Source organism: Lagopus leucura, unplaced genomic scaffold (assembly GCF_019238085.1).
Source record: "Lagopus leucura isolate 7727_CA_CO unplaced genomic scaffold, USGS_WTPT01 Super-Scaffold_100015, whole genome shotgun sequence".
Taxonomy (NCBI): domain Eukaryota; kingdom Metazoa; phylum Chordata; class Aves; order Galliformes; family Phasianidae; genus Lagopus; species Lagopus leucura.
This window is the reverse complement of record NW_024962269.1, coordinates 3,956,285-4,017,232: the sequence shown is the minus strand read 5'-3', so window position 1 is coordinate 4,017,232 and position 60,948 is coordinate 3,956,285. Positions and strand designations below refer to the sequence as shown.

Genomic DNA, 60,948 nt, shown 5'->3' with positions numbered 1-60,948 from the left:
CACAGAATTTTTGTTTAGGCCTCCCAGAGGACTTATTAGAAGCAAGAGCTTCAATTAAAAACAAAGATTCAGTGACATGAATTGGCAACAGCAGGAGCACTGCTTTACTTTGGAATGTGCTCCCTGTATGTAGTAATAACAGACAACTCTCTGAAGACACAGTTTCAATAAACAAGCTCCAGGTATCCAAACATCTCTGGTTGAAAAATCAACTTCAACTATGACAACAGAAAGATTTCCATAAGCTCTCTTACATATCTTGCTGTATTTCCCTGCTCCAATAACCACAATCATTTTTCTAATCCTTTTATCATATATCAATCAGTTAAATTCAGTACCAATACTGTTAACAAAACCATGGATTTGGCCTCCTGCATCCATTCTAGCAAGACATGCAGAGGAAGAGACTCAGAGCTGTGTGAATGCAAGGTTACCTCTGAATGTAAGAACTATGTTGTTCAAATCAGCAGATGAATTTAGGTCAGGTTTTTAATCCATTTTAGTCATTATCTTGTATCTTATAATTATTCAGTAAAGCTACTAGTGGTCTAAAACTCCTTCTGCAAACCTAGTGCTATAGGAAACACCTGAAAGCTTATTCAAGGTTGAAAAACACCTTCAACATAATTAAAATGTCTGAAAGAAACAAAGCTATTCTTTTCTCTAATTCACAGCCCCATTCTCCTCTTTTCCACTTTTTTTTCATCCTCTCCATCATACAAGAAGGAAGTTTTTGAATAGATTTGTTCATAACAATGGTAGGAACAAAGCATGCTGTTTTACATATAATTTAAGCACACTGAAAGCAATTTGCATTCACTCCTGTCTACAAAGTCCTCTTGATTTCCCTGAAAAACAGAGCAGTTTTATATTAAGAATGATCACTTTAAAATCAAAGGAAGGCCTTTGTCAACATGTCTGATTTCAGTGCTACCGAACAGTTTGCTCATAAAGTAGTTATTGCATGTATCTGTGCTGCGACCATCATCAAGTCATTCCTGCTGTAGTTTCTTCATTGCTGAGGAAATAAGACTCATAAGGCTTCAGACTCCATTTACATGCATTACTTCAACATCTGATTGTAGGACACCATTCACACAAGCACACCTTTCCCTCTCTGGCCACAGCTCAGCTCTGTGGCACTTGTTGCTCAGCAAGCCTCATTTTAGTCAAGCACCTCAGTATGTTCTGAACAATGTGGAAATAAATGAGTCCCAAACATGTGCTTAAAATAAATGTATGTGCTTTGCAAAACATACCAACTGAATCTTATATACGTCTGAAATCTGCCGATAGCACTCCAGGGATTCTGAGGGGATCTCACCCCAAACTGCACACACCTCTTGCCAGATCAGAAACATCAGTTGCTCTGTTATTTCCATCTGGCTCATTCCAACTGCATGCTGTAGTTATTTTCCAGGTATGTGCCAAAATGCACCCCAATAATCCCTCAGGACTACTGACAAGCCATACGCTATGTGAGCCATGTATGAGCCAGAATCCCAACCTGCAAGAGCAGAGACACAAGGCCTCCTCCCTTTGCATGAAGAGGCTAACAGCAGGAGCTGAGCACAGGGAGCCCATATCCAGCACTTTGGGCTTTCCTTCCCCCTTCCATTTGCAACAGTCAGAACTGCTTGTGTACATTCTTCTGCTTCGTGATGAATGCTGCTGACACTCACTACGCCCACCGACAGTCCTTGGCTGTGCAGTCAGAGTGCTGTGATGAGTAGACCGGCTGGCCAGTCTTCTTTGAAACCAGGAATGAGTAGGAAAAATCCCACACGTTGTCACAAGCAATAACAGCAGAAGTGCAGCTGGAAGAAGGACCCACTACTCCTACATGCCTGGCTGTTTCTGAGAGCCCTGGGAGGCAGCAGGCCTTTTCTGTTGGTTTTATTTGCCATGCTTGGGAAGCCACAGCATGGTTCTGCTGTGCTGCCCATTCAGAAATACATGGCCTGCACTTCTGAATACAGCAAATGCACACCTCATCTTCCTCAGCGCTTTGTCTGAGTTCCTCTGTGCCTGGGTTCCTCATTTCTGTGTTGAGGTAAAATGGACCAAACTAGTGGTTTGAATTTTTTGCTGTGAATTTTCCATCAAAACATATGCCTATGGGAGTTCCAGCTCCTCCCAGTGATACAGCAGCACCCGCTGTCTATCTCACACCCTCAGTGCCCTTGCCCTAAAGCCCAGTTAAATAATGCTTCCCTCATTCTTTCCCTGTGGTATGTCCTCATTCATGTACAGGGCCATTTCATCAAGAAGTATTAGCACATGAATTAAGACAAATAATGAAAAGATAGAGAAGAGACTGCAGAAGTAGACAGGCAGAATGAAGCAGCTGCCCAAGACAGGGAAAAGGATTCAGCCTGGCAGTAAACAGGCAACAGCAGACACTGACAGCCGGAACTGCTCAGGAAAGCATGTGCTTTGCTTAGGGGTCTCCCTTTTCCCACTGAAGAAAGTTACTGTTAAATGTGGTCTTCTGATACCTAATGAATTTTTATTTCAGAGTCACATGTCCTCGTTTGGGTGTACTGTGACAACCTGCCATCCTGCAAACATAACTGTCTAAGCTGTCACTTGATCTTCAGACTCACAACTGTCCAGATGACCAGAAAAACAGACTGTAATTGCTGAGACTCATTAATTGCTTAAGAAAACACAATGGTGGTGATGCTCATCAGCTGCTGTCGCAGCCGCAGGTCTGTCCTCATCAGCAAAACTATCTGAAAGTGGCTCAAGAATTCCTCCAAGTCCCATAAGGAATCACCCTTTGAAAATCTCCCTGCCTCTAAAGGATCCGAATAGAAATTACTGATTTTTAGTTTCCATTCTCTGAATGCTGTCCTTTGCAAGAGGTGAAGCTGTCCCCACTTGGAGGCGATGAGCACCTAGCACTGCAGCATAGCAGGCAGCCGCTGCATCGAGCCGTGCGGGATGAGCACTGCTGCAGCCTCTATGAACTGCTGTGCCATTTGTCCCTTTGTAGGAGTGTGCTGGGCTGCAAAGGATGCAATTACAGAGAAAGGACACAACCTCATTTACAATATAAGATATAAATAGGATATATGAGATACGATGTCTGTTCCAAATGCTTAAAGAATATCAACTGCAACTCCAGCAGTGATTAATTAAAATCATCATACATGTACCAGGCTGATTTACTTTAAGGGTGATTCCAAGACTTGTGGGAGAAGCTGGGAGATGTACTGGGGAATGCTGTTTTTTACAACGTACAAACTACACATGCAAATTTGCAGTCCATGCATTCCAGGACAGAATGCAGAGACCTGAATAATACGAAATTATTTCTCCCCTCACCCCTATTAAAAACATATTTAAGTGACAAACCTACACATAAGCCTTAGTGTTCTAAAGGAAAAAGTCAGCATTCTTTAGCAGAAGGGAACATCCGGATTACTTTTTGTTTTAGAAACCCCATCTGTAGAAACGTGACTTCCCAAGACTAGTCTGTTTCCTATCCCCTGCCTCATCCACATCGCCGCAGTTTAAACAAATATGTTCCCAGTTCTGGAACAACATTACTTAACATTACTGCCTGGAAAAAATATAATTGTTCAAGCATTTCCATCTTTGAAAGGATTAGAGCTTAGCTTTGTGGTCAAAGCCCCATTAGTATGGTCTTTGCAGATAAAACCACCCTCTTTTGTGGAATTCGTGTTATTTAAATTTTACCAGATGGCAATTTTTTCAGCAAAGAGAAATTTGCAGTGCGTTGCTTTAGGATAAGATAAATAAGGTTGATTTTCAGATGCTTTTAGATGAGGAGCTGTTAAAGCCGCAGGCCTAACATGCAGATTTCTTGTCAACTTTAATTAGCTTCTGCGAACCCTACATTATGAAGTTATTTAAAATTAACCAGGGTGAAGAAAATCAATTTTGCCAACTTTCAGTTGTTCACACTCATGCAAAAAGACGGCGAAGGGACTGTGTGCAGCTGTGAACTCCGCGTCAGTGAGAAATGAGGGCCAGGCCCAGGGACTGCAGAATGACTCAAAGGGACTGAAAATGGCAGAGGCGAAGCAGAGAGGAACAAGTAATTCCTGTTACAGAATCAAAGTGGAAATGTGCTAAGCACGGCAGAAATGAAAATCGGTGAGAGCTCTCAGCAGGAAAAAGCAGGGCAGGGTAGCAATGCTGAGAAGGCCCAGCAGCCCTCGGTGTGTCTCCGCCGCAGGAGCAGCCATATTACTCAGCCTTAGCTCCAGCTAACAGAAGAGTCTACGTTTTCTTCTCGCACATTTCCACAGTGTTGCTCCCACTGCTGTTTAATTGCTATACTCATACACTAATGTATGTGTATGCTAACAGCAGTGAGGGATGAGGATGAAATCCGGAACATTCTATAATGTTGGCATTATAGAAATGGCCATGGGCACCACTCATTAGTTACACAAATTCATTAGGCAAATTTTACGAGTTGTTATTCTTCACGTAAGAGCACATGAATTACAGCAACTCTCTCAGTTGTTGCTTTTTGCAAAGTAGGGGTGCAGAAGCTCTGTTGTTTTTAACAACAGAACAGTTTGTGCCCTTTTTTTTATCCTTTCCAACCAAAAAGCAATTTGGGGAATGTACTGTTTTCTGGAAATCACATATTGCTGCAGGAGCTAAGAAATTAGTAAGAGATAACCTTCACGAACTTCTGTTTGAGAGTGGATGTATAGAAAATAAGTTCAGTTATAAAAATAACCAGATTTCAAAGCACTAATTTGTCCTTCAGTGGAAAAGTCATCACCAAAGCTATCTGCTACATCTTGGCAAAGAATTCAGGCCATTTTTTCAAGGCACAGAAGAAAATCAAAGTCATCACAGATACATTCCCCACCACTGAGACTATTACTTGTGAAAAATAAACAAGAGGGAGTAACTAATAACATGAGACTCCTTTACTAACACTACATAAAAATCCAAAAATAAAGGCAACAATCAAAGATGTAATTAGTTTAATTTGAGAACATTAAAATTAATGTAGGCATGTCTCATCTAACAGTTGCTGGAAGTTTCAATTGAAATCCTTGCCCAGTCTACCTTCTTCCTAAAAGAAGGAGAAGCAGATTTTTTTGCCCATGGAAGCCCTGGGCCCATGCAGTTTCACAATATTAGATCAAAGTCAGAAAGCACTGCAGGCGCTTTCAGATTGTGTATGAGATGGTCACTTCTCCCAGCCGAAGCTCAGGGCTGTCTTACCATCTTCCATCACACGAGGCAGCTGTATGCTTTTGCCTGCTTGCCTGTAACCAGTGCAGACAGAAGACAAGGCTATTCCTCACACTGGGGAATACTACAATCCCTGCAACATCTTGTAATGACCACATGAGTCACTCTTAATGAGCTTCAGTCCCCGGTTCTTTTAACTTACCAGTGTCCTAGATCAGCCTTATAAATAAAACTGGGAAATATCTTATTTTTCTATAGTCACAAACTCAAAATGCCAATGTGTTTCTGCGATTGCTTTGTGCCTCACTCAGACTCCTGAAATAATACCCGAGTGAGGATGTGCGCCTTCTGCACAAGATGCACGCACTTCTTTGCTTACTAGATAAAGGAACAAAAAGCAGCACACTGACATTAGGTAAATGCTATCACCACAAGCATTTTCTTATACCTGACCTTCCTGTGAAGATGTATGATCTGGGCATATTGTTGTCTCTGTGAATATATTGGATATTCACAAGCAGTACAGATACAAGACAGATTGCCTTGTATTATTATGTCCAACATGCATGGCAAATGAACTGTTAAGGGCTTGTCCATATTCAGGCAAACACCCTGAAGTGGTGGCAGTCCCACAGCAGTTTTTACAACCTGCAATTGTGAGATGAATTTGCACTCATCATTGCATCTAGAAAAGCTTTATCTGAGGAGAGGTGATGGCTCTCTCCAAATCACCCGGTTGGATGATGCAAACACAAAGAAGAATTAAAGCTTAGGAGGAATGGGACTCTATCTCTGGTGGGAGCTGGAGGCCGAGGACAGAGCCTCTGCTGGCCACAGGTTGTTGAGTATTTTATGCAAGGCTACTAAAGTCTGATAGATTTCCTATTGTTAAACAGGTAGTAATTCAGAAGACATCATTCTGAATATGAGTTTCTGGCCAGTGAGGTGGAGGAGTAAAGAGGCAACCTTAGCAGTACGGCTCTGAGTACTTCCACTCTGCATTCCCAGTTGCTGTACAATATGGACACTCCTGGAACCACTGGTGCGCAAACACAGCAGCTCTGTGAGGCAGCAAGTCCACCTCCTCTGGGCTGTGTGGCCTAGAAGGAACAAAGAAGCAAGGAGATGCAGAGGTCTGGTGCAAGCAAGTCTGGAGATGGGGGCTGATGTGGCTTAAAGAGAAGGGCTCCTGACAACCCTGGGCTGTGCAAGCTTCCCAGTGCTTTCACTGTGATCCTGCCTTCAGCGGCTGGGGAGAGGCAGCCATCAACAAAACAATGTGCAGAGCAAAATGAGCCAACAGCAGAGGTCAGCCTTGAACTGTACATTTCCTCTCCAAATTTGCTGTCTGAACAATTCTGCTGTTGACTGTCCATCTAGAAATAATCTGATGTATCTGTGCTGTTACAGCAGTGGATAACAGGAGGAAGAGGAAGGGAGTTCCCTTCCAAAACAAGAAGAGGTAAAAGCCAGGTGCTCAGAGCACTGCCAGGTAAGGGTTTCATTACAAATGGATGACACTTGGCTGCTCAGACAGGAACATGGAGCTCCTAGCAACACATTCCTCCTCTTTGCTAGCTGTTCCAAGAAGGTCAACATCGCACAGAAAACAAACAAACAAAAAAACCACCCTGAAAACTAAAATAAACTGAAATAAAACTCAACCTAGACAATTCCAAAGCACCTGAGAATTCTATCAGGGTATGTTCCTGCGTGAGCTGGTCTGTAGGAGAATTACTGTTGCTGATTTTCAGGTTGGCTCATTCCAAAGGGGCATGGTTCTACTGCGCCATATATAAGTGCCTGTATGACCAATGCATGCATATGCTGGGCTGTTCAGGTTGTCTCCGTTCATCTGGTCCTGAGCTCAACATGTAAAAACATTTGAACAGTGCCTCCATAAGTTAGATCAGTGCTTAACACAAAACAAATTACCTGGACTTTAAAATCTAGGAATGAACATGGGCTAATCGCCTGGTGTTTGCTGGGTGACTGGAAGAACAAACATTTTGTTATCTCTTGCAGAGGGGAGGCTCTTCCGTGGCATCCTCCCTTGAATGCAGCTGCCTGGATCTTCGTTTAACGCAGCAGCTGAAGGCTGGGGATTCGGGGATTTGGGCTGACCACCTACACACAGTGTCACAAATGTCAATTGCAAACAGGAACCTGATGATCACCAAAATGCTCTGAATTTTCAGGGCCTGCTTTCCAGCTTGCAAGGTGCACCTACACCAGGCGGGAATTCTGGCATCATTTCACTCAGTTCCCTGTTTGTCAAGTGCTAAACGCAGCACTCCTCAGCACAGGTTATTTTTTCTGTAAATGGACAAACCATTGCACACCTGACCCCACGGCCCTGCACCTCTGCTGAGGATTGAGCAGCCATGCGTGCTCTGGGAGAGGACATTGTTTTGCCCACCTCCTTCCTCTCCAAGACCTCAGCAAAGCCGAATTCCCACCTGGAGCCTCACACTGTTTCCTTGCCGCTGTTTCACTCAGCACGGACAGGTGCTCTCCTGCCCAGGTCACTTGCTGCCCTCGGGGCCGCCTTCCACAACGACAGCTGCCATCGATGGCGCCGCGCGGGAGAAAGACCGAGCCCCCGGGATGAGGAGAGGGTAAGCAGGGAGGGCGGCCCCGGGGATCCGGCTCCCACTGCTCGCGGCTGCCCGGGCCGTGAGGCACGGCTGGCTGCCCGCCGTCCCCGGCCCCGCCGCGGTGCCTCCGCCGTTCCCGCTGCGGGCGGCGCGGGCGGGCAGCGCTCGGGGGCAGCCCGGGGCGGGGCGGGGCGGGCTGCCGGGGCCGCGGGCGGGCTTCCACGGGGAGGGGGCTCCCGCTCCGGTCTCTATAACGCCGGAGCTCGCCGCGCCACGCCGCTCCGCCCGCGGTAACCTCCCGCTAGCGGCTCCGCTCCCGTTCCGGCCGGCGCCGAGCACGGCAGGGCGGCCGTACCCCGGCGGCGGGCGGCACCGGGCTCCGCAGGAGCCGGCACCGCAGGGAGAGCCCCGCGCGGGCGCAGGAGGGGGCCGGACGACGAGAGGTCCGCGGCGGCGACGGAGGCTCCCGGCTCCGCTGCTGCCGGGCTCCCGGAATGGGCCTCCGGGCGCTGATGCTGTGGCTGCTGGCGGCGGCGGGGCTCGTGCGCGGTGAGTGGGGCCGCGGGCACGGCCGGGCACGGGAGCGGGCGCGGCGGCTGGAGGCGCCTCGCTGCGCAGCGGCCCCGCGCTGCCGGGAGCGGACCGGGGAGATGGCCGGACAAACTCCCCCAGGGCACTGTTGCTGCTTTACAGGGGAAGTTCGGGACCGAAAATGAGAGGAAACTGTCTGGAGTGGGGACGGGAGCGGGCACGTTAGAGGACCTGTTCCTCTCTGACCCAGATTTCCTTTCCTCCCGAAACTGCCTCTGTGCCCGGTCTGCTCTGCTCCATCCGTGCGGAGCTCCTTCTCCCTCCATAGAAAATGGCAGAATAAAGATCCTCCCTGGATTCGATAGGACAGAAATCCCCGAATATTATCACGTACATTAATGTAGCACCTATCATCCATCCCTGCCAGGGATCCAGTACCCACGCTTTGCTGATAGCTGACTGCACAGAGAACAGAGCAGAGTACTCGCCCGAAGAGTTCTCAGTTCGAAGCAGTCGGGGTGCACGGCTCAGTCCTCGCCAGGAGCCATTTTTCTTCCACTGTCTGGTTGATGCTCCCTGCCACACCTGTGCTGTGGCCCCCTGGTTATATGTGTGCCAGGACATGTGTGCCTAAATGCACTGCACTGCGTCCTCATCACTCCTCTGCCCGACCAAAGAGTGTGTGTGATGACAAAGGGTCACTGCCATTTCAAGTTAACCATTGCTGGACAGCCAAGAAAGGAAATCCCCTTTGGGGTGAAAAGAGTGGTAATGCATTTGGCAAAACATTTTGCCATTGCAGCTGATGAACTACATGAATTGTTTTTCCAAGAATGCAGCATGTAAAGTAATAATAGCTACATAATATCTGGTAGGATGAAAAGAACATATGTCTGAGCCTTACTTTCCAATGCAGAATCCTAATGATTTCTCTCTTCCTATGCCCAAAGAGTCCCTGCAAGGAGAGTTCCAAAGGAAGCTGTACAAGGAGCTGCTGAAGAACTACAACCCTCTGGAACGACCAGTTGCGAATGACTCCCAGCCACTCACTGTCTATTTCACTCTCAGCCTCATGCAGATCATGGATGTGGTGAGTCTGTAACCTTACAGGAAACTATTTATTTAAGAAGATGGATTTTTTCCTTTCCCAGAATGGAGATATGTAGTGGGAAAGGAAGCCTGCAAGACCCTGGAAAGCACACGTAATTGAAGATGCAATGCCAAATTTTGCCTTTAAAAAAGGAAAAAAAGAAAAATGTAAATTTAAATTTAACAGTAAAGCTTTTCTTCTTCCTTCAGCTCTTGCCAGTATTTCCCACACTCTTACCAGTATTAAATACATAAATGAAACTTTATTATACTTTGCCTTTTGAATCCTTAACTGTACTTAAATCATCAAGTTCAGCCCATGGGGGAATATGCAGCAACAAAGGCTGTGATTGCTGGTGGTTATTGAAGAGCTGCTTATCTGAGAATGGGAGAGCAGTGAGAAGGAAGAGGATGTTCAATCCAAAATCTAAATTATATTGTTTCTAATCTTCTTTAGACTTTTTAAAGGTTTTTAAATTTTATCTACTTAGTTTTTATCTGCTTTATTTATAGCCACAGTTAGTTGGTATAGCGATGGACGTTCTTGTGCAGCGCCTGCCAGGCAGGATCTTTTGGTTTCCATTATGAGTAATTTAAGCTTTATTCTGTCACAGCTGCACTGAAGTCAAACTGTACATGTAAGCAAGTTTACAGCACTTAACTGTACTGAATTCAGCCAGCTCTGACCACTAGTAAAGAAGATAATTACTTTAAACTAATAGTTTCCCTCCAAATTCCATCTTCTTTCTATTAGATGCTTAAAGTCCAAGGCACCACACGATTCAGGAAAAGGATGGGATTATTCATGACAAGCGGCCTGCATTCAGTTCCCTTACAGGCTGCTGGTTGCCAAGATCCAGGCATTGTTCATGTAGTATCTAAAGGTCAGCACACATATAGAACTCTACAGCTTTAAATTCTCACAGTTTCTATAAACATTTTTGTAACTTGTAGAGTTATTAGACCTAGGATGAAAACTAGGGAATGTTTTTCAAGTGTGATATTTACTACTTGCTGAAGTGAGAGTAGGTGATTGTAATCAGTGAGTACCACTGAGGCCTGCAGGCAAACACATCACTTATAGCCTGCCTGCAGCAGCTGAGACAGTATGTGCAATACCAGCCAGCCAACAGAGCAGTGTGGAGCATGCTTCTCTGAATGAGGGCAAGAGACGAACGTGTTGTGCAGAGCACAACAATTGCCAGAGGTGCTGGCAGACAGGCTCATGCTGGCTATGGCTATACTGCATGGACACCTGGGAGCCAGCAGTGCACAGCTCGATGGTTATCTGACCCAAACTTGGACATGAGATAAGAGTCTGTACCAGTGGTTCATGCAGTGACAGGAGCATCACATTACCTGTTTGTGGGCACACTTTTGTTGTTAACAATGCTTATTATGGGTGAGCTTAGAGATTCTGAAGGAAGTGGATTTCTTCACATTGAACACCGTAGATGCAGTACTAGGTGAATCTGGACACCAAGAGTCACAACAGACCAGTAAGCAAGAAAATGAGCAAAAGCACAAAACCAATAAATGGTACTGTGTTAACAAGCGATACATTAATTTCTTGATTCATCTTCTAATCAGATGCCTTTAGGTCACGCAAAGTAAAAGCAAACAGCGGGATGTGAATGGCAGTGGGGGTTTGAGGCCTGGCAGAGAACAGCAGGCGAGGCAAGCTGAAGGGAACGGGAAGAAGAGCAGCATGGGACGGACAGTGCTTCAGAGGTCTAAATGCCTCAAAGTCGCTGTTTGGGCTTCTGCTGCAGCTGTTCCTGCTTGGCTCACACCTCTCACCATGTATGGCATGGAGAATGGGGTCAGGGCACAAGTATCCTTGAGGCCCCCCAGGCCCCATATGACCTGTCTGTATGGTTTTAGCTCCAGCCCAGCTCAATGCAGTAGAAGGCCCTGTAGAAGCCTTTGCAGGAGCTCCTGCTGGATGGAGTCTCCAGTTGTGGCTGTGCTTTCCTATCTGTCTGGTTTTAATTAGATTTTCATCTTTGGCAGTAATAGGCTAGAATATCAGGAAAGCTTATCCACTTTGAAGGCCTATTCTAACTTAGCACTTAAAACATATTTTGATGTACTCCTGCAGAAATCATGACCATGGTGTTTCCACTGGACCTTACACCAGGATTCAATAAAACCCCATTCCAACTACGAACACACTGCTTAGCACTGCCTTTTCCTGCAGCTCCCTCTGGGGATCAGCCTCCAGCTGCTGGAGGACCTTCTGCTCTGGTACAGGACTGTGAGGTCTGCTTCAAAGGATTCTGTACAACTGTGTGTTCAGGAAACATTTATCCGGTGCTTGGTTTGCTTTGATAGTCAAGAAAAAAACTTGGATGCTTTGGGGTTTCTGCTGTTTGAATTTGTTACTGTTAGCACTGCTAGATACATAAGTTACTCTGAAAATAATGCCACCTATTTATTTCCAGGGAAACTACAACCAGTACAAAGAGCGCAATAATACTGTTTGATAGAGCAAATTCTCAGCTGCCAAACACTCTTGTTCAACATCGGACCACCATTAGCTATGTGTTTTCACCACCAATGAACAAGACCATGCATGCCACACTTGTAAAAAAAAAATCTACACCAGCATCAGTGTCCCACTGTCACTGTCAGCTCTACAGAAATGCACCAACCACCACCTCACTGGGCTCACATCCACTCTTTGGTCTCCACAAATGTTCAACAGATACAGATGAATGTTAATGGGTGCCATTTTTTCCACATGAAGGAATTCAACTGCACCCCTTTGCTTCATCCACACTTCCGTGTCAGACACCATTCTGTCAGACTGCTCCTCTGCTGCCACCTGTCGCAGCAGCATGTAATGGAATATTGGTGGGAAGGTTCAACTTCTACTGCCATACCACCAATAGTTGCCTCTGACATCGTGGGCCAACATAATAAAATAGGAGGTATTACTTTTGGAGCAGCTCTGATGTCATTCTGTATAGATCTATTTGGCCTGAACACGTTAAACATCTTTTAGAATATTAACTACCTTGGGAAATGTTTGTTGTGTAGACAAATCCTCCTGCTGCTGATGCAGGTTACAGAAGTCCTCCTTAAATCATTGGTGAGTCCTGAATGGGATTAGCTGAGCACCCTGGAGACTTCTTCCAAGAATAGAATCTCTACCATAAAGGTTTCCCTTGCAATTCTACATCTGTTAAAGAACGGGGCTTTTTCTTCCCCATGCTCCTCACGCAGGTATAACTGTGTCCTTGTACCATATGAGGGGATGGCTGTTGGACAGACAAATGGCCAAAGGCCAGCAGATGGTCATCTTCAGAGTTAGAACTTCTGGAGTTGTCCAATTTAATAATAAAAAAGCAGAACTGAAGAGCAAATACCCACAGATCACTGGCCAATCTGGGTACACTCCATGACTGGCAGTCACAGCTAATGCGCTCCAGAAGGAGTTTTTGATCCTCCATGCCTTCCAAAAAAATCCCCTTCATTATCACTAAGAAGCTGCTGTTTTTGTCCTGGCAGTTTAGTTACAGCTCATTCTGCTTGCTATAAATCTGACTGCATTTATTTCTCTGAGATCTGGGATTGACAGGCAAAGAAAGAAACCAACCATGAAGTAAATTAAGCTTCACACTATAAAACAAATGAGTTTTCTTCATTGTCAACAAAAAGCAAACACTGCTGGGAATGACAGCTATTTGCAGTAACAATTACTGGTGTAACAAGCTTGAAATAAAACATGTCACATCACGCTATCTTGCAGTTTATATATTCACTTTAATGGCCTCTCAGCTGATACAAGGTGAACTGAGAGTGAGACCCATCCAGAGCAGTTCTGAAACTGCCCTGCAGAACAGGCTGAATCCCAGATGCTCATGTCTTTACTTTGAGTCTCTGCCATTCTGCTCTGACTTAGCAAAGGGGTAAGAGTACGTGAAACCCTTCCCCAGTACAGTGGAGGTTTCCCACCTTACATTTTTAGTTTAACCTTTTTCTTCCAAGAACGAGCAGGTACTTCTACCCTATCCTTGCAGATCTTTTTATTGGTATTGAACATTTATATGCACATGGGTATCAGGACTACAAAATGAGAGAACTGGATGTGTAAATTGCTCCCAACTTAGTTTAGTCAAGTAGAAGACTAAGCTAATGAACTGTCTAGTGTGGATGCAAACAAACATAATGAATTATGTAAAGTATTGCTTACGGGGGGGAAACAGTGGCAGCACATGAAAAATGCAGTTTTGAAACACATTAAAGTAGAGAGCTAGGAAAGTGGGGAGTGCTTAGAATGGAGATGGGGCCACATGCATGGTAGGCCAGAGGGACAGCAAAGGAGTTTGGGAGAAAGTCAGAATTTAGGTGCAAGAGGACAGAGGGATGAAGCGGAAAGGCGAATAATGGAAGCTTCTGTGTCAATTCAAGGGAGAGATCCTAGGTATCTTTCTGTTCACTTTATTCCTATACGCCTAAATAAAAAGCTGGTGCTCTTAAACCTTTGCAAATAACCTTACAATTAAATTGTTCTGAACTGAAAACAAAATGGAGACAGCCAACTGGCTACAAATGCTCTTTAAGGACACTTGAGATACTAGAATATTAGAGGATGAAATAAGTGGCCCCTTGGTTTTTGTAATTATTTTCAAGCTACGGCAGGGGAGATTTGGGCTGGACATGAGGAAGTATTACTTTTCAGAAAGGGTGGTCAGGCACTGGAATGGATGCCCAGGGAGGTGGTGGAGTCACCGACCCTGGGGGTGTTCAAGGAAAGACTGGATGTTGTGTTGAGGGACATGGTTAAGTAGGAGCTATTGGGAATAGGTGAACGGTTGGACTGGGTGATCTTTTAGGTCTTTTCCAACCTTAGTGATTCTATGATTCTATTTGCTTCAATTTTCTTGAAATAAGAAATGCCAAGCAGTTTGATAAAATAGAAAAAAATAGCCTACCTCCTGCGTGATTTGCTGAAATCTTGGTTCAAAACTCCTTGGAGGAAAGCAATGTATATCAAACTCATAGGCATAATAAATGTTTCTCTGATCTGAATTGGAAAATGTATGGAAACATCTGACTTAAGAAAACTAATCAAAATTTCAGAACAAGAATAATGGGAAGAAAATCCTAACAGCAAACACTGAGGATATCTGCATTTGTTAGTGGCAGTAAAGGAAGAGGGATTAGTGGATAATTATAGCTGGTCATGGTCACAGTTTCAGCACAGTGTCAAAACAATACAGGACAAGATGCAGAGAAGCTACTTGCTTTCTCTGCACCTCAGCTGATGGAAACTTCACTACCTGCACAAAACACTGGTCTATGGCCTCTGCCTTTCACTGCTGGCAGAGCACGAACCTAGCCTATGCTTTGTAAAAAGCAATCAGTATATGCATTTTTGTGAAACAGATTCCTAAAGTGTGCAGTTTCCACACTGGATACAATTACAACCACCCCTTTCTTCAGCACTGAGTGGAGGCAAGCACCTAACATTCATGCTTTGTCTTCTAATACCCATCTCAGTAATAACATCAGAGATTATTCTAAACGTATTGGTTTACAGTGAGCAACTGGAATACACACTGAAGTGGTGCTGTTCCTGCACAACAAGGACTGGCACAGAAAAACAAATACAATAATTGAGAAGGTATTCATGCTGTGCCTAGAATGACATTTTTCCAAGACATTCATGTTTGCTCTAAGTTAGTGGAATTAAGAGAAACATCAATGGGAATTCCCTCCCCTGAAGTTAGAATATGAAACCTTAGAAATTAACCCCAAATGGTCATACATTTATACTGCAAATCACTGCTCAGAAACAGAAACAAAGTACTGGAATACACTGACTTTTACAGTGGTAGTTCAAACTCTGTTTCTATTGCTATTTAGATAAGAAGAAGAATCAGTCTTATTTTAGTTTGAAAGAGACCTCCAGAGGTCATCTAGTCCAAACCCCTGCTCCAAATATGTCTGAATAGATCATGCCACTCAAAAGTGTGTCCAGTCAAGTACTGAACGCTTCCAAGGACAGACTCCACAACCTGGGAAACCTGTTTCAGTATCTAGTTGTCTTCAAGGTAAGAACTTTTCCCTAACATCTGATCAGAATTCCCCAACTTCCACCTTGGGAACAATGCTGAAAACTTACTGAAAGAATAAGGCACTCTTCATTCTTCAGCAAAATCAGGCACATTACATAAAGATACTTCTAGTGATGTGTATCAGATTGCACGACTACTTGCTGCAAGGTATGCAGTTTGACTTCAGTAAAGCCTTTTGAAATAACATTCTCAGAAAAAAAACCAAACCTAGGGGGTGAGGCCATGATTGTAGAATGGGTTATAAAATGGCAGAGTGATTGTCAATGATGGATTGTCCAAATGGTGGGATTTAGATACATGGTGCGATTCCCCAGGAACCCATCTCATCCTTAATTATTTTCATTAATCACCTAGAAGATGAATAAGGAATATTTTTATTAAATTAGCAGATTACTTACATTTGGTAGGGGTTTGCAGAATATTGAGGACAACAGTAGAATTAAACATTGTCTTGTGAAGATAATGGGACTGGCTTGACTTGATGGACGTTTCCCTATCCCTTTGGCTTACTGTTAATGCTGATGCGATCGAGCTAGATCGTTAACTAGCTAATTAAAGCTTTTACTACACAACAGTTTTCACTTATTTTCCAGTTTGTCCTTCTAAAATTTCTGGTTACAAGAAAGCAAAGTGCTGAATAGTTGTTTTGTACCCTGTGAGCAATAGCAGAATCTCAAGAGATTCTGTTCCTTTAGGCTGTTTGATTCACTTGTGCAGACCAAAGGAAAAAATGAAAACACAAAAACTTTTTATGTTTATCTGAACTCCGTCAAAGTTTGCTGATCCCACATTGCCCTGCTTACTTGTATGACTTAGATTTATATATTCAAGAGCTTTTGTCCTTGTTTCATTTTACAGAGTCTAAGTATACAGTTGACTTCAATGACTTTACACCCAGCACTTAGGAAAGCCTGCATAAGAATCTGCAGGCTCAGAAGTTGCAATCAAACACCCTGGACCCACTGGGCAAGATAGTAATGAGAAATATTTTGAAATTTTAAAGAGAAAATTATGCTGACATTCAGAGAAGCAGAACAGGTTCTGTAAAGAAGCAGACTATAAAACAAACAGCTCCTCAAAAAAGAAAAAAAATAATAAAAGGAAGAAAGAGAAATTTAAATCTGGAAAGGCAAATAAAAAAACACATCAACAGGCTCATTGAGAAATTGTGCTAGAGAAGTTCCTAAGCTGTTTATCAAACCTCAGCAGCCTCTTTGTAAACAATGGTTGTGGCAGAAGCTCAACAAATCTGCATTATTCTTTTAACTTTAGCATTCATTTGGGTACATCAGAAAAAGTCTTTTCCAGCATTATTTTCCTCTCCCTTGACAGCTTGGTTTTTATTCCCTCCATGCTGAAAAGAGAAAATATTTTCACTTTCCTCTTGCGGCCATTTGCCATCCTACTGTGATCTCTCTTAGAATTTAGAAAAGCAGGATGGCGCTGGAATATGATTTTCAGTATTTTTAATCAGATTAATACCTACTAGAATTGCTGAATGATAACAGAAAACAGAACTTCTCCCACACAGAATACGAAGAATAGATCTTCTCAAGTAACAGCCTAAAATATTCTTATTATTAATGTACCAAAACCAGCAGATAACACATCTCCAACCCTGCTGCGGTGAGATACTGATCTGCAAAGAAAAATTGCTGCTGTAATTTGTGGGATTTTTCTGTTTTTCGTGTGCTTCTAAATTCTTTTATTCAATGTATTTTGGTGCTGATATTTTCTTCATCACCTTTCTGTCACCTAGTCATCTCAGACAGTGAGCTTAGTACTTAGTTTTCTAGATACATTGGCACAGATGCCCCATTAACCCAAAAAGTGAGCAGATACCTAGTGATAATGTGACTTATGATGAAAGTTTGCATCCCTATGCACACATGGCCTTGCTTACACACTCTATAATCTGCTGCTCACTGACAAAGCCTGTTTAACTGTGCATGTAAAGATGGGAATTTGGTTGATTCTTGCTGGATTTAATTGGCTCTGACTGAAGTGTAAAGGCACAGCGGGGGCAGAATCTGAGCGCTGGACCCATTTGTTTCTGGAAGGCTCCTGGCAGTGCAGTGGGAAGATGCTGTGGGCTGCATGAATTCCTAGATGAAACCCACACCTCAGCAGCACAGCCTCAGCCCTGCTCCTGTAACGTGACCTGCAGGGGTCCTTCAGTTGGCAGAGGAGTGCTGCAGCATGTCCAGGGCTGATGGCAAGGGAAGCCAGGAGCTGCTGCTAGAGCAATCCTTGGAGCACCTGTGTGCAGTCAAGGGCTGGAGTCAAGTACCAGTACAGGTTTAGCATCTTTATTTGCTAGTCCAGGTGGATTATGGCTCTTGAACAATCAAGTATGTGTTATTCTTTTATTACGGTCTGCACAGATACAGTGACTGCTTTTTTTCCTCAGAAAAGCACATACTATAAAAAGTTTTCAGTAATTTGCAAATCAAATAGCACTGACAACAGTAGAACAAAGCATTGCCAGTGGAAAGCAAGCAAACACTTTTCTATCTATGAGCAGTACATTAACATAGAAACATTCAAATGTTAATTATTTCAAATTTAGATGATACAGATTTGAATCTTTCTCCAGAACCCCTCACCATGTTTGCTTGAATAGGCTATGGAGCTATTCAACAGACACAACTGTTCCCAAGCTGAGAGAACTTAAAAGAAATGGAAGGGGGAGGGGGAAGATATGGGAATTAGATGTCACAATGGGTTGGCAGCAGGCAGTGCATAAGCGCAAGCACTTATGTAGAAAAATAAACCTTTTAAATTAATTTGGAGTTTTAAATACCTGAATATTTTTAATGTGCTAACTAATTTATGTTGAATTTTTAATACATTCAACATTACAATTGATTATTTTCCAAGAATAACTAGAAGAAGCCTAAATTCAGATGTAACTTTCATTTATGCTTATATGCGTATGGCTGTTCACTGAAACCAGAGTTTGATTTATAAAAAAGAAGGGCTGTTAACACCAGCTTCAGCAAGAGCTATCCTGGGATGTGCTAAGAGCATAAGAATAAAGCATTTTATTGGCAGCAACAAAAGAATGAAGTCTCTGGAGTTCATTCCTCCAAAATCATCTAGCAGAAATGTGAAGCCACGTCTAATGGCCTATAAACACATCTCCGCGTTATTTGTGTGACTGTTGATTACCATGCGCAAAGTCAGCGGCCCCATGCATGTTTAGTGATATAGCACTGTCTCCTGGGATTGTTCTGGCAAGTTCTTTGTGTTCAGCTGTGAGCAATAAGAGATTTCTGTGGTTGGCAGCCCCACAATTACCCTTGCTGGCTACACAGTTGTATCAGTTCAGTATTCAAGAGAAAAGAAGCAGGCTTTTTGCACATCACCACCGAAAGTACTAAATGCAAGAAGAGGACAATAAAAATAATGAGCACTGCTGAGTTTGGTCAAACTGCTCACTGAGCTCAAGACATTCAGATTAGTATTTTTATGGATTTTGGCATGCTCGCTCCATCTCTGACCGCATCAGGCAGAAATGCTCTTTTCACAGGAGTTTGCTCTTTTGTGTTGCTGAAAACAGCAGCCTGAAGGACTGTGTAGGTGTTCTGACATTTTGGTCATGATGCTTATTGCATTTGGGAAGAAAGAGACACGCCATTCATTTTCATCAGCATATTCTTCTCAGCCAGCCTCACAGTTCCTCAGTATCTTTTTTAGTGATATGAATTCTCAGGGAAGCTTGAAAATAAAGATCCTGTAAAGGAGGACTGTTTCTGTGTGCCTGCATTTCTCCTTTCTTTGCCTAACTACCCTTCCTTTTCATTCTGAATCTGTTGGTAAAGTTCAAGTAACCTCAATAAGGACATGAAGATAACTAAGTTCCTACAGACTTCTTGAAAGCACACAGTGGGGTAGAGGATGAAAGGAAATCACTATTTTTTAGTTGCCACAGTGATGTGTCAGTATCCTAGACTGAACAGAGACCCTGAGACATCTAGAGGTAGAGCTATGGTTTATATTACTATTACAGGAATTTTTTTAGCCACTTCTTGTATAATTTGCCTACACTTCGAAAGACAGAGATAAGAAAGAATAAGATGTAGTTGAATCCTTTGATATAAGGCTATCCAGACATTGCTGTTACATCAAGATGTTATAACCTGACCTTTCAACTTCTATATTTTGCAGCTAACCTCTAGGCATATAAAACTTCAAAGGCTCCCATTCCCTCATTTTAACTGGGAAGGAGGGCTGTGGGAGCTCTTTTATTCCCTCTAAGCCAAGGGAATGCTCTGCACCTTCCAGAAACCAGCATGAATTATGAGCTAGAGGGCCTATTTTTGTCAGACCAGCAATGATAACACCTAGAGCCAATATTTAACGCTAATTCAGGGTTTAGTCTTCTCAATTGGAGTCTGCCACTGAATACAATTGAATCAAGACATATTTGTAAATAAAGTGACATCGTGCAGTTATTACCTTGCATACTTGCAATAAATGTAACAGGGTTTTTAGCAAATGTAATATATGTAACAATTAAACTGGGGGAAACCAACAGTGAATCGTGGGAATTCTTAAGTTGAAAGAAATTCAACCTCCCTCTCTTCTCTTCAAAAGATTTTTTTTCCCCCCAAGTAAGATGTTCTGAAGCACAGCACTAGCTCTGCTGTACTCTGCTTCTTCAATTAGCCTGATCCCTGCTTGTCTTCACACAGATGAATGTGTTCAAATTTAAATACAACCTCTTATTAATAATGATGTGCTGAAAAACAAAAATGACTGCTATTACAATCACATCCTCATGGTAACAGAAATGACACATCATGAGGCTGTTAATAATCTCCACTCCTTTTCTGTGAAACCTAGGTAGAAAGAAATCTCAAGCCCTTGTCAGGACAAAACCCTATTGCTGGCAATGGCAAGCATGACTGCCAAAACTTTTCTGAGATTATAAATGTAATGGAAACCAATTCCCACTTTGTATCCTTCAAGACTGTGGAAAGTGCTTGGGACAGCAGGTTGTGTTGGGAATGTGCCAAAGAATTGCCATGCGTTCTGCCCAGCCAGAGATTTAGGGCACTTCAATAAGCTGTACTCACTACATAACAAATGAAAGAAGGGAGATCAGGAGGGGGTCTCCTTATAGCAAAGTTCTGTTCGTTTTTCATATAATATTATGTAGTATTTAAGTTAATCATGGAGTGGCCCTTTATTTCAACTCACAGTCCTAAAAACTGTGAAAAGGGGTAGCGGCAGCAACCTGTGCCAGTCTGGGTTATCCCCAGCAAAAACCTCCACTTTCTCCAGTTAGGAGCAACTCTACAGAGACTTCTGACCTGACTATTCCAAGCAAAATTATGTCTGCTCCTGGCTGTGGCTACTCAAGAAGATGGTTATCACTCAAAGATGAAGTCTCAGAGGCTCACAAGGCACCATTTGATATGACTTTAGAGGGTCAATCTCTGAGACTAGTTTGTATTTGTTATTAGACATAAGCTGATAACGTAGACTGAGGTTTTTTATCCAGGGTCATGGACAAGCTTGCTTCATTTTCTAGCTTGCCTCTCATTCACCGTTTCTTTTAACGTGAGAAGCTGGACTACTTTTACATCTCTTACATTCTGAAGCTGATTCTGTTTTTCAAAGCAAATTGAACTCACCCTGTTTTTAAGTCCCACTTAATCATTTTCTTTGTCCTTTTAGTAAATGTTCTAACAGCTGGGCTAACCTACCTGATATTAAGCATTCTGAAGTAAGATAGAAAGTGATTAATGCCATTCTTTCTTGCTAAGTCTAAAATTTCACTAGTCATAGCAAACACAGCAGCTGGAAGCTCCCTATGCTTGGGTTGTTCTGGTAGCAGCTTGGAGATACGTTAACATAAATGTTCAGGTGTAAAGTCAGCTTTGGGTAGTCAGAAGCCCACTGCTACTGCTAGATAGCTGTCATGGCTGACAGGCTCCTCGTTCACTAAGGAGTCCTACAGGTGGGTGGTAGTGTTCTGCCAGTAGATTGAATCATTATCTGTGTTGATGAAATATGTTACTGACGGCTGAACTTCATGTTTTCCTGACTTTGTTTTACCTTTGGTTCATGCCCTTGAGTCAAACCGACTTTGATATCCTGCAGCAAAATGCTGCGTGACAAAATTGCCTCTCTTTTCAGCCCTCGCATGATGAAATCTTGTATGACAATTATTTGCTCGAGTCACATTCTCAATTTGCTCAAGATGAACTGAAAACTGATTAGCTTTTTAGTTTCCAAGAAAGTACTCTCTTCTTTTCCCAGCACAAGAAGCTTTTTCTTTCTCACAAAGGCTCTGGAAGTTACTAAAACTGAAAGTTACTAAGAGCTCAATAGAAAAGAAGTTTTCAAATTTCTCTTTAACTATTCATATTTCATTTTGCCTTAAGATTTTAATTCTTTGATTAAAAGGGCTAAAATAAATTAACGATGAAGAAGTACATAAAGCAAGGAAGACATTTTCAGGTTGGATTTCAGAGATTTAAGTGCAAAATCCATATTAATGTGGTAGGAGATAGTTAGGTAAGCCCTGAGCACTACTGCAGTACCTCATCCCTAAAGGTGTGAAAGAGCCTGAGGTTCTGAGTTGGAAGGCGTGAAAGTCAGACCAACAAGTATCATCCTGGCAGTGAAGGTACCTCAGGGCTGAATTTGGCTTTGATGTCCTAAATATCATTAGCAGCATGGAGTGGTTGAGTATAGAATAATGCCTTCCAGGAGGCATTCAGTGCAAACAATCAAATGAAGAGATGATGCAAAGGGAGCTGGCCTGAAGAAAGCACAAGCCCAAGGCACTCAGCCATGCAGAACTGGCACACCGTGCTGAATAGGCTGGGCACTAAAACACCCCACCTTAAACTCCGTTGTTACTATTTGTAAGAGCTGCCATCATTGTTCAGGCAGTGCTCCGTCCCAGTGGTAGGCTGCACAGTGCAACACTGAGTCACTTGCTGTCAGAGCTCAGTTTTCATATGGAAATCTCACCGATATGACAAAACTTCTAACACTAAATATGTAAAATGTGTAAATAATGCGTTTAACTTTGAAGTGGTTTTGGGAAAAGTACAGTGAAACAGTAAAAATTTACCTCTAATTCTGACTATCAAATTATTTTGCACTTTCTGCACCCATTTTCAAGGAATCAGAAACATTCTGTGGCCTGTTTCTGCTCTTGTGCTCAGTCACGGAATATTATTTATGCATTGATAATGGCCTTTATACTGCATTTTTTGCATAATTGGAAGTATGTGCTGTAAGCTGAGCCAAACATTTTTCAATGATAAAGAAGTATATCACTGACTACTAGAGAAAGGAGGGGTAAATGCAGTACTTTTTTATGGTGAAAGGGAAATCAAGTGGGAAAGAAGGATCAAGAATTCAAACCCCTTTCATCTGAAAATTGCTGTATCCTACCTTTTCCTTCACCTTCATATTGTCTAAAAACCTGTTTCACATTGCCAACTCCACATGTGGGTATTTATTCCTACACAAAAAAACCCCAAACAATTCTTATGAAGACGATCTAGGGACTGAAGCACCTCCCCTACAAAGGGAGGCTGAGGGAGCTGGGCTTGTTCAGCCTGGAGAAGAGAAGGCTGTGGGGTGACCTCATTGCAGCCTTCCAGTAGGGAGCTTCAGCCTTCCAGCCTTCCAAAGGGAGCCACAGACAGGAGGAGAGTCAACTCTTTACAAGGGTAGGTAATAGCAGGACAAGGGAAAATGGTTTTAAGTTACTTACTGTGCAGTTGCATACAGCTAGCTAGGCTAATAGCAAATTTCTACACTGTGGCTACATTAGCAGCTCACTGGGGATCCCACCTAGGATCTGGTATACTGCTGGGAGAACACTGCTCATACAACAGATTATATCTGCTCTATCTTTAGTTCCTGACAGCTTCCATGAATCTTAGCTCAACTTGACAGCAGCTTGATATGACAGCATCTGAGAAGCGCTGAAAGAAGCCAGAAGCCAATGGTAGATTTGAGTATCTTTTGCCAACTGGCCATTTAACAAGTGCTTAACTCACCCGCCAGCCCCTATTCTCAGGGGAATTCAGGCGTTTTCAGTTTAGACAGAGCTCAGGGCATAGCCCTAAAGAGTAAGAAGGAGAAAACCCCAAGCTGTATTAAGCAGAAATTCCTTCTCTAATTAAACATAGCACAATTTTAAAAGAGGTGGGATAAGACTTCATTAGGTGCTAGTAATTTGATAGAAGATGCCGAGAACCTTTAATGAGCAAGTGTGAGAGACTAAGATAAGAGGTAATGAACTAATTAACCTTCTGGTTTTGGTAGGATAACATTCAAGCAAACAAAAGTGAAAATCTATATAGGAAGTGCCTTACCAGTCTCTCAGTGACTGCCAGCCCATTTTTAATTTCAGACTACGATTATTAACTTCAGTCTCACGATGAGCCAGTTAGGAACCTAGCATTTTTGCTAATAATGAGAGACGTCTTTTATTAAGGTTCAGAGTAAGTGAGGTCAGTTCAAAGAGGTGCTTAAGAAGGCTAGAAGCAAGCTGTGTCTCATCTCTAGAGCTTCATAATACTGGTCCTTAAAATGCTCAACAGCCTTCTGGTCTGAGGATTCTCATTCTTGGATGTCAGAAGTGATACAATTTCAAAGTGATTCTGAAAACTGATACCCCCTTATATGTTGAATTCATAAATAACAGTTCTGGGAATTAAAAAACTTTAATGAAAATTCTTACCTGGTAAAGTTTTTCTCAAAACAGAATTCAAGACATTATGAACCTGAACTTGCTTTTCAACAAAGCAAATTGGTCCTTTTTTTTCTCTATACAGCTGTATAATCAATGAATATCAAGGTGCTATAGTTACAAAATAAACAAGAGAGTCAGGCAAAGCAGATTATGATAACAAAAAAGAGAATAGATAGAAAGCTTACCCCTATCCTAGGCTCACTCACAAAACTCCAGCAGAGCAGATCTCCAGCAGAGATCCTTCCCCACTGGTAGCCAGCTCTTAAATAGGTCTAGGAGGGATGCAGCCAGGCTCCACCCCTTCCGGCTGCACAGGTGAAGGCAATTCACCTGTGCTGCTCTGGCTGACTCATGGCTCGCCTCAGGTGGTCAATCAGAGGTTCAGGCTGTGACCCAGCAGTTCCCATAAAACAGCTGTATGTAATTCTTGACCAAAACATTGAGAACACTGATGCAATCTGAAGATTTAACATGAATCTTTTTGGGAGAAAGAAAAAAGATTAATAGGGCTTAGGAAATCTTTTATTTAAAAGAAACTTCTAGGAAATTTGACCGTACTCATTCACTCAGTAGTAGAAAATCTTTAGCTAACTTATGGGAGAGAAAATACTGAACTTTCTAAGGGTTTTGCAAAAAAGGGACGAAGGAGTTATAAGCATTGCCTGGAATGGATAGAAGGTGGGGGAGACAAGACTTTACATAGACAGCGATTATAAACATTTTCTCTCCTCAAACCCAAGGTGCCTACAAAGAAGCATTTTAATCAATGGACAGCAGTGTTGCTTCCTCCTATGGCCAGAAATGCAATATCTGTCTTGGCCCTGAGAAACTGAAACGCTCAGTGTGCCTGCAGGTTAGAACACAAGGGGAGCTGAGTAGACTCCAATGCTTAAGTAGTGACAAGTAAGGAGTTTTCTGTGATGTATTCATTCTCATGAAAGAAAAAAAAACCATTAATTTCAGTCATCTGGAAGCAGTTTGCAAACTCAGACTGAATGTTGTTCATAGTTTAAGTTGCAAAACCGACAGTTAGTGCTGATGGTTCTACTGTCCCCCAGTTTTCCAACAGCCCTGTGGCCTGCAGCTCTAATACTCCTCTTGTGCTTTCAGTTTCTCCTTCTCATGTTGTTCTGTTTAGAAAAATTATTCAAAATCTGCGGGGGAGGAAATAGATTCAGCATTTTTCTCTGCCTGTATTATTACCGTGCTATAAAGCAATTATACTTTGTTGTTGTTGTTCAATAAATATTTAATTTCTTCTCTTCGAGAGGGAAGGCAATGTGATAACAGCTCCCAGGTAGCTGTATGTTTTCGAAGAGGTGACACAGTAGGTGTGGCTGCTCCCCGATGGTGGATCTGAAAACTGCTGCATCAACCATCTTCACCCAGGAACATGAGGCACAGCTGCACATTGCTGTTGCTAAACTCCCTGCTGACAGTAGCAACGTAGCTTTTTTTTCCTAGGTCTTACTTTTTCAGTGGTTTAGGTGACATTCAACAAAGTAAAATTAAATGAGGAATTGGATTTGAAGTGCAAAAGTTACTGCTAATACATTTTAGTTAGGAATTCCTTTTATGCAAGTCTTCTGCGAAGTGTGCATTTCCCTCTGGCTGCTTGTCGCTATCTAGATGCCAATCTATAGCGTCAGAGGCTTTTTTTTTCCTTTATTTTATTCCTTGCTTTTTTCTGCAGTGGATGCTACATGTGCTGACATCCCTTTGAAAGTAATCAGATAATATTCCTCACAAAGTTTATGTTGTCCAGGTTAATGGCCTTCAGAAAGCACGTATCTTTCTTTTACATATTTTGTTGAACATAGGGTCAAGGTAAGGTAATGTGACTGTGTTCCCTAAGGTGATCAGTCTGATAGACTATTTAAAGTGAAAAGACAGACAGAAATCAGATGGGAAATGAAAGAATAAAGACAGTGCTAAATCCTGCAAAAATGTACAGCATGTTTTTGATACCTCTACCTATGAAAAAGAGTGAAGGACCATTCAAATCTTTTTTATGCCAGCGACATCCCTTTCATTAATCACACTACCATTAAATAATGTGATAATCAGTCCAGAAGCAGTTGCCATCTGCCGTCACAGATCATGATTACAGTTATGAATTAAGCAGAGCGAGGCAGCATCGCACTGACATCCCGCAGCACAAAAGGAACCTGACTTGCTTCTTCTGAGCTACGCTGCTTGTCAGCACAACCTGAACACCAAGTGACCTGGACTACCTGATGTTAATGCAGTTTGCTGTAAAGCTTTTAAAGCTGTCCAAAAAACTTCCCTAGATACGAGAACTCCTGCAGAATGTCTCCTGCCCCACCCTTCACCAGCTTCTCTTGGGCTTGCAGAAAAGGATTTTCAGACAGAAAGCCTTTCAGATGGAATCTTTCCTCTAGTGATAGTCGAGTCAATCCGATAATGACAAGATTCTGGAAGCCATCTGTTCTGGGAAAAAAGAACTCTAAACCAGCTCTCAGCATGCAGCAAAGTTCTTACAGCTGAGGAGAAGTGATAGGATTTAATACAGTGATCCAAATGGGAGCTACTTTGATCATCTATATACTCTTTCAAGCCCTAAATGTTTAAAATATCAGAAAGAAACACCAGGAAAACAGCACAGACCATCTTGTCTTCTGTGCAAAAGTTATCTTTGAGTTTGTACTCCTGAGATACTCAATTTCAGTTAGGTTTGAGCAGAAGCTTACTATTCAGAATAACTCTTGGCTTGTGGTGGATTAGTGTCCCAGAAAACGTCTGTAGAGACCCCTGCAGGCAAACCTGAGATGCTGTGCCATGTGGCAGCTGCCTTGGCAGCACAGCAGGCAGCTGAATCACTCTGCCAGAAGCACAACTGGATTTAAGGTCTGCTGTTCCCTTCAGCTGCACTGGTTTAACTGCTCAGTGATTGCTCTCCAGCATACTCTGTGATGTGTGCTGGTTGATAGTAGAGCTCCTTTCTGTTATTCCAAAAATAGTTCATCTGACTACGCTGTAGACTCAGGGCTTCAAAATAAATCCCCATGGCATATCATTAGCTTAAGCATCAGCAGCTCTCCAGCTTTAGTACAGTCTTTTCTAGCTACTCAAAAGGGAATTTTTAAAACATCACTTATCTAAGGCTAGAGCCATTCATGTGTGGAAAGATATCACACTGGGAGTAAAATGTGAGTTTAACTCAGGATTTAACAATGCAGAAATACATGCCATTTAGCTAATCGTCCTGAAACGAATTTCCCACAGCATAATAGATTCTGAATTGCTCTGCACCTTAATGTAGCCAGTTAGACCTGTGCAGGGCAACAAACCTCCTGTGTCCTGCAGTGAAGGCACACAGCAGCAGTGCCATCAGTGTAGCGCAGGTGTAACAGGTGGGACATCGCATCAGAGGAATGGGCATGTTTGTCTGGGACAGCACACAGAGCCTTGAGAAAATGCTATTGAACTTTAAATAAGTTAGCATTAGTGGTGCTAGCAGTAGAGGGGCAGTCTGACAGAATGGTGTCTGACATGGAAGTGCAGATGAAGCAAAGGGATGGAACTGAATTTCTCTATGTGAATAAAATGGCACCCAGTGAAATTCACTGACATCTGCAGAACGTTGATGGAGCCCAAGCAGTGGATGGAGCACAGTGAGGCAATGGGCGGTGTGTTTCTGCAGTGATGGCAGTGACAATGGGGCACCTCCACCAGTACAGATTCTTATGAGCACAGCATGCAGGCTTCTTGTTCATGGCTGGTGAAAATGCATTGCTAATGGTGGTCGCTATGCTAAAAAAGGATGTTTGGAACTGGTAATATGCTTTATGAAATAGTGCTATTGTGTTCTTTTTATCTGTTATAGTTTCCATGGGAACAAATAGGAGGCATTACATTCAGAGCAACAGACCTAAACTAGCTTTGTTGTGGTTACAACATATGCAGGTTACTGAGAGAGGCATCAAATTAACGTTTATATGGCTAGCAAATAACAGATACTATTACAAATTAGTTACTACTTTGCCTGGCTGACATCTTCAGCCGTGCCTGCAGCATGTTATTTCATGCACCATAATACATTTCTTGTACTAAAGGGTTAAAGAGCCCTGTTTCCCCAGGATGCCATTTAAATGGCACGAGATAATATCCAGCACAATACCAAACTCTACCTAACCATTTTGTTATTTGTCTGCATCTTGTACATTTAGTTCTGATCACATATGACCTACTAACACTGATGTGCACTTAATGATGCTGCTTTTCAAAAGGCTCCAGTTGTCTGAAACTGTCCCTTGCACTGTTTAATTTTACTATTGTGTTAATCTAATACCACTTCAATTAAATGTCTTTCAGAACTTTCATTGGATTTGTTCACTAAACAAGAAGAAGAGCATTTGTTTATATTTAGTAAAGAGTAGTAAGATGGTATGAAATGTGATTAAATCCTTTTTAGCCATATAAGGTCATTTAGGAACAATATTTAAGTTCAGGAGTTGTAGCTGTGAATTCAGAGCTCTGGATGCACAACAGCTCTGACAGCTCCTGCTGTACAGATGACCCACACTTGGCTGCCACCCTTCCTTTGCCTGAAGCTCTGGCTGTTGCTGGGACAGGGACTGCGCATTCAGCTCAGAGTGCCCAGTACTGACAGTATGTGCTTCACAAAACCCAGGTGGATACTGATGATGGGAGGATGACTGAGGGATGAGTAATTGCTGGTACCTCTAGAGAAATGAGGTCACCAACATTTTCCTGTGTTTGAGAAATGAAGAATTAATCTTCTTAATTAACTGCAGCATTTAAAATGCCGTTCTGTCCCTTGAGCTTGCATCAGATAGTTATAGGAAGCAAGGGGGAAGGCCATGTGAATATGGCAACTTTCAGGCACAGTAATAACATTCTGCCCTGCAAATCCTTTCTTGTAAAGCTGTGACACAGCATTTCCTTGTATCATTCCACTAAAATCAGTCGTGCTACAGCTGCCTGTTAAGAAGCCACTGGATGTGGCCTCAACACACATCACTGAGCTTAGTCACTGTTAATTGTCCAATGCAGTTTCTATGGTCTGTGTATGTCTGGTGTGTGAGGTTAATTAGGGAGAGGGCTACTCCTAAGCAAAGGTGGAACAAGCAACCTTTGCTATAATCTGTTTTGTCTTTTGAGATACATTATTAAAGAAGGAGCCCCAGGGAAGAACCTGGCAGAAGGATACCCTCCAGTAACAACTTGACTGACAGCAGTAATACACAGTGCGTTAAGAGTACCTGTGAACACTTCCTATGCAGTAAGGTAGAGGCAGTAATTCCCTTTGTTTTAAGAGGTACCTTAGTACAACTATTTCATAACACTCATATATATCTACTAGCGTTATCCATATGACACTAAGCTGGTTTATTTTCTTCTCTCCAGGATGAAAAGAATCAAGTATTAACAACAAACATCTGGCTACAAATGGTGAGTTCTGAGGAACAAAGCATGTTTTTTCTTCCTTTGTTCTTTGCATTTAATCTGGTGCAGGTATAAATTTTAGGAAGCTTCCATGCTTCTGTTCTGTGTGTCACTGCACAGTGCACAAAGCTAAGGTGAATGGCAGCCTGCAGAGCTGAGATTTAGGGCCTGATGCTGTTTTGGACATTTCTGAAAACTTTATAAGAAGCTGAGTCACCACAGCTGGGTGGGTTACAAACTCACCTTAGCCGATTTAAGCCACTCTAGATTAATCATCACGAGATACCCAGAGTTCCAGGATGGTGCAAGTTCCTTATCACCCACTTCAACAAATCCATTACATTGTGGTAAATCATTTATTTGTGAGAAAGAACTATACATGTGTGAAATGCATTTCATCTGTTGTGATCAGAATTCTGAAAATCACCAGGCATTCCAAAGAGATGGATTATTTCATGCTACCTGCTGCTGTTATCCTACCTGAATGCCTCTGCTGTCCTGTTTGCTTTTCTTTCAATCTGTCTCCATAAGAAACCGCAGGAAGATTTTAATTAAAATGGACATGCTGTTCTCATGTTCCACAAAATACTGTTTTTTAAATATAAATTATCATCTTATTTTTACTGTGAAAATGAGAATTTTTAATGATATTGCTCCAAATTCCATTTCTCAGTTGTATGACAATGTGTATTTGAACATACCTTCAGTTTCCCAACGTTCAGCTGTGAGCACTGTATTTTTCCTTGTTTCCCTGTTTATTTTGCATACATATGGTGTTTGTTTTTCAAGCAGTAGCTTTGTTTTACCTTTTGTTGCAGTGTTTACTTTCTACAGTTGTCGGAGGCTTTTCAGACTTAACATACCTCTATTACTGCCATAGATGGCACAGCAGAGAACTTTGCCCCCATTAACTCAAAGCTGACATTACTGGGAAGGAATGTTAATCACTTTTTAATAAATGGAACAGTCAAGATCTCTGTAAAAGTATTTGAATTTTTTTTTCTTTAAGATGAATTAGTGAGGGGTCGCTCCTAAGCAAAGGAGACTACACGGATTTATTCTGATAGGATCAGTTTTGGAATTGGTTTACCACCTAAGATTTAGAATTAAAAAGATGCCTCTTACCATACTGACTACTGGTCTCCTAACCACAATTTCTACCACAGTCTGTGTTTCACAAAGATGAGATACAACATGGCAGTTTTTCCCACACTGCAGAGGCCAGGATGAGATCTGTCATTTCGTTCCCATCTTACAGAAACAGAACTGCATGGGCTAAGTAAAGCTTTACAGAAGAGTTGCATTTTTCAAGACAAGCATGCTGCTTCAGCAGAAACTTCACATCTTTCTGTTTCTTTAATTAGATCACTTAGTCTAAATATATTATTTTTCCTTTGACTGTAACACTTTAATGGAGGATCTCTCCCACTCAGTGGTAGGCCTCAGGAAAGAAATGAAAGACTATTTGGATGACCTAGAAAAAATAGTGTGGCTATTCCTTTTGTTCACAAAGAAGAGTTGACTTGGAAGAGGCACTCAGATCGTGCTATTTTAGAGGCTTATTTAAAAGTAAGGTTAAAACTGTCAAACATAACGTATTTTTGGCTTTGACTTGTAACAAAAACAGTTGCTGTAATTACTTACCAGGAAAAAAAGTGACCATTCATACTCAAGAAGCTATCAATTATTTCCCTCTCCTTATCCTTCCTGAGACTTTGTTTTTTCCCCCTAAGGAAATTCTCCTTTTTTTTTTAACGTATGTTAACTGTATTTCTTTTGATTTTTTTCATTTACTGTATGAGGAGCATGTTGTGGTCACAATGAGCAGATCGTGTGATGTAGTCACTCATCATGGCCTGTTTACACATTAAAAAAAAAACAACAAAAAAACCCCAACCAAGTGTTTCTATATTCACTGTATGCTACACAGATTCAAAGCATACTTATGGCAAACATAACATTTTATTTTGATAAATGGAGAAGTTTTTCCCTGTATATTCATCTTCACTCCCTGTTTTGATATGTAATGCGTATAGTCAGAGATGTATATTAAATATGTTTTGTCTAGTCGTCACAGGAATACCAAAGTATGAAAAACTAACCTGGGAGAAGGGAGAATAATCTAGTTTATATACAGACTCTTCGATTGTTGGCTCTATCTACATGACAATACTGGTCAGTATCAAAATCTTAAACGTATCCAGGTTTCAGCAGGAGCCTTGCCTAGTCACACAGATTAATATTAAACCAAATACTCTCAGGTGCTTGCTTTTCTAGTCTGTATCAAACATGCTTTAGCTACAGTGGAAACAGTAGCTCCAAAGTTAAAACAAAATTGGACAGCTCACATCCAGCTTGATGAGAAACTGTAGAAGTTGGCAAAATGGAGCAGTCCCAATCTGTTTAGCATAATTTATAATCCAGACTTCAAACATAAGTTTGCTGTCACCCTTTGGACTATCTTTACAGCATTCAGTAGTGCTGTGTGCTCTACCATACTAGCCACTATAATTGCTAGAAGTTGTTATAATCAGAAATAACTGAATATATTGGCATTACTGTAGCACAGTTCAGATGGCAGTCAACCTGGGTGGGAGGCCAGTGGGCTGAGCAGCTCCTCCATGGCCCCACAGCCCCAGCCAGGAGCCTACTAGTCAGAAAGTGATTTGTTCTGACAGCTACTGAAGAAGAGTAACCCAAAGCCAACGAGAGCCCACAGATTTAAACAGGACAGCTCAAAACACACTTCAAATGGCTTACACTACTGGTAAAATAAATAAATGAAAGTATCATGAGGATCTTGATATTTCTAAATTCTACACAAGATGAAGTGGTAAAAGTTCAGTATAAAATAATATAAGGTAAAAGTGGAAGTAAAAATCCTGAAAAAATAGATGAGAAGCCATCGATCAGTTCATAGGAGATGTGTGTAGATGGGCATGAATAAGACTCACAGTTTGTAGTTAGTGAAAAGAAAAAGCTAAGAGCAGAGATATTGAAGATCTCTGTAAAAACTACTATTTGGAGAGCAAAAGGAAGAAAAACAATTCACAATGCTGGTGATTTGTCCAGGTGACAAGGAGTTAAAAGCTGTTAGTAAAAAATGAGAAATACCTGGAAGCACATACCAAGAAACCCAGATCTAAACCCTGTTGGATTGACCACACCAGAATCTATGCCTATATTGATAGTCATACTGCCACCAGGGCAGCAGCCTGCAGCGCAGGAAGTGCCAGTGGGAAGGGAGCTTCTGCAGCAGCTGCTGGGCACTGCTTCACAGGTTGGCTAACCTCAGGCTACAGGAGCTGCTAGTGTTAACTACTCAACCATTTCCATTGCTTTACCCTATCAGCAGTCTGTTGGCTGCTCTACCACACATCTGTAATCAAGTTATTACAGTGTAAGAATTCACAAACACAGAAAACAAAATTGTGTCTGAAGAAAAAAATGTAATTGAAGTAAAGTATGAATTATAAAACAAAACCTGTTGTGTCCCAACTTGCTACCTGAGACAGCATGAACAATAAAATAGAGGCATCTCAAATCTTCTTTTATAGGCTGTTACATATGCATTGCAGTGTGAATTGAAAATGAGATTATTATGCTTTTGAGTGAGCTCTTGGTGGCCTATTCACCCTTTCCAAGTTTTTCATTGTCTGAATCTAAATAATAATCTGAACAAGAAAGCATGTATTGTTTCAGGCTGTATAGTCTGGAGAGCTACAGTAAAGCAATGAATAAGCTAATCTAACTTACTTTCTGTCTATATGTCTTAGTACTGGACAGATCATTACTTACAGTGGAATGTGTCTGAATACCCTGGAGTGAAGAACGTCCGCTTTCCTGATGGACTGATTTGGAAGCCAGATATTCTTCTCTATAACAGGTGGAAATACTTTTATTTTCCTGTGGGGAAGGAGAGAAGATAAGACAAATGACATAGCCATCTAATCAAAATGGCTAGGCTCTGAGCATTTGAAATGCTAGAAAATAACCATTCTCTTGTTTACACAATGGAAGATGATATTTGCAAGTACTCAGTGAATAACAACACCTTCCCTACCACCAATTCTCATTAGATTCTATGTGATGATTAGAAAACCAGATTGTTCTAGCTACCTATAGTAATACAGATAGTGATAATTTTCTCTTGAGATTTTTTTTTTTTTAATCTAAATGTTAACAATGACTTCAAATCTGACTTCAATAATACCTTCAAACTGCTAAAGAAACATTGCACCCAGTGTTTCCTATAAGATGAAACAGTAATGAATCTGAATCAATTTTCCTTCACTGTTTCCTTTAAGATGAATCAGTAAGGAATCTAAATCAATTTTCCTTATGTCCCTCGCAATTAGACAATGAATTGTTTGCTTGCACTGTAACTCTTCACACTTTGCTGCTAATAAGCAAGACCTCTGGGTGTGCCTATACTAGGGCATATACTAGGCATATACTAGGGCAGTCTGAATTTTGAAGAGCAAATGGTCTTCTTGGTTTTAATTATTCTATACTAAGCAATTGCGAGAGGAAGCCCCAAGGAAAAGCATTAAGTTCTTCATCTCCAACAGGCCCAGATTAAACAAGACCTGCCTATGCATACATTATATTTCAAAAAATTCACTTGCTGACACCCCAGTTTCCTGCTGTCTGTTGTCTCAAGATGAAAGGCCATTTCTGCCTCTCTCGGAGGCTTTGGTCAGTGTACACTGTACACGTACAGCACTGCAGTCTCCTATCTGAATGCTCAAACAACCCTTATAGAGATCATAGGCATAGATATAACCACACAGATGAAATGCCAGTGCAAAGTTGGAGCAAGCAGCTTGCAGGTCAGTGAGCGAGCACTGATTTCTGGCATCTCTCTTCAGAAGTGTATCTCCATGCAGGGGCTGCTGGGGAGTCTCCTTTCCTATCAGAACTGTACTGTTAAAGCACTGGAAGACGTCTGCTCTTTAACAAGTTGTCCTTTTCTGCTGTTATGATATGCCTTCTTGCAGTTCCCCAGATACTGGAAAGGCCATCTGCTTTGTACATGCTCCACTGGTTCTTTTGTGGAAGACAGGCACTTGGTTATATATTTGCCCATGCAGGTGACAGGAACCTTTTGTCTTCCTCTGTGTCTCTGCCATATGCCCAGAAGACACCCTTGTGCTGAGCATCACCCCAGTTCCCCCTCTGTGTGGCAGGAGCTGCCTCTTGTTGCAGCAACACCCATACAGTAGCAGGACTCGGCCTGTCAGCTGCAGCTGTGCTGTCCCTCTGCCACTTACTGATCACCTTTGTGGTTAATGTCACTGTCACAGCTGTTGTGAATTGCAATGCTGTGACAACAGCACACAATGACAGCGTTTGACAGCATACTTCTCCCCAGGGCTTACATGACTGCTTTGCTTACAGCATGCATCTGCGCCTCTCCCAAAGGTACAATTACCACTAAGTGATTTGAGGGGAGCTCTACTCAAGTTCCCCACACTGTGAGTGCCTGTCAGAATCACTTCTTGTTTCTGGTTCAAGCACTGCAATTAGTGCTTCAGTTGTCCATACACCAGGTGAATAATGCTCTGTACATAAACAGTACACGTGCTGTGTACTCCTGAACACATATATCTGCAACACTGACCTTGCTTAATGTATTTTTCACTGCAAATTTGTTATTTTGAGTATCTTTTCCTATCTGGCTTGATTTCATAAATGACAGCATTCTTGGGAAAGTCCCACACATCAGTCCTTTTCTCAGTCCTTTTCTCTTTCTCAGTAAAGCACTGGGTGTGCCATACAGCTGGTGCTCTACAACAGCAGTCTAGAAGTTTCCAGAGGAAGGCATCACACATACGACCTACCTGAGAGGCTTTCAGTGCATCTGACGATTTATGCGTCAACATTCCAGTATGTGTAAAATTAAAGTGTGATTTTAGCAATTTTCAACTACATTTCATAATATTCACGCAACCATGCTAACTGTAGCTGAAGCACATTACACAATTAGAACTGAACACCTGGAAAACCAGCAGCTATACTGCCTTTATTACCCACCTATTGTAAACAGACTGAGCCCAGTTCATCTGTGGGTTTTTTGAGGGAAGTGAATCTTGGCCTGTGTACAAATGATTGCAGGACCGGCTGCGCTAGTGTTGTGTCTGGCCCTCTTCCACTTTGCTAGTTTTACTACATTTATTAGAAGTTCTTATTTCTGGTGGTATTATTTTTCAAGTGGCCACACAGTGCTCGTGAGTTCATGGAATAATGAACATTCTGGTAGCTATGTCTCAGTTTCATTTTTCCTCTTTTATAAACCTGAGATTCTCCAGATAAGTCTCAGTGGAATTGTGTCTAGTAAGTGTAGCTGTGTCATCTCAATGTCTCACAGTCTATAGCTTTCTTCAAGTCGTTATACTTGAAAAAGAAACGTAGCAGAAATAATTTTCTATTATTACATTAAAGTACAAAATCTCATCAAGCAAAGGCTTTCCTTCTTAGCATAATCCCAGTTGAAGCACTGCATTTCAGAAAACAATCAGAAGCTCAGTGTAGAAAACCATACGCTCCTTTTTCTGAAGAAAAAATATTTTCAGGAAATATTGAGTCTAAATATCTTTTGATGTTCTTTTAAAGATATTTCTTATTAAAACCCAAACATATGGCAATGAAACCTAGGTTCCTTGTTCACTTCTGTGTTCATTTTTTAAATGTTACATTTACAAATGACCAGGAACAACAAACTGCAAGGTCCTCAAAGCAACTTCTGGGCTTCTAAGACCTTTGCTTGAGGGAAAATGACTCGAATCTAACCTGGGAAACTAAGAATTTTATTTCTAGATATTGCTTTCCACTTGGAAGCAATTTGTTCAGCATGGATATTTTCCATAAATTTGAGTATGTGGCTTGATTTTCATAGTGTAGCCCTTATTAAATTTGAATTACTGTAAATACGTGTCTACATCCAATATAGAGACCTGTTGCAGAAGTCTGATTTCCTAAGGAAACAAGAATTATGCAATTGGAGTGTATGCATGCATGCACACCTGTCTGTGTGTGATTCTTCTTGCCGCCCCTTCTTCCAGTGTCATTTGAAACCATTCCTGCAAAATTTGGCGGTGCAGTGAGAAGACATCTTAGCAGTACCAGTCAGTACCAGTTCCTTACAAATGTCATGAAAATGGGCAACCAAGTTGAGGAGGGAGGACATTTAGTGCTCCAGCCAGAAGAGAAGCTGCAACACAAGCTCAGTCTGTTAAGCATCGGAGAATCCAGCCATGAGCTGTGAAGCTGAAGGAGAGTGGCCTGCATTCCTTGCATTGACAAGAACTGATTTGCCTTTTTCCCTGGGATCCATTCACATTACATATTCAATATTTAAACTCTTCATCTCATCTTCATACTTCAAATTAAACAGTTGCAAAGACACTGATGACTTTCAATACTGCAAACCTTCTACTCACCACTGGAAAAAATGCAATTCCAGATAGGCAAGTAATTGTTTGGATATAGCTTTTCTTGTCTGCATATTTCACAGATCAGTCCAGATATCTTATACATGTAATTTGTTTGAAATACAGAAGGCGAAATGTAAAGTGACAAAGACTAAGATAATGACTAAGATGGGCCTTTAAGATACATAATTTTGTATCAGAGTAGGTCAATTTTTTATTTTATTTATTTATTTATTTATTGACTGATAATAAGTCAATAGGGCCTGCTATGCTACTGGAAGAAGATTCCCCTTACTATACTTACTTTTTTGCTTGAATCATGAACATTTCACTTTCTCCCCATCTCAGATTCTCACCATATTTTTCTGGCAATGCTTTACAAGGTGATTAGGCAGTGATAAGGTAGCAGCCACTGCTGGGCTGACCTGACACCTGCCATTGTCACACAGCTCCAGCACAGGCCTTTGGCTCCGCACGTGCTCTGGCTGCAGCATGGAGCCGGACCGCGATGTCCGTGTGCGCATTCATGTGTGCGCAGCTGTGGGCTCGGTGCCCTCCTGCTCCCACCATCCCTGCAAGGTAGATATCTCACCTTGCTCTCTCTCGCACAAATGAAAGCCCAAGAAGGACCGCTGCTAAATGTAAACTGCAAGAGAACAGATTTCCCTGTACAATTGCCTGAGAAGTTTTTTAAAAGTGCTTACTATCCAAATGGAAATCGATAGAGCCATGGCACTGTAGCAAATCCCACAGGGTAAATGAGCAGAGGGAATGAGGTGATTCACCTCCGCTTAAGCTGTTAATCAGGAACAAGTCCGATAGTATTAAGGCACTTACCCTGAGGCCACAGAAAACTGGTGCCAGGAGTAGAGCTGACAAGCTTTATTTTGGGGAGAAGGAATCTTTTTATGAAGAAGAAATATCTTCTCAGATATTTTGAGCCGAAGATCACATAACCCACTTTGTTTCTTCCCTGTTCTAGTGCTGATGAAAGATTTGATGCTACATTTCACACTAATGTTTTAGTCAATTCTTCGGGACATTGCCAATATCTGCCACCAGGTAGGCTGTTTCCATGTCATAAATTCTGATAACTCAGACTGCTTATATATGGTATGGTTTCAAATTTGACAGAAATTCATCGGTATTTTACTTATCTAGCCATCATCTGCTAGATTTAAAACTAGATGCATCCTGAATGTAGTTAATGCTTTTGTATGAAAACCACCATAGAAGATTTCTTATTGCCGTCATTTAAATTATTCTGTCATAACATGCTATTACAGAAGCATGGAAGTATAAAAGAAGATAAAAAATAAAAGCCCTTAATGTAAAAAGTTACTGTTTATTGAATAAAAGGTAGTGTCTCAATAAAAATGTATTTCATTAACATAGCTGTTTCTCCTACTAGCACATTACCTTTATAACGAGATGCTTAGAAGCATCATATGGGACATATCATCTATTTGAAATGACTCACTGAATACTCCATCAGAAAGGTTTTGAATCTGGAAGGAACACAGTCTGTGTTTGGTCCTTTGATATCTGAACTCTATCACTGAGTCTCTGGGTGTGTTCCAGTGGATTTCTGTTCCTGTTCCCCGACTCAATTACCACAATTCTCAGAATTAACTCTGATCAGAATTTTAGATACTATGGCAATAGAGCCAAGTGCTTTCCAGGCAAATTAGGGTTCACTTCTTATTTTATCCAGTAACAGAAATAAGAGAATCACTGTGCATACTCTGCCTCATTTCTTTCTAATACACAATATCTAGAAAATGGAGCTCTTCTCTGAATCATTTCCTACTACATGCCTAAATGTAGTTCAAAAATAGTTTGTAACATGAACACATTAATAGTGCAAACATTAATAGTGCAGTTCTTTCCCTTTTCTGTAACTGACTTTTGCTTTTCACATCTGGAGACACTGCTGAGATTAAGCATGCTTTACAAGTGAATGCCAAAAGAGGCAACGTAGAACAAGATCAGGTTACAGAAGAGACATGAAATTTCGTGGAACGAGCATTTCAATTTAGTGTTCTTGTTTAAAATCCAATCTAGGCATATTTAAAAGCTCGTGCTACATAGATGTGCGCTGGTTTCCATTTGATGTTCAGAAGTGTAACCTGAAGTTTGGCTCTTGGACATATGGAGGCTGGTCCTTAGACTTACAAATGCAAGAAGCAGATATATCCGGCTATATTTCAAACGGAGAGTGGGATTTAGTAGGTAAGCTCTTCATTATTTGCTTACACTCTGAACTTGCAGCCTTGTCAGCAGTTCACTGCTGAAATGGGCAGAATAACAATTGAGAAATGAAGACAGAAATTAGATTAATAAATGACCATGCTGGTGGTGGTTAAAGCTGTGGGAACAGACTTAAGATGAGAAACAACATTAAAAAGTGAGCTTGAATTCAGTATACATTTTTATCTATTTTTCCATTATTACCTGATAAAAATGACTAATTTTGGAATTAAATTTGAAGAAGCAGCTTTACCCCTAGCAAGGCTGACAAAGCTAAATTTATCTATTTCTAAAACAATCACTCCATAATATAGAGCCTGTTGACATTAATGTTGTGTGTTCTTCCTTTTCCCTTTTACACAGGAGTTCCTGGGAAGAGAACTGAGAGCTTTTATGAGTGCTGTAAAGAACCATACCCAGATATAACGTTCACAGTAACTATGAGACGCAGGACTCTCTACTACGGACTCAACCTTCTTATTCCCTGTGTACTGATATCAGCACTTGCCTTATTAGTCTTTCTGCTTCCAGCAGACTCAGGAGAAAAGATCTCACTAGGTAAATATTACCAAATGAAGTTACCAAAAGTTGTCCTTTTAAAATTTCTTTTTGAACAATGTTAGGAAACAAGGAGGAATAGTTTATGTGTCCTATTCTGGCTCATAAACTTTTTTTACTGTGTGTGGTCCTGAAGACCAGGTGTCACCAGAAAGGTGTTAAACCTTTGCTGCAAGCTTTAGGGGACACCAGAGCTGTGAAAGGTAGAAATTCCCACCACCCAACCAGAAGCATGATGATTCCTAACTGTCATCCCTCAGAAGAAAGGTTTCATTTTTTGGTGTTTAATTGCTGAAGCAAAAACTCCACATTCACTGATTAAAACTTAAGCTTACACATCCGCATTTCAGCACCTCAATGTGGCATTCTTCTTAATGGTTCCTTTTAATACGAGTCATGTTAAGAGCCTAGGATTACTTTTTGCATGCTCAGAAAGACTGATTCCATGTAACTGCTACATTCTATTTTTAATAGCAATTTAAAACTAAATTACTGGCTTGTGAAAGAAGTCTGATGAGTTTAGATACTTGATCCTTAAGATGGTGGTTAGATATGCAATGAAACATTTTGCCTCATTCAACACTGCAAATACACTGGCTTCTACAAAATGAATGCAGCTGCTAAATGCTGAACAATTCTCCAGAAAACAGTTAAACTGAGTAGTGGTCTCCCTAGCCATGAACTCCCTCCACATTTTTAAGGTGGATTCTTTGTCCCTAAATCCTTTTCCACCTGACAGTGGTTCCCTGTTGTTTTAGATGAGTCCTGAGAATAGAAAGAGCCCTGTTCTGAGAGATGGGGACTAATGAAAAATCAGCAGTCACATCTTTGCACACAGCCACATGCAGAACCCAGCCACCAGTACTGAAAAATGTCCAAGTCCATCCAATATAACAAAGCAAATTCTTTTTCAGGAATCTTATGTAGTACACTACCTGTAGCTTCCACACCAATTAATGAAGTCTCATAAGCTCAAATACCACAAATCACATCATGTTTCTAAAGGAAATGAGGAACAAGAAGTACTTTGATTCACCTCAGCTAATTAGCAAATAGTGATAAAAGCTGAACAGTTACAAGGATCCAAAAATACACACACCCATGCAAGTTCAGAAAATTGAGAGTACATCAAAACTTTGCTAGTCACAGTGGCCATTCCTGGGCCAGCACTGGCACCAGCTTCGTCACCCTGCCACCCTGACCCTGTGGCCGTCAGGGCAGGAGCACCAGCGCTGCTGGCCAGGGGCACGGTAGGAATACAGCTGTCTGCAGAGCACACTATCTCATGTTCACTTGCTGCCACTTGCTGCCTTACAAGCTACTGACCTGCTTTCGTACTTCACATTTGTTTTTCAGGTATAACAGTTTTATTGTCTCTCACTGTCTTCATGTTACTCGTGGCTGAAATTATGCCAGCAACATCTGATTCCGTGCCCTTAATTGGTAAGCTAATTGCAGCTTTAATCACTTTTATTTTACATCAAATGAGAAGCAGTGACTTTGCATGAAACCCAGCAGTAAAGCAAACTACGTGTAGAATGGCCTGCTGCAATTGAAATAGAAAACAGTGCTCAGGATTGACTGTGCGTGAGTGTGCAGCAGTGACTTCCTCAGGGACAGAAGGTGCCTGGCCCCTCAGTGTGGGGAGCGAGGCAGAGACACACTGCAGGAAGGAACACCACCACCAGCAAAAGCAGCATAGCCAGAGCTTGCAAAGAGCCTCAGAGACTTGGAGAGGGGATGGGACACTGAGCGTGGCCGCAGGGCTGCAGCAGAGGATTGGCAGCCCTCCAACAGGACTCCCAAGTGGCCTACCTTTCCTCAGTGTAAGACAGCATGTGTTGCTGGTTGAAGAATGTCTCATATATGTGATGCTCTGTACAACTTCAGTGCTGTCTGGTCTGAGCAAAGTAAAGAGAGAAGTGACATCTCATTTTTGGAGAGTGTATGGGAGTCAGTTTCCCATAGACGCTGCAGCTGAGACACTGCTAGTGAGACATGAGGCTCAAAGGGAAGCAGAAACTTTTAAAAAGAGATGCAACAAATCTCTAAGCTATTGATGAAAAAAAATAAGAGCACCACTTTGTCAGTGTTGCTTAGGAAAGGCAGGTGCTCGGTTCCACTGAGACCATTACTGAAGGTTGACTGCCCTCTGAAAACAGCTGCTGTCTGCTTTTGAGAAATCTTTCACCAGTACCTGATGTCACACATATAGCACTACATTGGAAAAATAACTTCATGTTACATTTGTGTACATAAACACTGCTTATCATAGATATAAAACTACATCTGCCAAAATATACCGCTATAATTCACTGTTTATTTTGCAGCTCAGTATTTTGCCAGCACCATGATTATTGTTGGCCTCTCTGTTGTTGTCACTGTCATCGTTCTACAATACCATCATCATGATCCAGATGGGGGAAAAATGCCTAAATGGGTAAGGTTTGATTTTAATGGTCTGTCTATTGCATGAATGTCAGGATCAGAGACACATTAGCTAGCGATTCATTTGCACTACTTATGGCTAAGTAAAAATCTGTGCAGATATCCTTGTTAAACATTTTGTTTTGAAAGGCAGTTTCACCAGAAATGATGCATCCAGATACCTTTCTTCTGAGAGAGTGAGAGAACATAAATTTATTCATCTTACTACTCATTCTATAATCCAAATCTTCTTTACAACAGCTAGAAGCACCTCAGCATTTTGCTGGACCCTAAATGCATAAATGAATATGATTTTCAAATAAGCTGCAAATGTCAGAAATGAAACAGGTAGAAGGAAAGAGCAGGGTGCTGGTGGAGATTACAAATGCCTGGAATAGACTAGCATAAAGGTGCAGCCACTGCAAATTAGCTGATGTGACAGAACTGACAAACAGTTGCCTACAGCACTCTTGTTAAAGATGGCTGCTGAAGTGAAAGATCCTCTGAAAATTCTGATCTTCACATCTCTCGTTGCAAGCATCTGTAAAGCACAGAAGAAAACTGAAGTGTTTTTCTAAGAGTGATCCACGGGTACGGTTAGACTCAGAGATCTTTTCCAACCCTAAAGATTCTACGATTCTATTTAGGGACGTCGTTCTATAAGCAGTTGTCTTTGCAGAGATCATCAGTCTCCATCTTGGGGTTGCTAATTATTGATGAGTATCAGCTAACCATCTCGTCTTACTGCCCAAAAACTTACAGCAGCCTGAAGACCTAGTGAAGGTGGAAGGACCTCTTCTTTTAATCTCTCTAGAACTTCCAGTTATTATCCCTACTAACAAAAAAAAAAAAAAAAAAAAAAAAAGATAAAGTGATAAAGTGCACAGAGTAGAGTTCTGCAGACAAGAAGTGATGAGATATTCTCTGGTCTGTTCTGGGGAGGTGACTTTAAAATAACTTTGAATGAAGAGAATGAAAGGTATGTATCTCTAGAGTGATGGCTGAAGAGAGAAATCTGCAGTGCTGAGTCAACCACCAGAAAACAGCACTGGAGGTACTCTGGGGTTGAGAAGCTGAAGTCCACTGGAATTTATTTGGATACTGCTGTTCTGCACCAGGCTGTCAGTTAATAAATTATTATCTTTCTAGGCGAGGCACAATAGCAGAGAAAGAGTAACAAGACAAAATCTATATTTAATTGGAATGTTTGCCTGGATATAACATCTTCTCTAAGTAGTAATTCGCAGTCAGAATAAATGGAACAAATCTAATATTAATTACAGTGCAAGATTTGTATATTATATAAGGCAATAATATTTCATTACTGGTCTGGAAAAGAAACACTGGAATGAGCTCTTAAAATCTGATTGAAATAAATAATGGAAGCTTGAATCTAAATCAGAAACTGCTTGTCTGCAGTTTCTGTATGGCTGGAATAAGGCAATGTGGAAAACAATAAAATGATACACACTAATTAAATTTGCATAATTTTTTTTTTAGATCAAAGTAATTTTTCCACTTTTTCTCCATGTTACATACAGATTTGTTTTCTAAAATCTACAGTCAACTGTCATGAAAGTAATATGAGAACAGAGCCAAAACACTGCACAGGTTAATGGTCTATTCCAGCCCTGCACAGCATCTGTCTTACTACTCCTCCGAGCAGTAATGCCATATGGATTTAATGTTACAGTTCTTTCATTCATATTTGTGCTTTAATTTGCTAATTGTCTAAAGCAGAGCTACTGAGACTATTCAACAAATAACTTATTCGATAAGCGTTTTTTATTTATTCACTGTTTATAGTAAAGGTAGAAAAGACTGCCATAGTGCTGCTTTAGCATGGGAAAAATCAATGGAGACTCCCAGCAGAGAGGCACTCTCTGCAGCGACAGCCAGCCTGAGGCAGCCCACAGCACTGCTGGACTAAGAAAGCAGCCTCAGTGAGTGGCAAAGTAACCATCTGGAAAAACACTGCAACATTTTCTAAAACTTCAGCTCAGACTAAACAGAGACCAGGAACCTGAGGGTAACTAAGGCTACAGAAACACAAAGAGCTACCAAAGACAGCAGCTGTGTCAAGAGGTGCTTATTGTCTGTAATTTTCTTCCAGACAAGAGTCATCCTTCTGAATTGGTGTGCTTGGTTTCTGAGGATGAAGAGGCCAGGGGAAGATAAAGTGCGTCCTGCCTGTCAACATAAACAGCGCCGATGCAGCCTGTCAAGCGTGGAGATGAACACTGTGAGTGGTCAGCAGTGCAGTAATGGGAATATGCTGTATATTGGGTTTCGAGGGCTGGATGGGGTTCACTGCACACCCACTACTGATTCAGGGGTGATCTGTGGGAGGATGACCTGTTCACCAACAGAGGAAGAAAATCTTCTGCACAGTGGCCACCCCTCTGAAGGCGACCCAGATTTGGCTAAGATCCTGGAAGAGGTCAGATACATTGCAAACCGGTTCAGAGACCAGGATGAAGAAGAAGCCATTTGCAACGAATGGAAGTTTGCAGCCTCTGTAGTAGATCGGCTCTGCTTGATGGCATTTTCAGTCTTCACCATCATTTGTACAATTGGTATCTTAATGTCAGCACCAAACTTTGTAGAGGCTGTTTCTAAAGATTTTGCTTAACTTCTATGATTTGATTCTCTGAAGTATCATATGTAGCAAATAAGAGTGTATTTTTTTGTTCGTTTGTTTGCTTGTTTTCAATGAGTACACTGTATCTCATTGTCCTCTGTCTTTTGCCCTCCCTCCTACTCCCCTGGCACCCCTCTGGCCCCAGGTTCCTTTCTAAAGGGCAGCACCCTCTCAGAAGGGGAGCCAGGGATCCTTTCCCCTGGGCTGTGTGCCCAGCTCCTCTGAGCAGCTTGCTGTGGGAGATGCAAAGTGAGTGCAAGTCCATTCAGAATGAAAGGATAGTGCTCGGGCATCTTCTATGCATTTCAAACTGGCTAGTACATAAATTAATAGGTAGGTAATGCCAGAAATGTCATTTCTTCCAGATTTGCTTTAAAAGATAGAAGTTAGCCCTATGTTTTGGAAAGGATTAAATCTGAATGAAAGGAAACTCAAATGACAGAGGAAAAAAAGAATAAGAACACCCTGCTATTCAGTCTCTGGTTCTTAGTGAGTATGGAGCACACAGCTCCTCACATCCAGTCGCATTTTAAATCCCACAATGCATTTTGCAGTGAGTTTATGTGAGTACAGAGGATTCTGATTTTTGCCTGAACATCAGGAAGATGAAAGTCAAGATGAAACAGCACATAGCTTGTCCTTCTGTCACTTCCTGGACTTGACCTAGAAGTATGGCCTGGATTCTTAAAAAGGCTTCCCAGTAATTGCAGTGTTTATTACAACTCCCTTCTCTGCAGAAAAACATTCTTTCAACAAATGACTTCTGTCAGTTTTTACCCTTTACAATGACATAAAGAAAATGAAGTATTTATAATGGATTTACCATCGTTTGTTAAAAAAAATAATAAATTATACAAACTTGTCTCTTTACTTTTTCTGCATTGAAATCCAGTTAACAGTAACTGTCTTGTACAGGCTCAAATGTAATGACAGATCCAAAGCAAAAAAAAAAAAAAAAAAAAAACAAAAACCACCAAAAATGCAAACAAAAAAAAAAACCATTAAATCATCAGATCCAGCTTTTCATTTCAATGCGAAACGCTTGATCTGTTGCTTGCTTAGCCTTTTACAGACCTCTTTTCATTCAGCCACCATAACATGTCCTAACAAGGAAACTGCATTCTTTCTCCTCAGTTTATCATACGAAGAGCATTAATGAATTATAAATAATATGTATAAACTATACATACATCCCAGGAAAGATCAAGTCTTAAATACAAATCCTTTTTAATGAATAGTGCTGAGAATATCAAGGTCTGAAACTGTGTGTATAGAATAGCTAAGAGCCAGCCTCCTGCTAGTATAGCAATATTCCTGACCATGCTAGAAGTGGTAAAAGACACGGGCAAAGATTACTTTAGCACCAACTGCTTGCTTTGTCCTGCAGAACTGTGACTTTTTGGCTGCGGTTGACAAACACACCAATGGAGGCCTGTTGTGGTACCATGTTTTTACCATGAGATAAGAAACTTGAGGCAAGTCTATCTCCCAAGGTGTATTAAAATAGTGACCAAAATACTTGCACTCCCTTCTTTTCCAAGGCCTGCTTCCCTGACAGCAGGAAAATCAAATTGCATGCCAAGCAAGCCCAGAGTCACTGCAGTCCTTCACCAGAGATAACCCCGTAGCTGAAGCCCCGTCATGCCATATAAAAGGGCAGGAGAAGTGAAAAGTAGCAGGATATTTCTCATGGTTTATGAATTCTGTCTTCATGAAAGAATTCATGAATCTCATACTGCAAAGACCTGAGTAAAGCATTTGAATCCTTGGAATCCTGTCTTGAAACTTTGAAATTCTTGTGTGAAGAACTTATTTTTTTCAGGAACAATTATTAAGAATTAGCCACACAATAATTCCTGCTGTGATTTCTAGTTTGTAGATTGATATAAATAGGAAAATATGAGCCCAGTCTCCGAAATGAGTTTTGTTCCTTAGTGAATGACACAGGGTGTCACATACTGCTCTGCTGAGCAACATTTCTAGAACAAGCTTCCTGATACAAATGTTGGCTAGCATCGGTATTTTTCCTTTTGTAAGTAACTATGTAGAATGTTCCATTCAGTCTTTTTTTTAAAGCTCTGGGGTCTTGTTAGATAAGAATGTTTCAAAAAGAAAAGATGTGTGTGGACGCGTGCAATGGGATGCAACTATTGCAGCACATACCATCTGACACACATTACACAGCAGGCAGGAGGATCACCCTCTTTCCACTGGAGTCCATTTACAACTTCTGTAGGAGTGATCTTGCTAAGTACAGGAGTTCTTTAAGGGAGAAGGAAGAAAGTGATTTGTGAACTGACAGTAAGCTTGTTTATTAAGAGCAGAATGCATCTGCACTTAAAAATTGCAGACAGGTGACTGAGCTTTGTTCTAATTCCTGCCTAAGTTTGTACTTCTGGAATCACACTGTCAGCAAATACCAGGTGTTAGACAAAGTACTTGTAAGACACCAGCATCACGCCTACCCCACTGCCTTTAACATTGGAAGGAGTAATGAAGATGCACCGATGAGAAAAGTGAATTCTAGTTTTCCCACCATCAATGCAACCCATAAACATTTGGTAAGAGCATGGTTATAAACCTCAAATACAACAGTGACAGTCTTATTTTGCACCTATGAGTTAATTTGTCATGTAACTGAGCTGAGCAAAATCGGTATTTTTCTTGTGTGTCAAATATTTGTGTGTGCACTGAACAGTATTTTGATCTAAATGCTGAGGAAATACTTATAGTTCTGGACATAGAGATGGGAATAAATGCTGTATACAGTATGTGTATGTAATATTATAGACATATAAGGATCTGTTACCATTTTAAGAGTCCAGAAAAATAGGATAAGCAAGTGGTTCACCACAGCTAAGCTCTGACTTGTCTGACACATTGAAAAGCTCGCTCCAGAGGTCAGCTGTCATGTACAGTACTGTGTGAACAATGTATATTACCTTTTCTGTTTTTATATTGAATTGTATTGAATATTTTAAAAACTTTTTAATATTTAAAAACAACTATTTAAGCATTCATGCCAAAAATGTTCCAAACAATTTTAAAAGGTTAGTTTTAAATACAGATAAATTATTTAAACAGTATTTAAAATCATAAATTATTTTATATAAGAATTGATAGTACTATATGAGACTCTTTTTAAAGGTTTCTTTAAATTCTCTTTACAATCTCTGTAGCTGCAGGATGTAATCTCAGTTCACCTGTGACAATTCTACTTTTCATTTTCTTTATCAAGAATAGAATGTAAACCAAAGTCATGGGGCTTTTTGTTTGTTTGTTTTCCCTTCTGTTGTAGTCTTCTACATTAAGAAATACTGAGTAGAGGGCATTAGAAAGTGATGTTACATCTGTCAGGTACTGACCGTCATATTACCTATTCAATACTTTTTCAGTCCAGCACAAATAAAAGATTTAGATCAAGAGAATTTTGATTCTTTTTCATTTTTCTAAGGTGGAAACAAACTCAAGCAGTAAAGACCATAAATAACCATAAAAGAAAGAGAAATGTCTTTGGAAACAGCATTCTGTGATGAGAAAGCTCTTTGATAATTAAAAACACATCGCATCCTCCTAGGAAAGCAGTCCCACACCAAATACATATTATCTTAGTCATACATGGGCTGTCAAAGTTAACTGAGTAGGAATAAAATGCCAAATATGCTTTGGACTGGCCTCAATTAATTCTCCTTAAACCTCAGCACAGAAAAAAAAAAAAAAAAAAAAAAACCAACAAAGGAAAAAGCAAATAAATGCTAGCTAAATAAACTGCTAATTTATTGTGCTATGAGGCTCATTTATTGGCCACTGGTGAAAAATTAGCTGGTCAGTAAAATACCCCCTGATGGGGAGAAAAATCTGGCAGTGTAGACAGGTGTGAGTTGTATTGCCAACAGGCTGAGAGTCTCCTCTACATATCTTTACAGCATCCTGCTGAGCACACACCAGTAGTGAGAAGCAAGGGCTGCTGAAACAAGTAACTCAAGACATCATTCTCTCATTTGTCCTACGCTTGTAAAGAATCACCGATGAAGATGACTTTGGTTGAGATCACCACACAGAGTCACACTGCCCAAAGTTGTTACACAGCCACTTTGGTTTGGCTAGGAGCTGCCCTGCTCACACAGTCAGGTACACACATGAGGGTCACTTGGCCAAGCCAATGTGCGTGCCTTCTCTCCCGGAGCACTGACAATTGGGATGGATACACTACCTTGGACTTAATACTTCAGCATGGTTGCAGGGGTTCAGCACCACGTATCCTATAGGCAGCATCTGCCATTCTGTAGAGTCTATCATCACACATACTCCAGCTTTAAACACTTGGAGATTGTCTGCTACCACTCTCAGACATCTGGTTGGTTGTTATGCAGACTGAAAGCTGCTGTGGTTTAGGAGCTGACATATGAGCAGCTCCAATTCATTGCTGTGTGGGTGGCAACATCCATCAGAACATTGGATCTTGTGGCTGCAGGGAGCAACAGGACCAGCCAGCCCATTTTAATCCTATCACAACAATCAGAATATATTTATCTTCGTCAAAACCAGTATCTCCTGGTATTTTAACATCAGTATAACCCAAAAGGCTGTGAACGGAATCAGTACGAGCAATTAAAGCAAATCTAACCCGGAAATGAAATGAGAGTTTACAAGACCATAACCATAAATGAAATCATTTCATTGTCACTGTTTCTTACGTTGCATTTGCTGCTTACAGGAAAAGCTTAATGTAACATTTCTGCTATTAGACAATATGCAGATAATGACACAGACAACATAAGCCAACTTCTCACATGATCTCATCCTCTTCTGACCCAGTGAAGTCCTTCCATTCCCCTTCCTCCCCATTCACTCCCAATTCAGAATTGCAGTTGATTAACAGAGGATGAGAGTGTTCAAGGCCAAAACGTAGTACTTTATCTGCGTCCTTGCTGTGAATATATCACTGGGTTTTCAGAGCTGCAGTCACTTAGACCTGTAATTGTACCACAAAGCAACAGCATTTTAAGATACAAAGTAGTTTAAAATATCTGAGCATTTTTACCTTTAAAAAAAAAAAAAAAATTGGAATAATGACATGATCTGTTGCTACTTTGGGATGGGTATAAATGAGAATAAGATCCACAGATGTCTTCATTCTACCTAACCCTATTCAGGATATAATCCAATGCAAGTCAAAGGCAGAAAAATCTTTGTACTCTGCCCAGCAGTCTGAGACCAGGACCACAAACAGTCCAGTGAATCTCAGTTATCATTTATGTATCACTCTGGTTCACGGCAAGCATGCAAATGAATTAAGAATGAGCTACCTATTAAATATTTATATTAGACTGGCTTTAAGCTTAGAAACCAAAAATCTAGGACCTGATTCCAGAACAAGATATATCCACAACATTCCTTGAACAGCATTATCTTACTTCACTGTACATGTGGTTTACATACAGCTGTGAAGCATTTCCAAAAATTTGCTACCATAGAGGAATTCCAGTTTAGGACTGCTTTTGCTGGTGTGACACCTTGGTTGCTCCATCTTTCTTATCTCCAATTTCTGACCAAAAGAAATCTAGTTAGCATGATAAAAAAAAAAAAAAAAAAACAAACAAACAACAAAAAAAAAAAAACAGTACAGGACCACTGTTCTGAATGAAAACAGGGGAAATGGTTTTAAATTGAGGGAGGGAAGATTTAGGTTGGATGTCAGGGGGAAGTTCTTTACTAGGAGAGTGGTGAGGTGCTGGAACAGCTGCCCAGAGAGGTTGTGGGTGCTCCATCCCTGGAGGTGTTCAAGGCCAGGTTGGATGGGGCCCTGGGCAGCCTGGTCTAGCATTAAATGGGGAGGTTGGTGGCCCTGCACGTGGCAGAGGGGTTGGAGGTTCATGATCCTTGAGGACCCTTCCAACCCGGGCCATTCTGTGCTTCTGTGAAAACACAGGTTGAACCCTTTAACTGAAGAGAGGATGTAGTTACAAAATTTGATGTTGTTACGCCAGCCTGGGCAATGGAGGGAACATGCTCCTACCAAATATTTGTGCCAACATTGCAGTGCACATATGGTAGCAGAGAGGGCCTTCTGAGACAACAGCAACATTCTTACAGGGTTGAGCCTGTTAGCCAGGTCCATTGCGGAGAACAAGTGTTTCCTGGTTTTCCTGGCTGTGCTAGTGGAGGTATAATAAGAAGACACTATTTTAAGCTCTGGTTAGTGCTTAATTCAGCTTGAAAGATATTTTTTTCTCTAGGCTAGGTAACAATGTATTTGAAAGTGGTGGGCTGCAGCCTACAGCCCAGCACAATGATGATTTGGCTAAGTCAACTGAGGGTTTGTTTTTTCATCTTGCCTTCTCTGCTGAGGGAAAGGGTAAATTCTCTCAGCAATTAAAGAAATAAGGGAAGGGAGACTAAAGAGCATTTTAGGTGTTCCTGGTTCTTTCTGGGCTCACTCAACCTAATTCTGCTGTTGTAGACCATCCTATTATTCCCACAGATACATTAGGATGCTACACTCTTGTTCACTGTTTTAATGTGTTTTAAAAAAAGCCTGGAGCTTTAAATACCTTTATTCTGAAAGCACTCACAAATGTTCTTGTAAATATCATCCTTTCCAATCAGATTGGTAAGACTGCTCTCATAATACAGTAATAATTCTATTGCATTAGAAGCAAATCCATATAGAGCAGGTGATAATAATACAACATACATCATCCACATTGTTTTCTAAAAGCACAGGAAAAGCTTTGCTGCTGACTCTGTTGAGAAATGCAGGCTCTTCACAGAAGCACACGATACAAGCATCCTGTCAGGTCCCTACAAAGACTCCTCATGCAGGCTGAGCAAGGCCTGGTCCTCCAGTCTCCTTACAAGGCCTAGCCTCCAGCCCTGAACCATCTCTGTGACCCTCTGTTCAACCCACTTTAGGTTACCTGGAGGGGCCCGAAAGTAGGCACTCTATTCTAGATACTGTCTAAGGAGAGCTGACTTGAGAGCACTTCCCTCAATGCTGAGGCCACATGACACAACTCCACATACTGTTAAATGGTTTTGCAGACTGGGCGCTGGGTTGGCTCATGCAGCCTATTGACTACTAAGGATCCTGTGGCCTTTTTCGCAGAGCTGTCTCTCAGCCCCAACCTGTCCCTAAAACAGCCCTGCTGTTGGTGATGTCCCCAGCTGGGAGTCATTGCGAACTTCAGGGAAGAGCCTTCCGTCACCTCCTTCTAGATGATGGATAAAGACATCAAACAAGAGCAGGATAGATGCCCTGCCGTTATCTAGTATTTTGGAGTCTAAGTAGAGTATGACCATCTGAGTCAACTACCAAATGAGCAGGTTTTTTTTTTTTAATTTTTAACCTATCCAGCTGTCATTTACAATTTGACTTCTCAATAATAAATTTTCCTTTACCCCTCTTTTTATTTTTCCTCCCTTAAGCAAGTCTTTGACATAAATTGAGGAATCCTTCATAACTTTTAAAAGTAATGCTCTCCTGCCTGTTCACTAATAGTGCATTAGATGGTTTCATTAAGTTGCAGTGCTGAAGAGCTGTAGTTCAGATTGGAGTTCAGTCAGCTTCTACAAAGGACAGTATGAACACATCTTTGTTCTTCTTTACAATCAGAAATGGCCTTACTCTGTACTAAGCTGAAACTATCTTAACAATACATACAGCATTCATAGTTCTTTCCTCACTAAATCAATGCTGTAATCTATTGAATTTTAAAAGCTGCATCTTTTCTCAGCAGTTTAGGTTAATATTCATTATCCTATATGAAATTATCAAAGAGCTGCTGTAATATTAACTTCACAAGCTGTACACATCGTTTATAATTGAAAGTATCTTCCAGTTAAAGAGACTAGAAACTGCTATAGGACAAGCTGTCAAAACATCACCTCTTTTAAAATAAGCTCTTAAAGGTAAAAGAGGATTTGAGGGACTGACAGAGAAAGGGTGAAGGTACACTTGATGAGAGGCGTAGCATGCATCACCAGTACCAGAGCACATAGGTCTCACTGCCTGTGGGGCAGTTTCTCTGAGCAGCAACATGTTACTCAGGCCTGGTGGGGCTGAAGGTGTGCAGGGCCAGGCTGACAGGGGACACATCAGAGACGATTGGCCACATGTTGCTCTGGGCTTTCAGTGTACACATACAGAGCCCCATTTGTGCCCATTTACCTGAACAGCACTTAATTCAGTGATGCACATACACCCAGTTCTGGTCTCAGTTTGAAGTACTCTTGTCCCTCTTATCTAATTCAGAGAACATCTCCACTGGCCTCTCTCTGTTTTCATGTTTACACATAAAATCTGTCTCTTGAGGAAGACCAAGTAAAAACAAAAAACACTGAAAGACATAAATGAATGTTTATGTAATATTCTGAAATCTATACATGGATAAGCTAAAAGATGGTATATATTAGCTTAAAATCAGAATGGTTATTGCTAGAAATATGCTAGCATTCATAGCTCTCTCATAGTTTTCCAATTGCTGTAATATGCCAGGGCTTTGAGTTTGATAAACAGTATAGGAAAAATGACCTTGCTGAAATTTTGTAGTGATCTGTGGGTTGAACGGTGTGCAGGTGAAAACTCTGAAGGGCAGCACAGCTTTTAGCCCTAGCACACTATCTTCTGTCTTCTAGGAAAGCTCGCTGTTCATTTTCAATCATTTAATGGATTGTTCTGTGCGCTTGGTAGAATCCAGCTCATAATGAATTGCACTGCAGAGATCTGAAGCATCCAACCTCAATTCTGAAAGAGTGGATTTTTGCCCACTAACTATAGCAATAAAAGCCCTTTCATTTTCTCATGCACTTTTCCTAATACACCAGAAAATGTCACATCTACATAAAGCAATATAAAACCTACACTGTACAAATTCAGAGACCTGTGCCTCCAGGCATTGGCTTCACCACGTTTTAACAGTAACTCTATGTCTATGTAACCGACAGGAGCCTTTGAGCAATGTTATATACAAAACACATCTACAGCTTCTGCAAACTCTTCCATCCTACAAAGTCCCCAAGAATAGCTGTATCATATCATTTGCATGGAATGCAAGGGTAAAAACAACTGGAAGATGTTCTTATGGGAGCTAAACAACACCAGAACTTTTCGCATAGAAATTTTTTTGAACTATAGTTTTTGTTACCTTTGTTATAGAAACCTAGTTTAGACCTGTAGATCTGTATGCAGTATTTGGCCAAAGAGCATTCAGTACTGACACTGTTCATTAAGGGATACAGAGTGTTACAGAGCACCATGAGTACTCCATAATACTTTTCTTCAGACAGTAGCAGCACTGATTTTCCATTCAGATGGCAAAAAAAAGTATCTGGCGCTCCATAGAATACTTTAAGACTAGAACCAGCAGACCAGAGCTAGACCTTAAAGAAGCTTGTGAAGATATGTTTTCTTCTCAAGAGTATTTCAAAGGAAGGGATAAGGCAGTCAATTTTCACTTCCCGCACTGCAGAGGAGTCAGTCTGCTATTTTGTAACACAGCAGAGCATCAGCTCTTGCTGAGTCAGAAAGCTGCTGAGGATGTGTGCATGGAGATGCCTGCCTGCAGGCAGGCCCTGAGTCACACCGCCATTCCCTGCCAGCCAAGGATCTGCAAAGAGGAACTTCAGCAGCTCCTGGCAGGTGGCACTTCAGCGAGGGCAGACTTCTGAAGGAAAACAGCCTTTTTGCCAAGAGTTTCTCTTTGCTTCCCTAGCTAACAAGAATGTCAATACAAAAATACTCAACCATTGTGTATTTCAAAAGTTTTTTGTACATAATTTATTTCCTTTTCAAGTGAAGGGAAATATGCACATACACCAATGTCAGGAAAATGATTTTTTTTCTAGTTAGGTTGGGAGCATATTTACCTCTAATCCACTGGCTGCAGAGCTCAAGGCAGAGGTGAGACGCATTTAACCATTTAACGTATGTTACTGTATACTACCTGAACAAAAACTTTTCATGGTCAGTTTTTTGTTTGCAGTGTGAAAAGCTTCAAGACTTCAAACAACTGAGCTTTAGTAATGCTTTCAAAGCAGTCTAAGTGCTCTTAGAACCTCAGCTTGTTTCAGAACAGATTTGCACAAATAGAGCTGAAGGGCTCACATTCTCAGAAGAGGCCAAAGGTTTCCACAAATCAGGGTTTTTTGAAAGATGTCTGTTGAACACTCATTTTCAGTACAAAAGTCAGCATCTGAAGCATACAGAAGAATTGAAGTGGAAAGATGATATGTGTATTGCTGGTAGTATTTGTGCAAACTTGAGTGCCCCACGTTGCATAGAGCTGGGCAACTGAGTGGTACTGGTGATCCCCTACTGCAGATGCTGGCAGTTATACCAGATGCATGGTAAGCATTTTCCCTGTACCTGAAGCCTGTCTTCCCAGAAGAGCTCAACAACCTCAGTTTGAGTGATCTGAGCCCCTGTAGTGATGAACTGCATTTATTTTGATTGTGGATAAAGTGATGGTTTTGCTGTTTTCTCTTTAAGGGTATTTTTTAATCAATTGTAAGGAAGTTAATTTGAAAAGATCAAAGTATGGAATAGATAGAAAATGTCACAATTATTTGAAGTAACATACCAGATCTGCAGCCACCACAATGGACAGGTAATTCTGAGACCTGCAAAATGACTGCAGCCATTTCCTCCTGCTTACACCAGAACACCAAAGCAAGCAACAAAAACCCAAAGGTGAACTCTCCCAAAAGTCCTCTCAGTCAGCACTAATGCATTGCACCTTTTCAGTTGCAGAAGAATACGTTCATGAAAAGCAATATGCATTCAGAAGCACATTTGCAGCTTTCACAATACATGCCAGTGGCATTCAGCATCTACTTGAAACATACAGCTTGCTTTCTGAGCTTTATTCTGCTCACTTCTATCTTCCTTGATACTGTCACGTGATGTCACAGGACTGAATCAAGATTAATCCACAAACCACGATACTGATTTTAAACACAAGTTTAAACAAAGGAAGACCAAACGCTGTTCACAAGATGTTCGCACATTGCTCGCATTAACCTAAAGGGACTCCACGTTAATGCAGATTAACACAAAGACAAACAAATAAAACCAGCACAACTTTTGCCTTAAAAAGTTGCTCTTTATGAGGTTGCTTACTCTTGCGGACTGTTCAGAAAGGAAGCAAGCCTACAGAGCAGCTCAGGATGAGAATAAAGTGTGCTTTGTTCTGAAAAAAGGTGGAAGAGGGAAACTCGGGGTGCTCTTTGGAAAGATAAGTGACTTCTCAGGGGATGCAAAGAATGAATAAGAAATTTTCAGAAACAAAAACTGAGAACAGACTCTGGTGGGGACAGCCTGACCTCAGAGAGACATCAGGGCCATTGTCCTATACAATGTATGGGATTTAGTACTACATCCAGCAAGTTATAAACGATTTCTATTACATGTTCAGAATACTATGAAGATGACAACCCTAGCAAAATTGATGTCCAATTGTGGGTCAAACACAAGGTGGAATTTCTACATCAATCAATTTCTAAGAGTTCATCTCAATGAAAAGGAGAAAGAGACAAATGAAGAAGTACAGAAGTTATCCGAAAATTAGGAAGGGTTCTTAGATATGCAGCGTCCTGAAAAAAGCTATCTGCACAAATGTTTAGCCAACGATCCAGATGGGCACAAATTGAAGAGTTAGAAGTGAGTTGGTGATAAAAATGACAACTCTGCCCCATGACAACTATATTGTTGGGAAAAATTCCTTGAAATTATTAGAAAACATTTGGGGGGTAGGAGGGAGGGGTTATTTTCAACACTTGGATGATTATTGCCCATATCACTGTGCCCAGAAATCATTCGTTTTTATATTTTTCTCTAAATGGCTTGTCTAATGTAGAAGGCAAACTGACCTCTGACTCTGCATAGGCAACAGATTGGTATAAGGAGACAAGTCCTTCTTGAGGATACACTTTGGAACAAAAGCACTGCAACTGTGAGCAACACATGCTAACCAGCTTGTAAGAATTATTGCCTATGCTTGGGTTGTGAGTCCTGGGCAGGAAATATGTCCTGTCTGCCTTACAGACCTCTTGCAGGGGGCACAGACAAGCTCTTCATGGATGACAGTGCTTCGTCATCTGACCTGGAGTATCATCTCTCTTCTTCCCCCTCCTCCTTCTGTGGCTTCACGGTGATGGACAGCAGTACACAGGCTAACACGACTGGTATTTGCACACAGACTGTAAGAAACCCACAAATTGTTCCTGATAGTCTTTATTAGCTTGTATTTCCTGTGAGAGTTCCTGGCGTTAAGATTTAAAAGGGCAGCTGCTGGGCTATCAAACCTACTTCCTATCTTCAAAAACACTTTGAATCACTGATGAGAACATCCTAGTGAAATATACTACATGCACTTATAAATAAAATGGCAGAGTATGTCTGCCATTACACGAGATCAGGGGATTGAGTTTGACTTCATGTACAGCTCTTGTAACTGGCAGCACACTGCACAAAAAGCTTTCCCAGCATGAGTGAGTGGGAGTACTCCTGCTTTTACAGAAGAGGTAGAGTATAATGTTTTTAGCAGAGACTGATTACTGACTGGCTTCCCAACGCTACTGCATTATAAACAGCTCTATCCCTATTGTAAGACAAACTGACACGCGCAAACAAATTTACTCAGTTTAGAAAAAATGGGGAAACCAGCTGATTTCACCAGGAAAGGCTGCAGGTTGAGAGCATTACAAAACACTGAGATTGAAATGCATGCTGGGTATTTACAAATTGTGCCGTTGTGCCATTTCTTCATGGAATATCTCACACTGCATACATTGGAAACACCACAAGGGTGGAGCAGCAAGGCACAAGTACAGCGCTATTAACCTGAAAATGTCCACAAACAATGTATGTGAAAGAGCAGCATCACAAGGATATTTAAGATGCACAGAAAATGTTTTTCTCCCCTTCAGCATGAGTTATCCATAGCTTAGAAAAACTTCTGCTGTGCACATACGAATTTTACTTGGGGATTAACTCCTATTGTACTTCTCCATTTAACATTCCATTTGTTCCTGGGAAACATATCGGAAAGAGGCTTTTCAGTAACAAGCTCACTTCTTTGAAGAATACCACCCTGTAAATATATAGTTCTGAAAAGAGATTCGATTCACTTGATAGCTTGTATATTGACTAGGCATACATGTGCATTTTCACATTAAAAGGCAACGCTTTATCATGTCCTCAGCATTACAGCATCATCACAACAACTTTCTGTACAAAATAACTATTGTCTTACAAGCTTATGGTGGGTGCTGCAAGGATTCTAACAGCACTATCTTAAGATCTCCTCACAAATCATTTAGTGGTTTATTTCTAAGCAAGTGTTACCTAAAATCAACTATTTCTGAAGCTTATACTGCTAACCTCATTCTGTCTTCTGAAAGGGTATTTCCCTGGAAATTTGTATCATCTTAAAAAGCAGATGAAAATAGCAAGCCATGTAAAAATCTTTGGAGGGATTCAGTTCTAATATCATTCTAATTAAAAATTTTCCAAGCAGCTTAAGAAAAACGTATAGTGACTCTCAATGGACAGACCCACTCTGAAGAAGAAATTGTGTTCAAAGATGGGGAATAAGACTGATAAAAGGATTAGCAGGCATGAGACAGAACTTAAACTGCAGTAGAGTTGATAAAATTCACTATGGGGTTATAATGAAATTTGCTAAAGCCATTAATTCTCAAGATTTCCACTAAGCATAATGGAGTTCAGATGCATCTCCCTATAAATAAGGACAGCTTCTTACTCTGACTTCATTTTGAGTAGATACAATTTACACTGTGTAGAGGAACAAACCACTGGGAATCGTTTGCAAGAAGGCAGAAGCTGGCTCTTAATTATGCTTGTTCCTGCAGCAACAACAAACCTGACAAAGAAAGCGTGCAGTTTGATCAAACTTTGTGTATGGTAGGCAGAAAAAAAAGTAATTCAATTGCATATCTGTGGTGTAAATCCTAAAAGTGACTAAGCATAGTCTTAGGGGTTGCATGATTTCATTTGCCATCTGAATATTGCACGAATCAGGTACTGATTCCTACATTCCTACGATGACACTACAAAGAGTAACAAATTTAGACTTGATTTCTACATTATGGATCTGGAAGGAAGAAACAAGCAAAGGAGGGAGTAGGAAAGACATGAGGGACAGAAATCCTATTGAAACCTTGGGACTGGAATTCTGTAGATCTACAGAGATCTAGATCAATCTGAATACATACAAAAAAAGAGTGGATGCATATATGAACTTCCCTGAGATGTGTACCTATCATGCCTACAGGAAAATCATCTCTGAATGTATATATTAAAAGAGAGAAGAAAATAGGATTGAAATAAGAGGAATGGGTTGCACAATGCCTAATATAAAGGCAAATGCCAAGCATGACGTTGTTTGGTTACAGAAATCATAATATTATTTTCCTGCCAGGCCTTGCTCATAAGCATAATAACTGCATTGCAATTTCTCAATGTTTTTTTCCTTCCCTCCAACTGCAATAGTATCATGCATACCCTTTGTTACCACGACAGATGGGATGTAACTGATTTTGATACCTTCCTCAGAAGAATGCCTAAAATGATTCCCAAACCACCCTAAATTTTCTTGCAAAGGAACTGATTGCCCCCACAAAGTGGGAAAGCAGCAATGCCCAATGCAGAAGAGCGGTCACTTCAGCTTCAGGCATTTATGATTACAAATAAAGGTGGAAAAAAAAAAAAAAAAGAGAAAGACTGGAAGACTGAAAGAATAAACATGTTTATAAAGAAAGGTTTGAGGCTTCTTTCCTCTTCAGGCCATGTTAGCACAAAGGCGTCCTTGACAAGAAAAACAAAAAAACCAGCAGCAAGATAACTTGCAGATAGGCTACCTGACTCACTTCTAGAGTATTTTTTCTATTTAAAATGTGAAATCAAATTTATGTCTCATCTCTATTCAAAACTAAAATGTAATTACTCATATCAAATCTTCAAACTGATTACATGATATAAAACACTTCTTTCTCCTTCATAGAAGTATTCTGCTCTGACTTCAAGCACCTGAAAATTTTCCCCTAACTCATCTGCAGGGTTTACATCCGTGCAACAGCTTAGTTAGTGCCAACATTCATTTCTGGTTAATACTGCCAGATATAAACTTGTAGCAGTTCAGTTGCAGCTACATAAGCAGTTGATCCTCTCCTACATTAGATCTCATTAAAATGAAATGTCCAACATTAAGCTGGTGGCAAACGTCTCCTACAAGAAAAATTCACATTTTCTGGGAGAGAAGTTTGAAAAGTAAGGAGTATGAGAACAGCAACATCTGACAGGATTACTGTGATGAAAATTAAACTAAGAGGCCCTATGGAAAGGCACTTAAGAGCAATTACTGTTGTATGCCCATAGAGCTGATTTTTCTTTTACTAAAGACAAGACTGTCCATATTAGCTACCTGTGTCTCTTCACACGCACAAAGTTACAGTACTAAACAATATGATCACATGGTAATCGCAACATATACAAACAACAATAAGTAGATGTAATCAACTAAACATCTGCAGATATGGATTTTCACGAGACATATAAATTAATTGTAATGTAACACTGCCTTCCAGTGATAGCTATATAGCTATCGTAGGAAGCTTGTGTAGATTGATTATTTACAGAAGAGTCATATGCAGATTTATACCCACATATGGGACCTTTTCTCTTTTTCTCATATGGCATCAAACGAAAATTTGTCCTCAGGCAAAAATAGATAGGAAGCCTACTTTTGCTTGCTGCCTTCCTATTGCTGTATTTACTGGCTCGTTAATCTACACACGGAAATGGAGCATGGGAAACCAGCCAACAGTTGCCATTGGAAAGCTGGCATTACTGTATGTGCTACCAGGTCACATCTATTCTCTCCTTCCAATACCAGCAATGCTAGCAGCTTTGAAGAGCTGAGCTGCACACAAATGAAAAACTTCCCTTCCTGGATTCCAAACACAG

At 41.0% G+C, this 60,948-nt stretch overlaps 1 protein-coding gene across 1 annotated transcript; it reads left to right on the top strand.

Moving 5' to 3' along the window:
* Positions 1 to 9,207: 9,207 nt before the first annotated feature.
* On the top strand, positions 9,208 to 45,674 carry LOC122182617 (neuronal acetylcholine receptor subunit alpha-7). The gene is made up of 9 exons (XM_042876076.1): positions 9,208 to 9,408; positions 29,616 to 29,660; positions 33,431 to 33,540; positions 38,070 to 38,149; positions 39,152 to 39,319; positions 39,701 to 39,895; positions 41,252 to 41,338; positions 42,226 to 42,335; positions 44,436 to 45,674. The coding sequence occupies exons 1-9, from the start codon at positions 9,208 to 9,210 to the stop codon at positions 44,952 to 44,954; spliced, it is 1,515 nt and encodes a 504-aa protein (XP_042732010.1). The 3' UTR covers positions 44,955 to 45,674.
* The last annotated feature ends 15,274 nt before the right edge of the window (positions 45,675 to 60,948 follow it).

What these genes read in the sequence shown, in the direction of transcription:
- LOC122182617 (XM_042876076.1), top strand. Translation starts at nt 9,208, where the DNA reads ATGTCTGAGCCTTACTTTCCAATGCAGAATCCTAATGATTTCTCTCTT. An exon ending in CGGAGAGTGGGATTTAGTAG is followed by an intron (nt 39,320 to 39,700) that starts GTAAGCTCTTCA and finishes CCTTTTACACAG; the next exon opens with GAGTTCCTGGGAAGAGAACT. An exon ending in AGGAGAAAAGATCTCACTAG is followed by an intron (nt 39,896 to 41,251) that starts GTAAATATTACC and finishes TTTGTTTTTCAG; the next exon opens with GTATAACAGTTTTATTGTCT.